At 33.1% G+C, this 72089-nt stretch overlaps 2 protein-coding genes across 5 annotated transcripts; one reads left to right on the top strand and one right to left on the bottom strand.

Moving 5' to 3' along the window:
- Nucleotides 1-14047: 14047 nt before the first annotated feature.
- Nucleotides 14048-20826, bottom strand: LOC119642927 (protein bicaudal C). Of its 2 annotated transcripts, none has more exons than XM_038042242.1 (13): nucleotides 20769-20826; nucleotides 19742-20190; nucleotides 19628-19677; nucleotides 19056-19125; nucleotides 18915-18994; nucleotides 18533-18856; nucleotides 18337-18462; nucleotides 18112-18222; nucleotides 16592-16699; nucleotides 16121-16283; nucleotides 15241-16052; nucleotides 14879-15164; nucleotides 14048-14804 (listed from the first exon to the last, which is right to left on the bottom strand). In XM_038042242.1, exons 2-13 carry the CDS (start codon nucleotides 19983-19985, stop codon nucleotides 14563-14565), a joined length of 2616 nt encoding a protein of 871 aa, XP_037898170.1. In that variant the 5' UTR covers nucleotides 19986-20190; nucleotides 20769-20826; the 3' UTR covers nucleotides 14048-14562. The 2 variants fall into 2 exon arrangements, with proteins under 2 accessions (XP_037898170.1, XP_037898169.1); XM_038042241.1 differs by lacking the exon at nucleotides 20769-20826 and adding an exon at nucleotides 20256-20398.
- A 14083-nt stretch (nucleotides 20827-34909) lies between these two features.
- On the top strand, nucleotides 34910-67199 carry LOC119642923. Of its 3 annotated transcripts, none has more exons than XM_038042238.1 (8): nucleotides 34910-35506; nucleotides 41520-41624; nucleotides 64191-64396; nucleotides 64480-64615; nucleotides 64786-64919; nucleotides 65509-65631; nucleotides 66692-66941; nucleotides 67039-67199. In XM_038042238.1, the coding sequence occupies exons 1-8, from the start codon at nucleotides 35470-35472 to the stop codon at nucleotides 67146-67148; spliced, it is 1101 nt and encodes a 366-aa protein (XP_037898166.1). In that variant the 5' UTR covers nucleotides 34910-35469; the 3' UTR covers nucleotides 67149-67199. The 3 variants fall into 3 exon arrangements, with proteins under 3 accessions (XP_037898166.1, XP_037898165.1, XP_037898167.1); XM_038042237.1 differs by having other exon boundaries at nucleotides 67003-67199; XM_038042239.1 differs by lacking the exon at nucleotides 34910-35506 and adding an exon at nucleotides 40906-40925 and having other exon boundaries at nucleotides 67003-67199.
- Nucleotides 67200-72089: the final 4890 nt, after the last annotated feature.

The raw sequence follows: 72089 nt of genomic DNA, 5'->3' as shown, positions 1-72089 counted from the left end.
AATCAAAACTTCATGAATAAAACAAAATAATTAAACAAGTAAGAAAGTTATTTATATTCGCCTTGAAGCGAAGTTTGTATACCCACCACCTGAAGCAGATCACAAATACCACAAAGGCTTTTTGTTAGTTGAAATAGTATGAGTTATTTTATCGAGACATTTCTTCTAGAAATCACAAATATCAAATTGTTGACCAATATCGAACTATAGTTTCTTTTATACAATTTCGACTATTTTCTTTCAACCAAGTTCAAACATGGTCTAAGAGTTTGTGCTAAGCTTGCGTCACTGAGTAAATCGACTTTGAAACTTGACCAGATCATAAATATGTGTCATTTATATAACTCATAGTTCATATGAACTTATGCATCTACACCTCCATTGCGTAATTCCGATGAGAACAAACGAGTGGTTAAGAATTGACTAATAAATAGAGCATACAGCCCGTCGGTCGGTGGCGGGTGCAATAATATTGAACAATGCTGAACAATATAAGTACATCAAGTATTAATTTTAAGTATTTTTTAGTTCTTAAAGTGTAAATATTGTAAAAATGCATACGAGAAGGAAATTATTACCGTTAAAATTGATTAAAAAAAGTTTGGCAATTAAAAAAGTTATTGGATTATTTGGTCTTATATCGTATCTTCTTATTTTTATTGCTTTTAATTTTCATTGGTTAAAAAGAAAAGTTAAGCAAAATTTAATGAATAATAAAGACGGTAACTAGTTCCTTAATATTAAGTCTACCTTAAACTTTTATAAATAATAAATAAAATAAACGCCACTTAACTAAATAAACTAATTGTATAATTTCAGTATTAAAAGTCCTGGCTAAGCGTAAATAAAAATGGTTAGTTTTTATAAAAAGAAGTAAGGAAAAACTTTATATAAATAATGCGAAACTTACATTCGCTTTGAAGTGAATCCCAATATACCCACCATCGCAAACTAACTTTATATACAATCAATGGTATGAACGTCATTTGATTGATATACTTTTTACAAAATATACATTGTACATCATTTTGATAATTGTTTACATCAAATCTCAGACAGATATGTTCTGTTCTGCAAGTCATTGAATATATTGTCAAAGACCTTTCGATATTTTCGGTATTTCGGATGCAATGCAATTTGCAACAATTTTGAGACTTTAAGCCTTCATTAAAGGACAAACAGATGACTACAATACCCTTGGTTGCAAAGCAAATCAAGTTAAAAAACCCTAAAGTTCGTTTTTATTACCGAGCCATCATTGGATTTTGTTTTAATTAAAATTAATCTTATAATCTAACGTGGTGGGTAAAGAAGTCACACAAACTGTATAAATTTTATATTAGTATGGTTTAAGGCTTTTATAAAACCATTGCCGATCTAAAAATCTCTCTTTTGCAATTTGGTTAATATTTCTTTCATTCATCTGTTTATGTTCCATATCGTGCAACAGAAACCTAAAAAGAATTAGAGTATCAACCGGAATCAAAGCTCCATGATAAATGATAATATAGTTTCATGTCGTTTACATATAGTCTGTCTATTAGCCGAGCTGTTAGGCGTTAGTAAATTGCTACTGCAATCGATCACTCGCAGTCATAATAGAAAATTTGTTTTCTTTTTCACCGATTTTAAGACTTTGCACCCGGTTTAATATTGCGAAGCAAGCACCACAGTACAACTCTTACCTATCAATTTTGTCATAAAACAAAATTCTTAAGCCAAGAAAACTACAAAAGAGGGCGTAATGGTGTTTCTCATAATAGGGCTTTAGACAAATGCTCAAATGCTTGTAGCAATAATTTCTTCTTATAACTAATAGCAAAAGTGTTGGACCAACTGTTTGCTTTTCGTTATTCATAAAAAATATTTCGCAAAAAAAAAAAAAGATTTGAAAACTATTAAAAATAAATTCGGAATTTTTAGAACAATTTTTTGCGAATTTGTTTTAAAAAACAATTTTAATTTTTCAAAGGAAAAACTTCGCCTTCGAGCGAGTCTTTAATACTTGCGAAATAATTATAACAGATCTTAGACGAATATTATGCAATAGTTTGTCGCTTCGTCACGCCAATTCATTTATTAAAGTTTCAGACGTTTCGTAAAAAATTTTTGCGACTATATGCTACAGTCACTACTGTAAGCACTGTTCTCACACACACATTTCAAAATCAGTCTGCGACCATAAACTCTAAAAAAAGAAACATTTCAGTTTTCTGTTTTCATCCTTTTTTGATTGTCCAGAGAGGGAGAGCGAGAGAGAGAGAGAGAGAGAGAGAGATCAATTTATAAAAAAGGAGCGAAGACATGCAAGTTGAATCACGGTGGTAGGTTAATCAAATATGCTGACATTGTGAGGACTTTCAAGACTACTTCTAAGTTTAATAAAAGAAACGCAAAACCTGCTGCTTTCCTCCGGTAGTCTCGATGCACAAATAGAAAAATTAAAAAAAACATACCTCAAAAGAGTGGCTTTTTCATTCTCGCTACTATAGTTTGTATTGAAAAATGTCCTCAACGATCCATTTATGTTATCCATGGTTAAAAAACTTTAGGACGATACTTGAGTTCAAGATAAAGCAAGGCTCATAAAAAGAGCGGGAAAATAACACTAATACTTTTTGAAACATCCTGAGCAGCAGTACTTTCTCAATAAATATGCGGATCGGACTGATTTTGCTAATTCTCGTCCTTGATGGCAGTGAGAAAAAATTTCTGAAAAAATTTATTTCTTAAATCATAAATGTAACAGACAAACACATAGCTGAAGCTATCCAAGCTAATACACGGTATACTTTATAATCACTCCAGCACATTACAAATAAATAAAAAGCATGCTCCGCTTTTTCTGTAATGCTGACGATAAACAAAATAACTGTATCCGCTAGATCGTGTTACTCGCAATTGGAATTCATCCTCGGACCCGCGTCAAGCATGAAACATACATTCGAATTTCTATACTTTCAGAGTTTACAACTTCAAGCGTACGTACGGACTTACGAAATTATTTCAGATTGAGGTATTATGAGTGTTTTAAACGTCATTTTCCGCCTATGGTGGTGGGTAAGAAATTTGTTCAATGAAAAATTGAAAGAAAAGAACAATACAAAAACTACGACCCGCCTCGAATGACTGCTCTTATGGAAGCTTTTGAAAAAATAAATATGAACACACTCACTGCCAGTTGCATCAGTTAACAATAGAATTCTACGTTGAATGAGGTTTAACTTTTTAAAAACTCTTTAGAAATATATTGAATATTGCTTCGAAATTTTTTTGTTTTTTTTTTTTTAATAAAAAATTTATAATACAACGTATTATTTATTATTATGGGCAATAAGATGAATAAAATTTTTGTAAATATTAACTTAATTTTAAATTTATAAACAATTGTAAATCTCTTGCGCGATTTTCGATTAGGTTAATATAAAATAAACGGAACTATACATTAAATCAAATTTGAAATATCGATAAGAAAGGTATTACATTGGCGAGACAGAAATTGCAATATTCTTTATCTTCCTGTCGCAAGCGATAAAGGCAGCAAAAGGTGTCTAATAAATTTCCTCGTTGCTAATTTATTATTTTCGTCTCAGGGCGAATGAAACGCACTCATCGCCTAAGTAAGGTTTATTGCATAGGTCGTAGATTTAATGCAAGAATTTTCTCTAAAACAAATTTGCAGATTCTCAGTCTCAGCTATTTATTAAGAGTGGATGCGAACTGAATTTCAGATTGTAATCTTTGAGAAAAGGTCAACATTAAAGAAACGACATAAAATTTTGGCTAATAAGTCTGCGGAAGAATTTAAAATTATTGAACAAAAACAATAACACACGTATTCGCCTTAGTACGAATCGAAGGACATGCAACTTATTGCCGTCGTTGTCAAGGATAATGAACAAAAAAGGATTCGTGATGCTTAGGTTTTGAACGAAACAAGGAAATTAAAAATATTTAGAAAGCAAACAAAAACAAAATATTAATCAGTAACAAGAACAAATAATATTGTATAACAATTAGCAATAAATAAAAATATTAGCTCTAATATTAGTCATATCTCAATGAAAAAAGAAATATATAAAATAAAAAAAAATGTAAAACAAATTTCCAAAATATTGTAAAATTACTGTAATAACGATTAAAATACCAGACTAACACTATTACAAGTAAAAATAAATATAAAACCACACGCTCATGTAAAATTATTAAAGGCAACCAAGATTTTGATGAATATAATAAAAATGTGAATATATTTAAAACAAAAAAGCCCTAATCTTGCTTTGAAATGTTTATATAAAGGTCATCGGATTTATCCAACTCTTAACCGAAAAGATAATGATACCCGTAGGTGGATATTTCAGTGTGGAGGATGGGCTGTACCCATTAGAAAACGGCTCCATTAAAGACAATTCGACATGAGAATAAGGAAATAGGCCGAGATCGTTTCACCTTGCAATCAGAAGATATTGTATTTTGAATAATGAAAAAATATATCTAAAATTAAACAGTAATAAGGACATTTTCAATGGTGACTTTCTCAAACATTTGAAGCTTACTTAAAGGACTCTTAACAAAATCTGACTAGCTCGCCGAAATTAGGGGGTTCACAAGGGAAATTTGCCCTAGGGAATTTTTACAATTTTATGTGTTGTGAGTGGAAGTGTAGTGTGATGAGTAAACTTACTTCGTCAGCCAGTAACCATCCAAACAAATTAGTTAACAAACATTTTAATATTTACAACAGATAACGTAAGCACAATTAATTCACAGTTCAAAGTACAATTAAGTTGTAGATTATAAACAAATTTAATTAATGATAAAATCCACCTAGTCAGTCAATTACACTCTGAATGTATAACCGTAGTGGCTATTTGAAATAATTTCCTGTTAAAAATAATGTCGTCGAATACAATTATGTCGTTCAAGATATTGTTCTTGTTATTGTTAGTTATACATTTATTTTAAGACAGCTTGTGGCAAACAATTTTTATCATTTTCAAATTAATAGGAAAGGAAAAATTCACAACTTTCAAAATGCTGATCGCACTTGCTATTATGTAAGGGTGTACAAATTTAGTTCACAGTCAATAAAATACTGCATGATTGCCTTCCCTCCTTTCTTAAAGGTAAATTAAATAGCGTTCGGCAATCTCTCTCTTTATCAGAATATTTACAACATTTTTTTATAAATTACTTACTTGTTGATTTAATACACATATAATACGATATGGTATTTAGGGAGCTAATTGACAGCTGGCTTCTTCTAAATCGTCGAGGGAAGCTCGCCTCAACATCTGCAAATTAAATTCATACACATGTTATTCCAATTTATAAATGACTGGCTGCACATTTACTCTATTATTGATGTATGTGCTAAGTCTGTAGATTTAACCTGCTAATGACCTGCGGATAGCTTCCGTATTGGCGATGGCCCATCCAAATCAAAGTTATATAACATTTGTACCATACTATGCCGTCGGGATAATGCTACTAACGACTGACGATGTTTACTTTGAAATGATTCTGTACTGTTAAACCCAATTGCGGGCAGGAATCATCATCCATCTAAAATAAAAAAAGGTTTTATTCGTTCCAAACGTTCGAGCGAAAAGGTCTCACCAACACCTTCGCTTCGATATCTTTCAATTCTTGTAGCCTACAAGTTAACTTTTTCATGCCGGCTTTAAAGGAGTGCTTGAAGTGTCGTCGCTTTGGAAACATTGCCAAATTTTTCCGGCAGTAGAGTCGCGTTGTCTGAAACGCGGTAACATCCCGGCTTGCAACTTGCACTCATGCTTGTAGTGCAACTCGTTGCCTGTTTTGTGGGTCTACTCAACACAATAAGTCTTGCCTAGCTAAAAAAAGGGAAGAAAAAATAAATAAAATCAGAACAACAAAAAACATTTCTTATAAGGAATAATTTTTTTAAAATTTAGTGCATAAAAAAGCGAAGTGCAATGGAGCTGCAAGTTTTCCTCCTACGTTCACGTTACACTAATAAAACTTCGTATATATTGTGAATCTCGTTAAACCCTTTCTTAAACTATTCGCACGAGTTTAAGTTTTTATTTAATCCCTTAATACATCTTCTGCGTTATTGTGTGTGTATTAACAAAAATGTTAGTCTCTTTCATTAAGTAATATTATTTTGGACAGCTTTTAGATTTCGTGCTCGTTTAAGATAAAAAACTAAACAGCTAACGTACCATAAATTAATTGATGGTTTAGACTAAAATGGCTTGTGCAAAACAGACAATACTGTGGTCACATAGAAACGTAAGACAGGGAGAAACTTTCAATCAATCACTTGAATTTGGCAGTATCACCGCGATTTATAATTTTTTTTTCAAAAGTGTGCGTCCACATATGATGACACTTTTTAAAAAGCTGTTGCATTTGTTTGCTTTTCATTTTCTGATGTTCAGATCGTTTTGCAACCCTTTGCGTGGTTGCAAAACGATTATCTTTTTATTTAATAGAAATTTAGTTTTTTAGGTTTAGATTTTATTTTTAATTTGTTGTAACGAAAAGAATAATTAAATGCTTTGAACTTGTCTCCTTTTTTTTCGTTCCTCGCATTTCATTACTCCTACTTACTTTTTTTAGATAGGGAAAAGTACAAGTTCAAAGAGAAGGTCTTTGGTCATTTTCTTAATATCACAGAACACAATTTTTATTGAAATTGCAAAAACCGGACCTACATTTGTTGTTCTAGCTTAGATCGCAAATGGTTGTTCTGTATGTTCATGATATTTATTATATTCACCATGCGTAAAATCCTTTGTACCTTCCAAACGTCCAGTGACTTACTATAATCGAACCCCTTGGTTGATTTGCCTAATAAGAGATTTGCTTCTTCTATATCATCACGATATTTGCCTACTACCACTTTCTATCCCGTTATAGCGGTAAAGTTAGGCGAGAGCATTCTAAGAGCATTAGTTGTGGGAACATGGGCTTTCAGCAGTTCTAAGTGTGGTTTGTTATTTCTGTCATTCTAAATGGGGTGTTTGTATTTCTTTTTTGAAAAGCGATGTCCATTCAAAAATTTCCAGAATGGTTTTGTGTTGCCATTTGAACGCACACAGGCGGTTGTTTACAAATACAGACCGACTTTTTTAATTGTAAGCAAATACAAACCGACTCTTTGAATTATTCTCAATTCTAAACAAATACAGAGTGACTGACTGAAGTTTGTATAAATAAATAGCATGTGCGGCTTTTTTAATGAATCTCATAAAAAACGGTATAGTATAGTTGTCCTAAAAGTCTTTAAATACAAAGCAGAAATCGTTCTCTCTTTCTTAAGCCTATAAATGTTTATTTATTTATTTATTTATTTATTTTAATTCTACTTATACATGAAACTCAACTAAACAAATAACACTCGAGTTCAATTGACACTTAAAGCAAAACTTATATTAAATTAATAATAAAACTTAGTATAAGTACAATAAAACAAATAAGAAGGAAAAAAAAAGAAAAAAGCATGTGCACAACCAGCATAGAGCCACACTTACCACCGGTACAGGACCAAATTGCAAATGAACCCCTAAGCCATCGCAAACATGCATAAGCCTGGCAACCGATAATACTTAACAACAATTCATTTTCCAATCGTAACGACTTTTAAGGATAAAAGCTAGTTTAAGTAAGACATAGGTAAATCGCGCGTATTAAGCAATGTTGCTTTAATGGACTTTAAAGACTCCGATAACGAGAATAAGTGATAGACGTCATTTAGGTTCTTGCAAACTGCTCTGAGCGGATTAAACAGCTCATACAGGAAAATAACTTCCTTTGCAGAATTTTTATTACCAGGACCCAGAACTCGGAGATCAGGTCGAAAGAGATTTCACAGCATTCGGCCCAGCTCCCATTTCCTCCACTGCAATTTTGCTAAACAAACGTATGCGTTGCAATTCATCTTCTAGTATTACTTTATCTTCTGAATCGGCATAATGCTGTCGAGGAGATGGTGGAGGCAACTGATTTTCTTCAGAAATGTCTTTATGAGGCTGATGTTTATAAATTGTTCCAATGATAACACATTCTTTTTCAAAATCTTCTCGAAGATCAGATAACTTTTTTATCGGTATTCTTTGTTACCAATGCTTACTGGCTCGTTTGGCCCGTAGCCCATCTCAGCCAAACGATGGGCATAAATATGGGAAAATTGTTTATGATAATCGAATGATTTTAATAAAAACTTCGACGAATGGTTTTCGTATTTTAGCGACTTTTTATACGATGTTTAAAAAAAATAAAGATTGTTAAATAGTTCGCAGCATTGTGGTATGGCTGACTAGTTTTATCAATGTGACATTGCAACTCTTCAGTTTATTCCTTAATTCTCTCACGTTCTTCATTATTTAACAGATGGGAGAGATTTTTTATTCACCATTTCTCTTATTCATTTATTATTATTTTTTTTTTTACTTATTAAAAGCAACTCTGCGCTCTCTCTAACGGCTTTTAGCGAGAAATCAAAACCATTTCACAAGCGCAAAAGAAGTTTCCTTCTTTGAAGTTTTTGCAGGCAAAAAGCTTATGCAACATTCCTCTTGGTTCTTTCCCGACAAGTAATTGAATTCTTACCAGTGAGAAAATCCCAACTGTGACAGAGGTACATCACCCCTACTCAAACTTAGTCAATACCAAATGGCAACATTTTTCAATTATCTTTACTGATGGATCTAAGACCAATGTCGTAGGCAGCGGCGTTTGGTTTCCAGATATTAACATAGAAGCCTTCTTCTCAAATCACCCACATAGCATTACATTTTCGGCAGAATGTCTTGCGATCCTAGAAGCCTTCCACTAAGCGAGCACTCAATCTCAAAAGATATTCCTTATAGTGTCAGACAGTAAATTTGTCTTATCCGCTTTACAATCGTTTCCATCAGGCAAAACTCATCCCTACCTATTAGAAATCACATCCTTACTTCAGAGCCTCAAGTCTGATACGTTTTGTTTTCTCTTTCTCTGGGTGCCCAGTCACATGGGAATTCTTGGCAACAACAGTGCAAATAAATTTGCATCTTACAGACCATCCCATTTTAATGATCGCTGTGATTCCTGACGTCATTTATATTCTTTATTTCACGTAACATTATTTTTTTGTTAACAGGCCGAAGTTCAATCACACAAGATGTAATGATCGTCTATTCAAAATTAACATAGTAAACAACCTTTTATACATATGTCGAGTCTTACAATCTCCTGACTATATTCGATTTGTCTCTCCGAATGAGACGACTTCTATTCGGACGTATAAAACGCAAAACTAACAACATTTTTAATCAAACAAACGTTAAAATAAATAAATAATAACATCGTATACCCCAACTTTACTACTGCCTAAACAAAAAATTCTGTGTACATATTGGGCCATTTTTACACATGCCAGCGAATTTTCGGTTAATTTGCTTAATAATAGAACAAGAGAAGCGTGCGGTTACTCCTGGTATGTTAAATTCAGTATTTGTTCCACAGAAGGCCATTAATTTCGCGATTGATTCAAATCATTGCAATTCGCTTGCTTTTCTTCAAGCATTTTAAACATTTAGGGAAGCATATACAGAAGTGTAACACATTTTAAATATTTCTTCCGCAATTGCGTATCGGTTATGATTATTCTTTTATGTAGCGTTTTTCGCCTTTCTGCTGCCAGCAAGCGATTTCGAAGTCGGTCTGTCCGTGTGCCCACCCACAACCTATAGATTGTGCAAAGGATATATACAAAATCTCATGCACCTCTTTAAAAGCCCGTCGCCTGCATTCTATTTTGTCAAGATAAGCAGAGAAGAGTTGCCCGGTAAATAAGTGGTGGTACGTAGAGAATACGTGCAGGATACGTCATGTTTCTAAAAGCGAATAAAGGCTTATTTGATTATAAAGGTAATTTTTTTTGAAATCGTAAATAATGTTACGAAAATCACACCTTTGATAAATTGAGTTTTCATGAAAACTAGTCTATTGAACATCCTGGAGCTCTTTTTACATACCACCCATTGATTTATAAACATTCTGCAGCTCTTTTTACATGCCACCCATTGAAAAATCTGCAGCTCTTTTTACATATTGAACATTCGCATTTGTGACTGAATGGGTTTGCTAGCAATAGCCTTCATTCTATTTGCTCATCAATTCTGTAGAGATATGTTGTGCTTTCAAGCAATTATACCATTCGTTGACTTTTTATAAATAGAACATTTTTAAATAAAAACATTTGTTTTCCATTTTTTATATTATATATAGTTTATATCGTATCATAGTTTTAGAGTTCTTCTATGACTTCTACCCAATATGCCGAGCCAATAACTAGTAGAAAACCACAGTTTACAAATCGTATGAACTTAAAAACATGAAAACCGAAGTTTATTGTTTCTATATGTGCTTATCTATATATATAATATTTATGCTTACATTCAAAATCTTAAAATGTTTTAGTCTTTAATGTTTTTTCTTCTCTACTTTAAATGTTGCACATATATATGTATCTACAATAAATATATTGGATGCGTTTGTTTTTTAGTAATGTTTTAGCAGGCAATCATATGTACATATTGCTAATTGTGGTTTTTTCTCTTCGACCGGGCACCTATTGTGAGACTTTCCAAAAACATATTTATCCGTATCCTTGTTTTATTAAACTACTTAAAATATTAATAAAATTAATTTGAGAACCGTTCAAATGATTAGAGAGAATGTAGAATGTCAAAATATCAACAAACGTAGACTTAAAAAGTAATAATTATTATTCAATGTAGACCAATATTTTAGGCTACTTCACTTCATTATAAAACTTCGCTTTTACTCATCTTCAACGACTGTAATTATTTCATATTCATATTTCATATTTTTTAATTGAAGTCTCTTTCTTCGTCAACAGTTGATTGTAATGCTGTAATAAAAATGCAAATTACATTAATATTATGTTAATATTGTTGATATGCACTATGAACAATATAGTTTCTCTTTATATTCTCAACACATGGTATTTTTTAAAAAATGAAAATAAGCTCAAATCTTTTTAACTAAGATTCCACCTATTATTGACTGATTATATTTAACAGAGATTCTACTTATTATTGGCAAAGGAATCCTGAAAATCCGTGCAATTTGGTAGGCAACTCTAGACGTTTAACAGAAAACTATGAACACATGAATGATGTTATTCTTCTTCATGACAAAATTCAAATACGGTGAAAAATTGACTAACAAGAATAAAAAGAACCAAAATGAGCAAGAAGACATATTGAAGGACAATAAAAAGAAGTGCAGTAATCACAAGTGTTGTTGACGCGTTAAATTGTGAACAACGATGGTGTCATAAAAAATCGAAAATTTTATTAATGCTGCTGCGTTTGCTTTTGATTTCGAATAAATCGGATAATGGCTGGAAACATAAAAAAAAATATTACTGCGAATGATTTCCCGCTAATATTATGTTGGAACGCTATCAGAGATTCGATCAAGTAATCTTGGTTCACAAAATATTTTGAATTGTTTTAGTCAAATTTGTCTGTACCTATTGTGGAGGCTTTCATGCCAACTAATTTTGGGGAAATACGTTCACTTACAGATAGCAACAATAATGGCAATGAACCACTTGTCTACAGCTTTAAGCAGTTAGTTAAGGCGCGTATATTGTTTAAAACATATTCATATAGTAGTACTGATTTTTATTGATCAGCCTTTGTCCTAATGTCTGAATTTGGTCACATCTGAGAACAAGCGTCTATATTTGATCACATCTTGGAATAAGCGTCTGTAGTTGCTTACAATTGAGAATAATTCAAAGAGTCAGTTTGTATTTGTTAACAGCTGTTGCATTGAAAAAACGACTATGAATTTGGTCACATCTGAGAAAAATTGAAAAAGTTAATCTGTATTTGTTCAGAATTAGAATTTTTGTGTGCAATTTTTCGAATTTTTTGCCTCTCTTTTCGTTTCTTAATTTCAAGATTTTCAATATTTTATTTCAAGGATAGTGTTACAAGGCCTCAAAAGAAGATGCTTATCGTTTGCTGAGAGAAACTAAATTTATAGAGGGCAAAAAAGAGAAGGAGTGGCATTGGAAGAAGATACAAGATACCTTAAACAAAATTGGCCCCAAAAAAAAATACTACTACACAATAGAAGAGGCGATGAGATATCCACCTCCCACATTTAATGCGCTATGTACATGTTCAAAATACTCAACAGATTTGGGTGCGTTGCAGGTTCCTGAAGCATATTATTATTAATTTAATTTTAAATAAATTGAAAATAAATGATTTATTTATTTATTTATTATTGTTTTCTTTTCTATTGTTCGATTGAAATTTTCGGAGACATTTTAGAAAACAAGATCAATGTCCTTTTATAAAATTTACGTTTATTTGTTTATTATTTATTTAAAATTTTTTTGTTTTTGATTTTCTTCTTTTTCAATAGATTTTATTAAATAATTACAGTAATTTTTTATGGGATAACAATACTGTTTTTTTTTCTTCCCTCATTGCACGATATTGCTAAACATCGTTTGTAAAGAAACAATATCGTACTTAGAAACAATAAATAAGTATCAAAGAAAAATTCACCCGACTTTCGTTTCAAGAAAACCTACACCAAAAATTTAAAAGGAAAATTCATCCGATTTTCGTTTCAAGAAAACCTACACACAAAATTTAAAAGAAAAATTCATCCGATTTTCATTTCGGGTATTAGTGCAAATCTTTAACATTTTCCATAATTGTTTATTATTTAACGAAGAATGGCAACGTTTGCAATCAATAACAGACACTACAACATTGCAGTTCCAAAGACTAAAACGGCACCTAAAAGAAGTCAAAGAGAGGAAAGTATGAACTGAAGCTTTCCTGCATATTTCCTCACTAGATTCACCCATGAAGATTGATTTTGTACGCTAAATTCGTCTTTCGGTTTGTTATATCGAAAGTGCTATGTCTGCTATGCCTTCGATGACTAGTTTGTGCAATTGGTAGGTACTCTTGTATTTTTACTCCTCATCGTAAGCATCTAGCAAAAGCCAAGGCAAATACAATGTAATTCGTGTTGTCGACTGAATAAGGAATTCAAAAAGACTTTTTTTTGGAAAAAATTTAACAGATTAAACAAGTGGTAAGAGATTTTTTTTTTAAAACAAAATTAGGCCTTTCTTTGTGACATAGTCAGTAACATCCAATTGACAAACTGCAACGGCGTTTGCGTTGATAAAGCACTCAAACAATTGCTTTGGTGATTATAATTATAATTTTTGCGCGCGTTTTAAACGAACGGTTTCCGTTTAAAAGATGTTGTTATATAGAAAGAGTAGGAAGTGCAATTGATGATTGGTTCGTTAAGGATATTGAATAGTTGGGAATTTAAAAATACATATGCGTAAAAAGTTGCTTATAAGCAGCTTAATAAGATAGGAGATAGGTGGGGGTCTTCGCTGTGCGACGATTAATGCTTTTTGCTGTTTCTTACAAGATGTCTGTGCTTCCGGAAGTGGCTAATCGTAATTTAAAGTTGTGTCGGATAAGAAGATAAACAGGTATCCATCTGTTCGTATGAGTCCGCAATAAAACCGCGCACATTACAAAAAACCATTCATTTTTTGTATTGTAATATTTTTTCCCCTCTATTTTTTTTTTACAATTGAAAACAATTTGACTGATAATTGCAACACTCATAACAGACTGACTCCCTCAAAACTTTATTTTTTCTTTTCAAAAAAAAGAAAAGAAAACATCGTCTGCACAGTTTGTTAGCAGTTTCTATTACTTTCTATTACTCTTAGCTTCGAATACTTTTACTTTCAAAACAATACTGGACCCCAACTCTTTAAAAAAATAGTAAACTCAAAATTCAAATCGAAAATTGTGATAGACAAATCCGCCACGACGGTTTTTGGGTATACGAACTGCAACTTCTTATCCAAGTTTGCGTTTTTTATTATGACAAAACTGGGTAGACTAACGAACTCATATCATACTCATACCACCCGTAAATATCATTTATCTCTGATAGCGTTCGTTACAAAAATGTTATTAAATTAATGAGTACTGAAACAAATTCACATTTTATTAACAAATTTCGTATAATATTCAATTTTCAAGTTCAATGCAATACTCAAGAAAGTTTTAGATTTTCCTTAAAAAAAAAAAAAAAAAAATATCCATTGCAGTGAAGAAAAGATATCTAATTCGTATAAGCAGCATTAAAATAAAATTAGTGGCAAAACAATTTTGTATAGACTTTCTCAGAAATGTTTTTCAATTCAATCAAAACATGTAAGAATTTTCCTCGTAAATTGATTTTCAAAATCATTTTGTTTTGTATACAGAGACGAGTACAAGTCCTTCAATATCTACAGGTTCGTTATAAAATATGAAGTTGAAAATAAAAAAAATATATTTTTCTCTTCGTGTTCTCTGAAAACAGTCTATAAAAGTTTGAAATATTTTCAATCGAATGGAAAAAATAATTCAGTTAAACCTTCAAAAAAGCATGCAATATTTGATCGAAAAAAAGAAAAGAAAAAGAAATAAGAGAAAAATATTTTCGCTTCTACCACTGATTTGAGGGTCTACGTTCTGCGCCTGGCGCAGCAGATCCCGAAAAACGTGGTGAAGAATTGTTAGACGAAGTCGATGCTATGACGGAATTAGCAGCTTCATGGGTCTGAAGTGTGTGTATGGCCACCAAAAGTTTTTTGCGGGCTCCAAAAGCAGCTATGCCCAACTCTATAAGGTTCTCTTCACTTAAAGTGGTGAATATATCTAAATCTATTTCGTTTAAAACAAAAATTTCTGCAATTGTGTAAAAATACAAACAATACAAAAATATGAAAAATTCTGTTTCTGAATAAAAACTTCAAGCTTACTTATATAATGTTCTAGGCCCAAAGCCACAAGTACCGATTGAATATCTTTGCATTGGTGCAATTGCAGGCGACGGTTGGTTGGTGTTGAATCAACTACACCCGTTGTTGTACCAAGATTATAAGGCGAATTCAGGATACCAGCTCCCTGCGGCCAATTTACGCTACTTACTGTCCCAAGATGTGCTGGTGATGTACCGCTCAGACCCATGCCCATCCAAATGGTATTAGGCGTACGCAAGTCACCAGCCATCGGCGGACGTTCCATGGCTTTGTAGCCCAAGGTCCGCTGCAGATTAGCAGGAGAAGCACATTTGCTTGAAAAGGCGGAGGAAACATAATTTTATCGTTAGCAAACAATTTACCTGACAAATGTTTGGATCAAAGTGTAGATTGCGATAACTTTCAGCGTTGCTTGGTGTCATTGATATCATTGAAGCAGAAGAGTTATTATTTAAGCCTAGTAAAACACCATCGCTTGAACGGCGGCCAACGCGTGAGCCAGCTCCTTCACTAGAATAGTTGGAGTCCGGCGAAAAACTCGAAGGATGCTGTCCTCCAAATAAATTTGCTTGCGGCCCACTCAAACCGAAGGGGGGATAAACCTGCTCCAGCGAGGTGGTGCTGCTACTATAACTCTGATAACCACTCGTGTTATTACTGCAACTATTGCGAGGCGATAATTGCTGTAAATTATAAGGTAAATGCCGCGACTGCGGCGGTTGTGGCGGTAGCATTTGCGAATAACTATTGTTGGGATTGGCCATCATTGAGGCAGCAAAAGCTGTTTGTTGTTCGTGTTGCTGTTGTTGCTGCTTTAAATTATTGTTGTGCATTTGTAAATATTTCTCTGTTGGTAAACATACATTCTTTTGAGTAGTAGGGTACAAGTCGTACGTAAATTTTGTTTGTTTTTGTTCATTTAAAGTTTTCTGATTATCATTGATTTTTTCGTTTTTATTGACGTTGGCATTGTCTAGTGATGACAATCGCCAATTGGGCATTCCTTTAGGTGTTCTTTGATTCTCCGTATGAACTTCGAGCAGTGAACTCAGCAAAGCTAAATCTACTACGCGGAGATTGTTGTCCTGTGGCATAAAATACATATCAGGTATTTCTGGCTTTACCAGTGGTGTTGTCAGACTTAAGATATCATGACGTGCTTGGTAGGCTTTATCTGGAAATGGACACGATTATATGGCATTTCTCACCGTTATAAACAATCTTTGAAATAGCAATGCTCACCAATAAATTTCTCTAAGCTTTTGACGACAATTGCCAAAGTATTCTGTCGTTGTTTTTGTCTTAAACCGATGTAGACACCGTCCTTGGGGCGGAGACTCATTACGAAAGCTGCTTCATTTTCATTGTCGGGAAAGTCGAAAATCAAAGCAATCGGTAAATTGCCCTAGGAACATTTAGAAACTAATTATAAAGACCATAATGAGAGGAACAGAAAAAAATACCGCCTAAGAAAAGATAGGGGAACAGTCTAGATGGTCAACGCTGGAAAACACAGGAAATGAAACAAATACCAACAGAAAGATAAACAATTAGCGACAAAAAATGTTATAGCCTACACGATCTATAAAGAAGGATAATACGACGCGAATGACATGTAAAAGAAGAAGAAAAAATTCTACCAATTAGTCGGAGCAATAGACCGGAAATATATTGGTGAAGTAAATAAAACTTTGTTAATTCTCTTTTACTTACTATTATTTGCTGTCTAGCTCTATAAACACCATTTATGGTGCCGGTTATATTCACTTGAGATTTCTTCAAGGGTTTTATGTTCATATCATTTAAATCAGGAAATATAATCTACAAGAAAAGGAATAGATAAGGAAATAAAATAATCGAGAAATTTGATATAACGTGAATGTCAGAATTGAAAGCTTATTTTCAACTAATTAGAGTGTTTCGCTAAGGGCGTCACATCTTCAATTCTGGTAAATCTGGTAATTTTCAATGCAGTATAGAATTTTGTTTGGTATTTCCCTTTTTTCTTTTTTCCAATTTTTTTGTAATATATTCCGTTTTATTTAGAAATTTATTTTCGATTTTGTTAACATGTGAAATGTGTGTTCGATGCTATTAGCGTGAAAAATTTGTGTCCGATCCAGTTTTTCGAAATATTTGTATTGTTTCCAATGGGTTTAAGTAAATCTACAATTTCTTGTACACTATTCATATATGATATAGGCGCCTCTCGTTGAATTTTGTCGGGAATAACTCGTATCTCCTTTCAAATAAAAACGGCACCTCATTCCACAGGTAACCATAATAAGATATAATCTGATCTCATCGGCGAATCGGATATTTTCCCATAATAGATCAAAAACAACTCGCAATCGATTGTCGTCAAAAATATCAAACGCATTTGCAATTTTCCCTTTATATTTCGCATTCACGTAGAATGTAAATATTAAAAACAGTGTGAGCCGAATTGACTTCGTTTCGAACATCATATACTTATTGATCACAGTGGTTTACCGCGACCGTAGGTTGAAGCTTGTACATGCCTACAACATACGAATTGTGGAAAAAAGCAAGCATTCCAAGGCGAGAGCGTCTGCGAAAGGAGTCTGTGCATTAGATTCTCTAAGGAATCTTAACGCATAATTTTAACGAGTTGGAACAAGCCTAATCGGCGAAAAATGGGTATTTTGTATTTGAATGCATTTGGAAAATTTTCCGCAATTGTACGAAGTAATCCCAAGTTCTTAGTTTAGTTTTAAATGATGTCTGCAGGAAAGCTGGAAACGAGGGATTGAAAATTTCAAAAATGACCATTGATCAGTGGGACCAATAACTAAACGGACAATATTCTTGGATATTAATTTTGAACAACCAGCTATGTTATGCGGATTTCAATTTGCGGTAAGCTTATGTCTCGAAGTTCTCTTAATATTTTTCAGAGAATTCAAGCTTTTAAATAAAAATTATGTAAAATATAAAATGAATGAACATGTTAAATATAATTTCAAAATGATTGTTTGAAAATTTTTAAAGATTATTTCGATGTTGGATGCTTGCTATTGAATCAAGGATGAAAATAGTATTTGTATTACACTCCAAATACTCAAAAGGGGGTAATTTTCTAAGCAAGATCTAGAATTTATATAATTAGATGAATTTCAAAGTTAAATTAAAGAAAGAAAGAGAAGTTTCACATGTCGCGCATAAAACTTTTCTCAAATCAATTAAAAATTATAAACATTTATAGAAATCACCTTAGTTTTCGTTCGCTCCATTATACTCAATAGATTTGCATTATTTCTGCCTTTAACTATATCATGATGTTGGGGCGATATTTCCAATTGCATGTGAACTGAAATCTGGTTCTATCAGAGACAATAAAAATTTTATAATTAGCGGATAAGTTCGAAAAGTATAATAATAATAATAATGGTAATAATAATTATTTAGTGCCGATTTTCTTGAAAAATTATACAAACTGCTATATTGCCACAAGAGAAATTGATCAAAGTTTGAGTAGCTTCTTGAACTTGCGTAGCATCCTTTTCTGATCCTTTAACCAAAATAAGAGAGGAATGTAGTTTTGGACGTGACGAAAAAATGACCTGAAAAAACATTAAGAAAACACAATTGTAGACGCTATGTAAGATTGATGAATAATATGCTTTTATATACCTGTACATTATATTTCTCCTCCACCAATGCAACGTACGGTGTGGCGCGATTAGGTTCAGAGTCTACTGGCATTACTGGTAGTTCGAATGACATCAACAAGGGTGTAGACAGTCTAACTAAAGCTCGAGCTTTTTCCACACCTTCTAATGAACCACATAAAGAGACCTGATTAGACTTTTCGGTAGCACTAGAACGGTTCGAATCGGGAAAATGTATATGAGTAGAGGTTTCCTCCATAATACGTTTTATATTATTGCCACCTCGGCCAATAATATAAGAGTGATCGGTATAGGAAACGTCCATTTTCATAATAACGCGAGTGCCCTTGAAGCAAAATAATTATAAACATACGTTTTTCACATATTGTTAGATTCGAACTAACTTTTGAATCTAAGCTGGCCAAAATAAGTTCTTTAGCCCGAGCCACTTTCTCGGGTTTGCCCACAATGCGTACGTGGGGGTCTTTAAAAAAGAAAAAATTTTAATTGAATATTATTATTATGGAAAATAATAAATCTCTTACCCTTTTTGCTTTTGGCCCCGATTTTAAGTCTACAAGGCCAACTTACATGGACCTCCGTTCTTTTAGAGACCTGTATTCAAATATAAAAGAAACATGTATTATTATTATTATTATTATTGTAAATTTAGCCGGAGAATAAATTCTAAGTCTAAAATCTTAAAGCACTAACATATCTAAGGCTTTCGGCTTTATTAAAATCTTCGCCTGGGAATTAATATCAAGTATTCATCGTTTCAAACGATTTTTTGCTTTAGTTGATTTTTCAGTGATTCGATCCGAATAGCAAAATCTTACGGATATCTGACTTTAAATGTAGGTCAACGTCTAATACGCAATAATTCACATAGATTAAGAACAATGTTCCAGAATTTCTTTTTGGCAATTGTTGCTGAGTTAACTGACGAATTGGACATAAAGTCAATTTTTTCGGTTAACAAATGAACAAACGAACAAGACCAATATGAGTTAAAATTTTCCACTGTATAGGACTAGTTTTGATTTTTTTCTAAATATACTTTTTGTGGAAGTTTTTGATAAAATGTGCAATTAAGGTGCTTTTGAATGAAACTCACACTTTCAAAGAAAAACTCAGCGCTATTTAGATCCTCGATATAGCTTTCCGCTGCAGAATGAAAGTTTAATAATTTTTTTTTTCAAATTTTTTTTGCCAAAATTACATGGCTTACTCTTTATCATTTGCTCCAATTTTTGACGATCCACTTTGAAACGTTCGGTATGCAATTCTTCTGGATTCGCAACACCCAACTTATTAGCTATTGTCTTAACATCACTCCAATCACTATCAGCAGATGATATTTCACTTTGCGTCTCACTGGGTGCTCCACTAGATGAAGCCAAAGCAGCTGCAGCAGTCGCCGCGGCTACTGAGGCAGTCGATGGATACATAAATTTATTAATAACCGAAATCATAATTCTTTTGACAAGGAATAATTAGAGCAATAATAAAGTGACGACTACAGGAGTTTGCTGGTGATTTGTGTCGTGGATATGAAAATGAGACGTGTGCGTCGCTTAAAATGAATGCTTAAAGTTACAAAAAGCGCAAGCCAAAGGTTGGTGAAGGCGCTAGCATACGCAATTTTGGTGTGTAGAAGACGTGTAGAAGTTGGAAAAGCTTTGAAAGAAAATAAAAATCAAACGAACCGCGTTATTTCTCCTTTATGTTTAACTCGAACTTACTTTAAAATTTTTAGCAAAAAAAAAAAATCAGAAACTAAAACGTTTCCTTAGTGCAAGTATATAAAATACTTCTTACAATTTTTTTCACTTCTTCAAAAACAAGCAAAATATTCATAACAAACAACTGAAATTGTTGTAAATTTTTATAAAGAGGCATTTGTAAGAATATCAATATTTCTTTTATATTATATTTTATATTATTTTTTTTTCTTTTTCACATATATTTATTTTCTTTTTTTTTATTTTTTTTTTTAACTTTTAGTCAAAATTCACTTTATTTTATTTTACTATCAAGTTCACTCTCAAGACTGAAACTAAACTAAAATCGAAGATCTGTTCTTTTATCGTGGATTATTGGCATGAAATGTACAGGCAAAATAATTAACAATTAGTCTAACGGTTTAGTAGAAAGTTCAACGACCCCTACATAACAATGATATTATATTCGCTTTGAGTAATTATCGTTTATTTGCTCTGAACACATTCACTCTCTTTACAATTTTTGACACTTACCTTCTAAACGACATTTTGTTAATCGTGGTTAATGTTAATGTATAAAATGTATAAAACACATACAAACGTACAAACTTCATATAAAAGTAAAAAAAAAACGCTAATAGTTGTTGCTAATTTTAAACAATCCACAGTAGCGAACTTTGCACATTTTGCAAAGGCATAGGCTGGAGTCACCAGGCTATTGGTAATTGAGGTAGCAATACCAATATGAGTCACAGCATATGAAGACAGGTACCTAGGCTAACAAACAAATGAGCGTATTCTGTTGCATGCTAAAGATCTATATGTCGCTATTGATATATTTATTATGATTTGCATTGAACTGTTTCGATCAATTCGCAATTGAAGTTTCTTAACATATGTAGAAGTATTCTGACTGCGTTTCTATTTTCAGCTTCGCTTAAGAATTTTTGTTGCTTCTTCTGCTGCTTAGCTAACAAAACATTGGTCTCTTCTTTTGCTTAAAAGTTTTTTTAACTTATAATTCCTTTTTTGTTTATTCAGTGCGTGACGTTTTTCAAAATGGCGTCACTGCAATTGGATTTTTGTGCAATTGGCTTTATTTGATTGTTTGTGCATGCGTTGCTATTTGTTGTCTATCTCTTCCACTGTGTTTTTCTATGCTTTTCTCTCATTAAACATTTATTATTTTTGTCGTAAAAGCTATACTATTTTTGTCGTAAGCTATACTATTTTTGTTGTAAGCGATACTATTTTTGTCGTAAGCTATACTATTTTTGTTGTAAGCGATACTATTTTTGTTGTAAGCTATATTATTTTTGTCGTAAGCTATACTATTTTTGTCGTAAGCTATACTATTTTTGTTGTAAGCGCTACTATTTTTTGTCCTGAAAGCCACCACTAAGTTAAACTGGTAACACATTTGCTGTGATTTGTTCATGTAGATTTCGGTGAATTTTATTGCAATATCACAACGAACTTGCCAGATCGAAAAAACATTGATTTTCTGAAAAGAATAGTACGCATTATTTGAAAAACTGAACTCGTTAAATCATTTTTTGCTGATTTGCAGACTCCCGAAAGAATAAGAACATTTAACGATAAAGCGATATGAGCTTTAAAATTATGTATTATCTTATAATAATAAAATTTGAAAATAACATTACAAGCCTTATGACTCGCCAAACTTGAAAATGCTTTTTCGATATTCATATAAAATCTAATTCGCATTTATATTTTGAATTTCATGTAAACTCTACTTTGCATTTATATTGCGATGCCGAAAGGATAGTAATGAAGAAAAAATGCAAAAATTACTTACGCTCTCTGTTTATCAAAAGCCAAAATACAAAGCTCAATGTATCAGGATTATTTTTGCCATGAAACATTATTTTTGTTTAAAAAAGCGGGTAAACTTTTAATCGAGAAAAGAAAAAAGACCAGTTATAAAATATATTTGGGTATTTGTGTATACAGTTTTCGCTCATGCATGACAAGTTTTAAAATTTCATCAATTGTCGGCAATTTGCACTGAACTACTAAGATGTAGTTTTTCGGTATGTTTTCTTTTGCTTGTGGAGATTAAGTGAATTAATCTAATCAAGATGCCTTGCATGTCGACTGAAAAAAATTTCCCAAAATTGTTGAAGGAAACAAATTGCCCTTATAATCAATTAAATAAAATTACCTAATTGTCACCTGTGGCGACAGTTTACCATATTTAACCGATTTTTTCGTATTCTATGTAAAATATTTTTTAAGTTTGTACCCTTAGATTAGCAACAAATTGTTTTGCTTATTTCCTTGTTCTTGTTTTGAACATGAACTTACTGTTTAAATGTTATTCCTTTCCCATTCAATTCCTATTAACCGACCAGGTTTTATTGTTTTTGGCTTATATTAATAAAGCATATCATTTTTAACACTTTATTTGTTTTCTTACATACTTTGTGTTTTTCGCAAAAAGCGTATTAATCCTATGCGCACTTAAAAGTTACAAAATATATTTATGTGCAGATATATAACTTCCAGGAGGCATCTAAAACTGACAAGGGCAACTATATATATACATTTATTATTTGCAGAGCTATATATGTATGTAGATTTATAAATTATACAAGTATATAAATTTATAATTATATTTATAAATCGCAAAGGACTATTAAAAATTGCTTTACGTTTTGCAGAATTTTTGAAATAGGGCAATAATGGAATGAAACAAAATCGAAAGTTACAACCCTGCAGATTGCAAAACGATAACAGTTTAAAATGCTCGACAAATTTCTTATTAAGCTTTTAAAATTTGAGCTTTTTAAGGAAGCTTTTCATGGTTCCTTGCAAAAATAAAATTACAAAATTATTTTTAAAGTTCGGAAAGCACAGTGCGATATGCAAGAAACATAAAAAAAGAACAAGAAAAACTAAAAATTTTAGCGTTAATATATATATTTGTCTTACATATTTTGTAATATATAGTTTGTGGTTTCCTGTTGCATTTTGCTACTTTGTTTACATCGTTATTAAAATTCATCTACGGTTTTGTTGTTGCACTTCGATAGCTGTGGAAGCTTGGTCCTTACTTATATACCTAGTGTAAATTTTACACAATTTTTGACCATAGCCTTTTTTGCTGGAAGACAGAAATTGAAATAGAATATTAATAGTAGCGATATATAAGTTTAGATGATGGTCGGTACATTATTGGAAAACATTGTCGGGAAATTAATCCAGAAGTTATGAAATATTTACAAGAACCGCAAGAAATCTCCATTTGTAGAAGTGTTAACTATTTATGAGTTATTTTTTCATAGATTCTTATATATATACGTATATTTGAAACAACATTTTTTGTAGGATTGCTCTTATGACAATGACATATTACGTATACATTTTTGTTATATTGAATAATATGAATATCGATAATCATGAATATCGCATTAGGTATATTTATATTATCATGATTTTGTTTAATTACATGTAGAACTTACAATCTATCTATAAAGACACTAAGCAAGTTTAATATCAAGTAGGGAAAAATAATGGAAGTTATTGTCCGGAAAAAACGGTTGGACTTCTTTTAATTTAAAAAATTTGTAATGCCAGAACGAAAAAAGTTTGATTTGGAAAAATGCAGGATGACGAAGACACATTTGGTGGAGAATGATTTGACATGGTTATGATCAATGATCTTCGATTCGCTAGCATGATTTTCAAAGCTATCGTTGTTATAAAATTCTGTTCATTTTGCTCCTCTGAGCTGTCATTGGCGCATCCAAACGTGAACAAAATGCTCCCACTGAATTGTTAGAGCGGTCGAAGCGAGCTACATTCTACTTTGAAAACGTTTTAAAGCTTTTCTTGCTAGGCAGTGCTTCATGGGCATTATATATATATTATATACATATATATTAATAGGCAGTGCGAAAATTTCTTGCGGTCTTTCCCGACAGCAGGTTTTCCCAAATAGCTAGAAAGATAATTAGTGTTAAAAATACATACAGTTATGCAGAGCAGGCTTACGTCTATTTTGAAAAAAACTTTCAAAGTGACCGGCTGTGCTACAGTAGTAAGACATAATTTTTAAAATGAAAGATCAAAGTAAGCGTAAAAGACGGTTCTTTTTTATTTCAGAAAAGATTAAAGAGCTGAAGAAACACATAGAGAAATATATGCTGTGTATGGAATTACTGTTGTAGCAGAACGCGATCTTGTAGGCCAAACGGTATGTCAATTAAAGGTTATGATTGAAGTTGATCAATACATAATAACGCGCCAGATTGCAGAAAAAGGTAATTCACCCAACGCATGATTTAAAATATATTCGTTCAATACAACGGATTAATATCTGCAATGTGTTGTTAATCACAAGGAAAATGATCCGCATCTGAGAAGAATTGTAACTAGTAATGAAACCTGGAATCTGTACAAAACAGCATCAAAACTGGATATGCACGGAAAGAAGACTTTGCTGACAGTATGCTAGGATTATATTATGTATTATGAGCTTTTGCCGCGTAAAAAAGCAATTAATTGTGAAATATACTGTGAACAATCAACCAAATTAAATGAAGTCTTGCAGCAGAAACGTCCAGGATCAGCCGACAAAATATTGTTTTTCATCACGATAATACAAGCGTACTTACGTGTATGCTTTACTTAAAATTGCTCGATTTCATCAAACAGATTGATAACAAATAAATTTGCTGCCACGATATACGTTATACAATAAGTAGACGACAAGCCGTTTTTATTATTTAATCCTTGGATATTCGTAACCCGCTAAAAATCGTCTGGAAGAGATCCTTTCTCAGATACTTTTTCTTTTAAAATTAAAACCTTGTCGCAAAACCACCAGCCGAAATCCTTACACCAAAAAAATAAACTGGACAAGAAGAAGAAACTTACGCCAAAAAACTGAAACAAGAACGAGAAACTTACACCAAAAAACTGAAACAAGGACAAGAATGTATACAAATCAATGGGTGGTGTACGAATTCGAAATAAAAACGCCTGCTGATAATAACATAGGTAACATAAACCGAATACAAGAGAAAAGAAATAATTTTCTTTTAACTTCCGATAACAATGTGAAATTCATCTTCATTTGCGTGTCTCTAAATGTTCTAAACTAAGTCCTAGACGTTTTACATTTTTAACTGAACTTCCACGCTTATTTTATTGTCATCGCTGGAAAAGCTAATTAAAAGCATTGTTAATCCAACATAGTTAATTAGGTATGGATACATGGATAAGACAATGGATGAGACATCATTTTCGTGGACCCTGATCGAAATTTTATATAATTTCCCTTTCTGAGCAGAGTCATATAAAAGAAAGAAAAAAATTGGCTAAAAACGAAAAAATCTCGAAGCAAGAAAGAAAAAACATTTTCTTCTGAATGTTTCGCCAAAAACTAACACCGAAAAGCTAACACTACAAAAACTTACTTACACCAAAAAGACATTCATCCGAAAGAGACAGTTTCTTTCCCCCATTCGCAATATCGAACGTGACGGAGGATGAAACTGATGAAATCTAAGGAAGGATTAAATAATGATAATTAGAATATTTTCTTATTGCTTCAATAAAATGCTTATTTTTGTGATATCATACACGCAACTTAAATTGTATTCTATATTCTTCAAATGTCTTTACATTCATCAATCGTGCAATAAGATTTCACTGAAAATAATTCAGGAGCTCGATAAATTGATCATGATTGTTTATATTACAACTTGGTAATTGCAAACATCTTCCAGAATGTGATTAGCAATACGATAATAAGAAGGCGTCGTACTATATGTAAAGACATTCTTTTACATTTGTTTGAATTCAGCGCCACACCAATGGTTGCACACCATGAGCACAGCTTCCCAAGATCAGATTAAAGAAGTTTAGTACCATATTTTGAGTCAAAGGAGAGGGACAGTTTAACATTGTCTGCAAACATTAAAAAGCGGGAATGTTGAATGCACTCCGGAAGGTCATTCATACATAAAATAAATAAAAGTGGTCCAAGATAACTACCCTGAGGGACACCAGGAGTGACATCACATACTCTGGATTGACACGACTTCAGCACTACCAGATAGAGAGATAGCTACTAAACCAGGCAATCATACAGTCCGAAAAACCAAAGCGATGTAATTTGTAGACTAACAACTTATGATCAGCTCTGTCGAAAGTTTTGGGAAAGTCTGTGAAAATAGCATTAATTTATTTACGATCGGAAAATGCCTTGTAAATTGGATTACAGAACTCCGAAAGATTAGTAGCCGTTGATCTTCCTGTTAGAAAACCTTGCTGGCAGTGCGATATAATTGACCCTAAAACCGGAGTAAGCCTCTCCGCTACTTGTGATTCAAATAGTTTGGGCGGTGCATTAAGTTTGGCAATTCCTTTTGATTCTCAATAAGTTTCCGAGAACCACTTTAAAGAAAGGTGAAACCTTCCAAACCGATGGAAGGTAGCCTTTTTTCAAAAACATATTAAAAATTTGTGTAAAGAGAGAGCGTAGTAATTCAACACCAGGATAATTACCCTTGTAATTGTAATTACAAGGTGTCAACATTGACAATACTATAAATACTTCTTCTTCAGAGAAAGACATAGACGGAAACATATCAAAGAACCACATCGAATACGGATAATTATCAGACGAAGTATTTGAACATTGGTAGACTTCCCCAAAAAAATCTGCAAAAAGATTGGTTATTGCAGACAAATCGGATGATTCGAAATCTCCAAAGTTCGCTCTAGTTTTTCTTGAATTCCAATGCATTTTTCAACTTCTGCATACGACAATTTCATAACTTATAATAAATCCAAAGGTAAAATAACGATAGATGATTAAACTACAACTAACCAACTGTCATTGTTGACTATGAAATAACCCATTAAAATAATTTTTATACTCGACGCCATGGTGTGGTACAGAATACATTAAGTTTGTGCGAAACTATATACAACATCCAGGAGAGCTTAAGACAGACCCATCTTTTATTTTACCGATCGATTCAAAAAGTGATTCTCATTCTAAGCTTGTCTGTCTATCTGTCTTCGTGACTTCTGTCCATCTGTTTTTGTGTTCATTTTACAGGTGGTAACGTTTAAATTATTTTGATAACATTTGGTACTATGATTCAAGGATGAACGCTATTGAAAATGGTTGGGATCGGTCCAATTTTTCGACCACTTCACATATATCACATATTCAAAAAGAGGCAAAAAATTGCAATTTTCAAATTTGTGAACAGAGCTCACTGATTAAGAGCATTTCAACATTCTTAATTGATATGGAAAAATTGGTCCGGTGGGAGCAATTTTTTGAGCCACGTCTAATTGGTTTAAAATAGTAAATTATCAAATAAGTGAATCTCATCCAATTATGGGAAACCTCCATTTCTCGTATACCAAACCTTATGAAGATTCTCAGGAAACGCTTATATGCCAAAAAGGCCTGATTGTTAACGTTTTACGATGAAAATTGGTTCATAATAGTAATTTGAGATAAAAATTAAGTGGAACAAATTTGAGCTACATGGGTCTATTGAAGGCACCCCGTACAAGATTTCTCATGGATAATAGGCCATTCACGAAAAGGTTTATTATTCAATATTTTACGCTGAAAATTGGACCACAGTACCAATTTAAAAAAGAAAAATTGACGGTGGGAATTGGAATCGCATGGGTTTTTGTTAGACCCTAATATATATAGCAATCGTCATGAAAAGAGAGCCCTTTTATAAAGAGAAAGTGTAATTTGTAGCTTTTTATGACGAAACGAAACGAAAAAAAAAAAAAAAACTTAACAGCATTTGTAGGAAGTAGAATAAGTTTGCCAAATTTAGATCACGTCAGGATGTGACATTCTGTACATCCCACAATATGCGGGGTTTCACGAAAGGTGTGACTTGGCATAAAAATAATGTGTAATTTGTAATCTTTCGTGTATTATTAACCAAATGAGCGAATAACTACGCAAGGTGAAGTGGTTTAGGGTTTCTAATGGGCGGCCTTGCGCGACCAAAATGTACTTACTTGTGTTAATATTTTCTTTATATACTTCGTGAGAATTTTTATATATAAATAAGCTTAATATAACTAATGAAGTGATATACGATGTAGTGAACCATTTTTAAACTCGTAAAGCCGGTAATGGGGCTTAAAATTAAACGGCGAGTACATATTTTGTTACGAATTTCCCACATTTGATAATTGAAATGAGAACTAGTCGATTCTCTAAGAAAAGAAATTCCAAAGAAAAGAAAAATCAGATACGAAAAATTATGAGACTTTTCTTGCTTTTTTTTTGAAAAGATTAACAACAATTATAGGAAGAATATTTAGAATATATAGAAGCAGAATATTTGTGGAAGGAAAAGTCAGTCGATTCAAGAGAATTGCATTGTAATATTCGAACGGATAAATCCAGTTTCTGCGAATAGTTTACAAATAGATTTCAGTGGTACGAACTTAATTTTAAAAGAATTTGAAAAAGAAACGTGGAATTATGGAGGGAATTTCAGGTAAAAAATTTTCAACAAGGGTGCACTCAAGAGTCTCTAATTTCATTGCTCAAGAGCCACATGGTTTTTCAAGGCTATCGCGGCATCAAAGGTAGAGTTTTCTTGGGACTCTATAGTGCCCAGTCAATAAAAGTACAGCCTTTACCGGTACACATTTACTAGAATGTGATCACTACCTCCCTATCTTATTCCCTTTATTCATTTCTTTCTGGTAGTTTACGTGTTACACGAACGAAGGGGGACATCCCTTGAGTGATTGGTCATATTAAAAAACAAAAAAAAAAGCCGAATCTTCATAAATTATAATTATTTTCAGAAAGCTCTGCGAAAACGTACGAGAAATGAGCCCACGTTTAAACCATAAACATTGGTACTGAGAGACTAATCTTCTTAATTAATCCACTACTGTACTGTGCTGTACTACCATAAATAAATTAAATTCAAAAATATCAAAAATAAATTTTTGTGAACATCGTTCCGCAATTAAATGTAAATTGAAGGTTCATCTGACTTTATTGTCACCTTATTTTTAGAATCCTTAAGCTTTGTTTTTAAATTTTTCAAAATCTATTTAACGCAGCTAAATCAATTTAAACCTATATGCGTTAATAATTATCATGCAACATTAATTTAGTTGTAAATGTCAGAAAGTTGATTTTGTTGATACCAGAGAGCTTTGCGAGGTTAGTGTTATATTGTCAGCAGTTACAGCACCGGCGCTCACTTGATGCCGATATTTTCTTATTCTCACCCAGGACTCTTCGTGCTGCTCCATTATTGCTCTTATCTTCATGCTTCATTTTCACAATCTACTAGCCGTTTCCTGCGTAAACGCGAAACCGAGCGTTCCGGTGAACGTTGTCTTTGGTGATGTCCATGCGGCGTTTCCAAGCTGTGCGTCATGAAGTTCTTTCATGAAGGCATCCAGTCTCTCAATCACGTGCTCGGGCACGTGTAGATATGGCCAGCGTTCGATTTCCGTAGCATAGTCTTGAATTCTTTCGTTCGCCTTTTCTTTCGCGCGTACACAATTACAGGTGGCTTTCTTCCTTCATAACCGCAGCGAATTCTGTCCTCTTTCCTTTCTGTGGTTGATTTTTGATGTTCCTTCCCTCCAGGAGGTTATTAAAGCGACCGCTTTATCGTCGTCATCCCATGCATTTTTTGTTGCGAAAACACCGAATTGCAGCTTGAATGTGTTGAAGCTCGTGATACCATCGAACGTGGGAGTCAGTTTGGCGGTTCCGTCATTAATTTGTAGGTTAGCGATTCCTTGCTTCAAAGCTTTCATTTCATCGCGTCTGCGTCTTCCTCCCTTTTTGCTCTAACACCAACCTTTCCTTAAGCATGTTTACTTTTTCTTTAAACTTCTGATGTGCCTCGTCCATGTGTTGCTTTAGAGAGCCTTAACTTTCCTGAAGTTTGTCAATTTTTGATCCTGTGTGCTGTTATTGTTGTTCGATATTTTCGTCGCTTCATCAATTTTTAAAGTTTTTCCTTGTTTCATTTGTTCGTACCCTGCTTGTATGTGTTGCTGATCTGCTTGTTTTGCTTGCATAATAACTGCAAGTGATATAGTTGTACCGTTCCCACTTTTTGCTACGTCATGCTTCTCGTGCGTTGTAGCCGTACCCTCTGTTTCTTCGCCACAACTATATTTGAACTCATATACTGCTACCGCTGCTCACATGTCCTTTGTTTTAATTCAATTGTGATACCGTCCTTTCTCTCAGCTCCTAATTGAGCTGTTACACAGTTAGATCTCCCAATTGTCACCGACTTGTCAATTACAATCACTTTCCGCTAATATTCTACTTACATAGGCTTTTGCAGGCAAGCTATCATTACCTAAACTCATATCTACGTGATTTTATTCGTTCATCCGTTTTTCCCCACCGTTCTGCCAATTGTTGTCAATCTTTTCGTAAGTCGCCTGCTGCATGACCCAGGTAACGCGCCAGAAATGTGTACATGGTTTTGTATGTTCCTTAGAATACTCTTTTTTAGAAAATCGACTATTTTTCATAAAAGCTATATTATATATGGTGTTTTCGTAACAATATATTCAGACCTATGAACGATTAGTAACTGCTGTCACGGTGTTAATTTGATGATAAAATAAATATATATTATTAAGGAAGGCAAACCACGCGAAAGTAGTAACGCGGTTGTGGTAGAAGGCTGACACTGCTTTCGAAGACAAGGCAAGTTCGACTCCTCGCGAGGTCGCGAGTGGCTCATTTTTTATTTGTTCATTTTTTTGAATAATTTAATGAAAATTTACAACATACTTACATATAAATGCAGAAAAATTGTAAATTTAGAAATGCATGCACCTTATGGTGGAAGTTACATTCAATCAACTAGTAAGCATAAAAATTATAGATTTTCAATATGAATTGTGTAAAGAGTTCCCATCTTCTAGCGTGACTGTTTTTTTCTTTCTGTGTGGTCTTACAAATAACGGCGTGAACTTAGTTCACTGCATTAGCCCACATTTTTGTCTTTGCTAAAACGTGTGCACACTTGGTTCGCGCCTCTGCTAAGTTCCACCTGAAAGGATGTTCGATATTAGTGCACACACACACACATATTTTCAATAACATACATTCTATTTGCCTATAAAACGTTTTGAATAAAATTGTACGCGATTCATATTTAGAAAAACGGCGACAACTCAATGACATGAATGTAACTTCTTAAGCAAGTGCATGGACAAACGTGCTAGCACACCCACGTATAGTTTTTTTCAATATATTCTACTAAGGTGTAAGCTTAAACGTACATGTTGAAAACCATTATGTGCATAAAATCCAACACTTCATTCGCAAACAAAACAGAAATATAAAGTACATAAGATCGAACATTTAATTAACAACATTCATTAGCAACATTCTTGCAATATTTGGCATTTAGCGTCTGGTGTGTATGGCAGGGTTTTGGCGAGCTTAGTGGTGATGGACTGTGAACAGCGCAATGAAATTAGATTTTTCTGATATGTCGGGATCCGCTGTGCTATAAACGGTTTTACTTCAACGTCTCTTATTGACTTACTCCGTTGACTCCGTTAACATTTGACTTTATTGAGGGCGCTAAAGCTACAGCGCATTGACGCTGGATAACTTGAGCGCTAATTATTATTATTATAATTTCAATTTTAATACAAATTACGACAAATTGAAATACATCTTCCCAACCAAAGGACCAAAGGCAAAAGTAATTAAATTTTGGTCCTTACTTTCTGATTATTATTGATTTGTTGTTGTAGGCGCAAAATTGCATTATTTGGTTAATAAACCTTTCCCTTCAAGCGGCCTTAGCTAATTACTGTCCACTTGGCTGGTCCCATCGGCGTATATAGCATAAAAAATCCTCTTAATTTCGCCTAAACAGCTCCAAACAGTGCTCTGAATGATCAACACATCGTTACCAAAAGTAAGCAAACCCGGCAACCAATCCGAAGATTGCTTTCTAATGTACAAATCTTCGTGCAAATAGAAAATTTATCGTCTTCTGATGTCTTTAAACTATCGGCTATATCCCACAACTTCTGTGTTCAGTTTCCAAAACGATTTTTTCCAATGCTATGAAAATTACTAGAGGACGATCACTAACATAGCGGTAACTTGTAAGATAATGTGGTATAATGTTATGAAATTTTGGTACAATTAGTTTGAAGGAACCCTTGTGTTCTTCAGATATCATGCAGGTCTGTCAACATTGTTGTCATATGTTTGTCGGACAGCAGCCTTATTCAGTGATGTGCGATGTGCCAGAGAAAGTTTGACAGGAGATGGGATTAAATTGGATCGACATCGCTTAAAAGTGTTTAATCTAAAGCAGGTAGTGTTTACTTACATCTTTGGATATTTACAAACAAAAACACAATTCGCATTAATTAATGACTACAATAGATTAAGGCTAAGCTTGAAATTAAGGAGAAAAATTTTCCAAGAAAATATGTTATGTGGAATATGAGTTGCACTGGTTTAGTTTAGTAAGAGAAAAAATTCTTATAAAATACAGCTCTTGGCTATACATGTGTTCCATCAATATACCCAAGATCCTAAACGTATAGAGTTTTCATTGAATATTTATAAGCTTTACAAACATTTGACATGTTTAGTATGTTTCCTCTTATATATATAACGAGAACTTTTAAATATGTTCTAAATTATCCAGTTTTAAATGTGACAATTATTTTACTCTATTTCTTATCGAAGCTTGGTTGTTTTTTTTTATTTTTTTTTAGTTTAGACTAAAAGGCGTCTATAAAGTCATTAGGCATGTTACAAGAACTCAAACATGGGAGAGAAAATGAGATTGCTACGAAACAAGCAGGATTTGCCAATAATGTCATCAATGATAATTCAAAATATGAAAAGAAAAAACTTTATTAAAGTTAGTTCAGCTCTAAATTGTGTTAAGCTAATAAAAACGACAATGAAAAATGGCTACATAGATATTAAAAAGGAAAGAATGCAAAAGAAAAGAAGAAAAACATTTTATATATTTTAAGGAATATAATATTAAGTCGTTTAAATAACCTCACGTTTTACCACTGGTTTACACCACGAGAATATCTACTTAAAAATCTTATTTATTAAATGTAAAAATGCCGACCAGGCACGTTGATAACACAAATAATAACAGCGAAAAGAGCAAGAAAAAAAATAAATAAAGACGAAACTGAAAAAGCAAGCGTCGTATAATGGAATTTACAATTCAATCACTTGATAGTAACAATAAGCTCAGTGGTATGCGGTGGCTTGCTTATAATTTCTTTTCCTCCTTTTCCACCTAGCTATGTGGAAAATATGTACAAATCAACTGTCAGTTCAAGTAATGAACGTGCTGGAATGCTTCGATTTTTTAAGAGAAGGACACAAGGACGCAAGCGATTGATAAAGTGATGAGAGAAATGGCGACATAAAAACGTAATAATATTAAAAAAAATTTCAAACTCAGTCAATATGTATCACCACAAGATAAATAGATAAACAAATTTTCTTTGTAGTTGCCTGGCATTCTGATTTCTACAGGAATACATTGAAAAGCTTTAAAAATATCATACAATGCTTAAATTTCATTATGTTGTGTTGCATTTTATTTTATTTAATTTTTCTTTTCTATGCTTCGAATATTTTATTTTATTTTTTATTATTTATTTATTAATTTTTTTTTTTTTTTGATACTCTGCTTTCTTTTCTTTAGAAAAACAAATCATTATATTATTTAGCTTGGACAAAAACAGTAATAAACACAATTTGTCCTATTCAAGTATAACACAATCGGAATTTCGTTAAGAGATAACAACTCTGTGTGTAGAAGAAGCGTGGTGTACAAAAGTAAAGAAGCAACACACACACACACTTATCTCACAAGTTAGCCTGTTGAGCATATCCATTTATTATTTACATTAAACAGCTGATGTTTGCCGGCATTCGATTACGTCCTTACCTCTCAGATTACTCTTAATATCTTCAATGACTGTTTCTGACTAACTCTCTTAATTTTTAAGAAAGAGAATTTTATATAACCATTTCATCATTTAAGTTGAATCTGTTTTAATTGTAAATGGTTTCTCTTAATACGTTAGCACTTAAGAGAAGCGTTAGGGAATTTGCGGCATTGTTATTATAAAGTTTACTCATGAAAAAGACAGAAAAAGAAGAGAGAGAATCATTACCTCTTATCAATTGGCTTATACGAATATATATTTAAACATTTGGGGGTTAATCACAATTAAAAGTTTTGCTTTCGCCTTTGTATTCAGCTGTTTGGCAAAAACGTTCAGCTACGCGACTGCCCTCCTGATTTGTAGGATTTTAAGTTAGTCTCTTAGTCTCTTCAAAGAATTCAAAGGATTCAAAGGATAAGGATGTGCAAATTTCTTTTCGCGAGAGCTTGTGCGAAGTAATACACGTAATATACGCAACACTATTAAAACTGTTAACATAATATTACCAATAAATGATTTTACATACGATTCCAAGTATTCGTTATAACGATTTTTTTTCTAGAACTCGATTAAGGAATGGTTTCTGTCCGACTTTACATAAGTTTATGCCTGCGTATCGGATTAAAAAACAAAACGCAGCGTAATTTAATAAAAGTGTAATACTTGCGTGTACGTTCGATGATATACTATGAAATATGTTATTTATTTAAATGGCAATTAATTAATTAATAATAAATAAAACGCACACCTCTTGCTGTTCAGAAGGTTATTTGTGTTTGTTTACCGCGCTGCTTGACATAGGAAGAAAGTATAAATTTTGCAAAAAAATATGTGTTTTGATGAAGTATTTCTCGCAGTGATATAAACGTCTCCTAAGTTGGTTTACCCTCGTTTATATATATATATATATATATATGTATTGTACCTAAAGCGATTTAATCCTGTGTGCTTGGTGGTTTTTATTTCGTGCTCTGTGTCAGTATGTTAAAAATAATTGCGTTAAAAAAAAAGAAATCAAGTCACGTGCAAAAAAATCTAATTATGATTTAAATAAATTTAAAAAAAAGGAAACATTTTTTTCTCCAAAAAATCTACTTTTATTTTGGGCAGACACTTTCATTAGCATTTAATTTCAATGGACGGAAACTATGCGCGAAAACATAGTTAGTAAAAGGAATGTTTTTGGGAAATAGTTTAAAAAGTGAAAGATATCTGAAAATAATTAGCCTCTGAAAGAAAAGCTGATTGTATGAAAATTTACTGGAATCTACTGTACAAACGAAGAAGTAAGCTTAACATGAATCATGAATACCCTAACCTTAATACATTTTATATAATAATGAGACAATCTTTTATGATTTGTGGCCCAGTTACTGGAGTGGAACACATTGCATTGTATGGCGGACAATAATATCACAACGGCCGAAGATGTGATTAAAATAATTTAGTAAATAATTCTGAAGTACTTACTAAGCTTAACGATGTAGCTTATATCAAATACACAATAAGTAAGAAAAAATCTCTTTAAGTGAATAAAATTCGAGGGAGTGTTTTAGATTCGCTGAAAAAAAAAATTATTACCACAATTTGCCGACAAAAGATAAACACGGAGACCTTAGGGAAGTATTTAATCATTTTGACCAAATTGCATCCGTTTATACCAATGAAAAGTTTGATGAAAGAGAAGATATTTTGATTCAATTTTGCTCGTTCCCTCTCTTCTTTTGCACATTAGTTTTTCCCATAACTGCCTTCTTTAGAAAGCTTTGCATAGAATGTAGAAGAAGATAAATTTGGTTCAACACATTTGGATCAAGTTTCTCTTAAATGTACGTGCAATTTTAAGCAAATTGCGAAAAGAAAAAAATGCGAAAAAAGAAATTTTAGGTGATATTAATAAAACTTTATATTCGTCAAGCCAACATTTGCGCTAAAGTTAAAGTTGGTCCGAGTTGCTTTCTTTAAACAATTACGATGGGTAACGGCATAAGAAACTCAAATGATGAACATAACCATTACTCTTTCTGTATTGACCACATAAAGTACAGTAAGTAAACGTGCCTTCCTATGAAGTTTATTTTACTCATCAAAAAGCAATAGTTCAGAAAGGTTTGTCTTTAATTGTCTGCACGAAAACTTCAAAAATTTGCTGAGTAAGAACCCAATTAAGACCATCTGAAATTCCGTACAACAGGAATAGAAACGTAAATTTTTACCATTTCCTTTAGTTTCTTGTGTTTACTGCAGCTTCTTTTTTTGCATCTTTTGAATCTTCACGATTCCTCGAGTAAAAAATGATTGTTGAACGCGAAATGGAAGTCCGGTAAACAAAAAAGAGGAGAGTGAGCAAAGAAGTAAGTCTGGTAATTTTAATTTAAAAATTCCATTTTGGTATTTAATTTTTCCTTATAAAAACACTGGGCCATTATCAAAGTTAGGAAAATCCATCTTAGCTTTCGTCTATAGGGCGACATGCATAAATAAAATCTGCATCGTTCAATCGGTGAGTGATACAATTGGATTTATAATTTAACGTCTAGTCAGATTGTATTTTTCGGTGCTATTTATCGTCATCCTTCAGCCAGGGTGGAGCGAAGCGTGAGAAGTATTTAATTCTATTCCCATTAATTATAATATAGTGTGACATTTGAGGAAATCACGCAAGGTCCTTTGCAGGGCGCAAATTTCGACTGGCATGACATTTTTCTTAGCGTTTACCGCTTCATGATCACTCATGAAGCCCGCCAACAAGACGCACATTCATAATCGGAAATTTGTCTCGTCTATCGAGAATTTTCGGTAAAAGTTTTAATAGGATTCAAGACCATTACTATAACTGTAGTTTGCAGAAATTTTAAGAAACCAATCGGTGAGATATGTAATGTAATAATCAGAATTTATTGGAAACTTGTCAAGTTTATAATATATATGAATTGATTAATATCGAAGAAATAGGCAATTTCTCATTTTCTTTGGTTTTGAAAGTAAGAATTATTTGCAAATGACTTATGTCTATTTGCGCAATAGCTAAATAGGTCTATATATACTTTTCCTGTCTTTCTTGATGGCTGTGTCATGAGGCTTGACTTTTATTGCTAGAAGTAACGAGTAGTAGAATATAAGTGGAGGGGAAAAGAAGTATCACGTTGCATACTTCTATTATAGTTTTTGGAGATATGAGTTATATTGTGTATTGTGTATGAATAAATGGTTGTAATTACACTTTTGCACTTTAACCTTCAGCGACGATCCTAACATATGAAACCGATCCAACCGAATTTTTCATACCTGTCACTTTGATCTTCAAAATGACGATTCGAACAAAGTCAAGGAAAGGAATAAAATTTTAGTGATATTAAGTGGGCATGGTCGTTTTTTTGTACTTTTGTAATGGTGATGGAGGATTATTTTAAGGAGTACAAAATTATTTTTCCTTTTGAAACAAAGTGTTCCCAGCTTACGTTGCGCTAAGGGCGTGTCTTCTGATCAATTCGGCTCGTTTTCAGCACCAATCTGACTGCAAGAACTTTCAATGTTTTTGCGGAACTTTGAAGTTAATACCATTATTTTTGCGATTAGGAAAATGGGCAATGACTGCCACTATATAGAAGGACAGACGGAGGAGAGAATATATATACATAAAGGGTCACTAAAGCGTTCTTTTGGACGCCGCAAACGTTTTGACAAAATGATTATACCTCAATGCTTCAGTGATGGGCAAAACTATAGTAATGTCGTTAATATTTGACATATAAGTTTGTATATTTTCTGGAATATTATTTTTGAAATTTAGGTGGTAGCTTTATCATATGTGTTATAATAGCTGCGGTTTTATAGTAGTTGAGTAGGAAGGGTTCTTGGGCCGATATCATTAATTTTCGCACTTGATGTCTTAACTTCAAATCTTCAAATATTTTAAGAAATACAAAACTGCAAATATTATCTTCCCTTTTCTTTTTTTTTTTTTTTTTTGTTGTCACAATTGGCTAATCTAGAAACGATTTATTCTATGGAAAAAATTGAAATCCCTGGTTATTCTTCTAGACAAAATCTTGAAATAGTAAGAGACGAACGATAAAATGTGTTTAACACTTTCCTTCACTTACCTTTCCCAAAATTTTTATGAGACTTTAGAAACAAATTCGTAGTTGGTACAAAAGCTATGGAGCAGGCCAGATGCCCGCATACTATTAATGCTTATGTAAGAGATTAAAACGATACTTCTCAGTTTCAGTCCACCATATACACAGTTCGCCTAAGAAAGTCTATCTCGCCTCATTTTAAGGTTATTCCTAAGTTTTCGGAGAAAGATTATCAAACAGTATTCTCCCCTATTGCGATGGAAACAATTTCACATTATTTGTCTCGTTTTGATTTTCTATTTTTATCTTACTCTTCTTTCATTTCACTTGGTTTTAAAATTCTAATCCACTTATTTCATTTTATATTGAATATTTACTATCCAACGAAAACGCACCACATAATAAATAATACGTTAATATCTGAATTAACAAATCCATCATTTAATAAGCTTTGAACCGGTGCGTTAAGATCTGCTACTACTACCACTACTGCTACTGTTATACATACATAAATGAAAATAAAAAAAAATAATAATAAAGAAAAAGCCTGATTATGAACAGGAAAGAATGAAAATAAACATAAAGGAAAATAAAAAAGTCCATCCGATTGCAAAACACTACAATAGAAGGAAAATGTTCAATGTTTAGTTAAAACAAATGAATTCTTGAACGCACTTTTAAATAATTTCTATATAAAGATCGTTTTCAAGGTCTGATTTCTAGGTTGAAGAATATAACCTAAATTTTTGTAATTTCCTAAATATTTTCTAAATGTTTTATTGAAACAACCCTTTAACTCGATAGTGTCTAGGAAGCTATGTACTCCTTCAAACCGGATGACATTTAATGCCAGTTTTTACTATAATACTGTTTACTTTGCACTAAGCAAATGGATGTGTAACAGGAGTATGGTAAACAGGAGCATAAAAAAAAAATTGTACATTTACTTTGCACACCTATTCTCTATACATGTAAATATATATATATATATATGTATACATACATAAGAAGATAGGAGCAAATATGCTAACCAAATAAAGATTAATGTGGTATATATTTACAGAGTAAATTATTTCGCCTAACAGTTCTAAATAAATATTCGAAAGATAAAATGAAAACAAAAATGATGCAATTTTACTGAATAACACGATAACAGCAAACGTGCAGATAGTCTGACATATGCAACAACATTTAAATGGGCTTAGTCTCTTCTGACACCTTTTTTTGCCAATGGCTACGAATTGATACGAATCGTTTTCGTCATGTTAATTTGCGCTATAATTCATCAATCCTTTTATACCTCTAATACGTCTTTTCTTTCAGAAGTTTGCAAAAGTCTAAAATATTAAAACTTTAGAGATATTAGGTAGTTGGTAGTTGTCTTTAATAGTTAACTATGAATTTGGCTTCACCGTCTTCTTAACTTTTCACTGCTTTATGTATTCAGAATAATTCATAGCTATGAGAGCTCTCTCTCTCTCTCTCTCTCTCTCTCTCTCTCTCTATCTCTCTCTCTCTCTCTAATTAAAAATGAAAATCGGTTAAAAGGTACGTAATTACTTTCTCGATGTTTTAGGAGCATTAAAATGCATAACTCAAATTTGAAAAAAAGGGTTATTGCTTTTAATTAACGTACACAACTTCAAAGGTAATTTCATCGCTTTTCAATTAAAGCCAGAAATATTTAGTGTGAATTTTTTTTAATAGAGCAAAAATATTAACGATTGTTAAATTAGAAGCCAAACAAACTTAGTCAACTTTGTCTTCTTAAGAAGTCATGGGGCCAATGCGACGCTTCTTTTATATTTTGAAGCGTTTTTCCTTACTAAAATATACGTCAAACTTTCTTTCTTGGAGGTTTGCAAACGAAGAGCACTCGTTTGCAAAAAAAGAGCACTCGTTGGGCCCCAAATCGGAAAGATATATGGATAAGGAAGTAATTCGAATTGGTACATCTGAACAACATAATTCATAGATCAAACTTTCATGCAAAATAATGCACACACTCTTTCTTTCTTTCTCTGTTTCTTATATTTTGAGAAAGCCAGCTATCTCTCCTACTTCACTCTTCCATTATGAGGAATGATTTGCAGATTTTATTTCTAAGTAACCACCTCTGCTGTGCCTCTTTACCATTTTGTTTTTAGTCGGCCGATCATTAATAAACTGTTGTTGTCGAAGTTTCTTTAAACAAAAGAAACTTTTAGTGTTTCTCTGGCCCATTATCATCTGATAAATTTTTCTATACATTCTAATTGAAAGATATCTGAATGCAAAATATCGCCTACCAGCTTTTTTTAGTATATTACTAAGGTTAAAAAATTTTGCTTATGAATAATAAATCGGGATAAAAATCTAAAAAAAGCGTAAACACTTCAAAAGTCTACTAAATCAATGAACAACACTTGAAAACAAAAAGTTGCATTTTTTAAGAAAAAGAAAATAAAGAAAACCAGATGCTTAAAAATAAATCCCAGACCATAAACAAAACTTGTGGCTGAAGAAAAAATTATAAGTAGAAAATTTTAAATAATTGAAGTCATTCGTGGAAATATAAGAAATTTTTTCTTCAACTCTTCGTTGCTGAATTTATTATTATTTTTTTTTTATTTACTTTGCAGAGGTAAATATTGAGGTTGAAATGGAAAGAAAGAATTAAAAAAAAAAGGAATCCTTTACGGCGGACTTTAAATACCCTATCCCTCTAGCTAATATATACATATATATATATATATATATATTAAGGTTAGTTTATATACATTAGGTGGATAGCTTTAAAGAGATTTTCATGGCGTTGATAGATGGACAAACTTAGCAAAGTTTCTGATGTGACTTTTCTGAAATCTACAGTCAATCTGATTCAACACTGACTATACCCCTACTCTTCGATGGTGGTGTGTAATTGCTCACATATGTGTTGGTGAACGTTTTATGAAGTTATTCTACAAACTTAGCGGTGAGAGAAGGAATATTTATATATTTTATAATAATTTACCATTTTCTACTGCTGGGCAGCAGTTGGTGGTAAATTATGTAATTTTAGGTGACGACTAAAGAAAAAGAAAGAAAATGTAGCCAACAAAACTCCATTGCGTTTAATTGAATACGACGGCTTTTAGTTAAAAGAAAAATTTTCTTAGTCAACCTTTTCTCACTTATATGAACGACTGAAATAAAAAACGACAACAAGCAAATAACAGTAATTTCTTATTTTCAGTTTCTTTCCGCTTTCATTCACTGGCTGTGATGCTGCATAGAATGTTCTTCGTATACGGCCTACAACAAATCCTTATATTCTTTGTTATTTTCATTACAATACCAGGTAAGGTGATGAATTACTTTTTTTAATTTTTAAAACACAAATGTCACTTAGTGCCCTTAGTTCCAACATCTGCTGTAAGCTAAGTTGAATTTGTTGTTCAAAGTCAATTTTAATCATTTGCACATTAATAAGTTTATAAAATCTGTACTCGAAAGCACAAAGGACAACGTTAACGTATATTAGAAAGAAGTCTAATAACATCCCCAGGCCAAATTTTAAGATCATTTGTGTTATATTCTATTCTCTTTCCGACACTCGTAAAAATATGTAAAATGCAAATAAAATGCACATTATTCCCAATTAAATCTTTATTAAATCAAATGCACGTCATTTGGAGAAGCACCCGAGCCAAACGATTTTTACATGTCTCCTTTGAAGTCAACTTTACACCATTACGACAGTTCTCAAAGAGCAAGCAACCAGCAGATGGGCTATACCAGATTTGGTTATAGGATGGATCCGCTAAAACTTGCAGCCAAGCTCCCTGAATATGGAAAGACAAAACTTTCCTTCCAGCAAATTCTTGCGACTTTACTTTAATCGCTCATAATAGAGAGCGGAATCAATCGGCTAGCTTGTAATCCCATCAAACACAAAGTGTTGGTGCTGGCTTTACAAACGTTCGTACTTTGTCGCCCTATGTTTTCCTTCCAAGTGATTCAAAACTGATTTTTAGTCACTGCTTTGTTTCGCACCGTTTTCATAAGAAAAACTGTTTCGGCTTTCGTTATTTTTTTGAAGAACACAGGAGGTATATCCAAGTAGAGGCTGTAGAAACCTTGCAATGTAACCTGGCTCAGTACCAAATTCTGAATGTTCTTGCACGTCTAATACTTACTGTAAATAGGTTAAGTCGTTGAAAGGTCGCATTGGTATTACAACTTAACAGAGGTCTTCCCAGTTCAGAACAAACAAAATATTCTTCATTCATTACTCATAAATTGCTACAAGAGAAATTTATATATAATATAACGCAATTTTGATTTCTATGTTAATGTACACTTTGTTTATAATTCTTAGAATGTTTTTTTTACAAATTATTAACGATTTAATTCTAGTTTCGGTTTTGCTTTTCGGAATATTGCAGTTCAACTCTCTTGATTCGGCTGACTTTATCTTCCGCGAATATTTTTCCTTCATACGGCTTTAGAAGCAAATTAGGAGCACCTAACTTTGTTTGTGTTAATCCCTTTTTTCGCTAAATGGTCTCCTAACTGTCGTTAATGGTTTCGCAAACCGACAGCTGCATGAACCAGGTAAAGCGCCATTAATGTGAGCCTGTTTTTTCCTTGCTCTGGAATTTGGTTTCCTTGAAAGTCGACTAGTTTCACGGAAGCTTGAAGTCGTCAATTGTAGGATTTTCTTAACGATAGTAAGGGAGATTGTATAATATATTTTCAAAAATAGAAAAAGAATGTAGACGATATAGAATATTCGGCCATAGCCGTATATATCTTTTTCAATTAATTAATTTAATTATCTATGGACTATGATTTTTCACACGTAGGCCAGTATGGATTAATCGCGTTAACGTTACGCGCGGTTACGTCATCTGTAGAATCAACTAACCCCAAATATTTTTTCCTTGGCTTAATTTATGGTGGAATTATAAAAATAGAATATCGTATTTCGGAAAAACATATTTAGTATTTCAATATTATTTATTCACAAAAAAATACATTATTGGGTTTGAAATTAATATTTAATACATTTTAGTCTCAGTATTCATTCATTATTGTATTATACATATTATAGAGGTTGTAGGATTCACGTTGATTCACATCCATATAAAATAATTTCCAAGTAATGTTTGTATAAGTTTGTGTCAATTTAACAACTGTTTTGTCTGACCACAATATTAAAAAAGTAGAGAACGAAGAACCTTCCTTTCTTCATTTTTCCGAACGTACTCGTGGTCGTGACTTATCATTAACGCACAAACAAACCAAAAAAGGACGTTCATCGTTGCCTAAGGGCTATCATTAACTTCAGCACAATTTTATTCAGAGTAACGTGTTCCTAACCTATTCCTTCCTCAATCGTCAACGTAGACATCTCTTTGCTGCAATATCGGACTTACATATACAGGCACTGCCAGATGTTGCTTTGTATGCTAATATGGAGAAATAGTAAAACACGAGGAAAATTGTTCCTGAATTGCAGATCGTTGCAATATTCTTTGGGTTGCCCGTTCTCTTTGACGACGCGGCTTTGTACTTTCTTTGCTGATGGAAAAATAGTTGATCCCAAATGACAGGAAGATTCCGGGAAAACTGTAAAGCTACACGGCGATCACATAATTGGCATTGTTGAATTTCTAACGAGGAAAAGTTATTATTATTATAATTTTAGACTAATGAAATAAATTCTTAGATTAAAAAAAAGACATTGAGCACTAGCAACCTATGCTGTCGGCCCTAATTTATATAAATGTACATTAGACATTGAGCCTAGTAGTTTTAATAAAGTAATATATTGAATTGATATTCTCTTCTGAAGCTGATTTTAGAATATCCAAAGTGTTAATCGTTCCAAATGCAATACTTCTAACCAAGGAAAAGTTAAAGCAGTCGCAGAGAATGTGCTTTATAGTGAGAATTTGTCCACAATTGCAGATTGGGGAGAAAGAATTCTTCAAGATCCATTGGTGAGTTGCAATTGTATGACCAAAACGATTCTCGAAAATGTTTGGATCTTGATTTTCTCAACATTTGTTGGATGTAAAGGTGAAGTTAATTAACGGTTAATGAAAGAGTAGTACTCATGATGGTATTGTAGATTTCCTTCTGTAATTTTCTCCTTAACTTTTCCCCCAAAGTATCTTTGAAGATCCAACTTTTCCATGACATCATCCATAATTAGAGGTGCAGAAGCAGCATACTTCACCGCTCAATTAGTCTGTTCGTTTCCCAATAAACCGATATGACTAGGCATTGAAGGTTTTGAGTTAGTTTTTGTGGGAAATGTTCGCAGCGTGAAGGATAGCTCTGGCTTCGATTGTGAAGGTTGAAGTACTTTCGTGAAATATGTGATTGAGAAGAACCTGTCCTGTAGCATCTACCGTGGCACAAGCAGGACGCAGGCCAGAAGATTTTGAGCCGTCTGTGTATAAAAGATTCCAACCAGTACTCTACAATTCTTGGGTTTTTTCAGCTACTAGATTCCTGAAGACGTAATTTGGAGTATCTTCTTTCTTGTGCATAGACAGCGAAATGTCAAAAGAGCACTCTTTCAAAATCCATGGAGATTTAACACCAAAATAGCGGAAAATTTTTAAGGGAATTTCCAATTCCTTTGCGACGTACAAACAATAGTCAATTGCAGATGGTGATTTTTGAATTTTCTTCGCAATAATAATCTTTCTTACGTTATCACCGAGAGTAGATTTGTTTGAATTAAGAAGCTTGGGGACTATTTTGGCTTTTAAGTCATAAAGCTGGGAGACCAGTTTCAATCACAATATTATTTATGGGCGTCGTCCGAAAAGCATAACAACCTGCTCTAAGGGCTCGGTGATAAACCGGTTTAAGAGTGTTGACATTAGATTTGCAGCTGTCGCCTTATATTGTCAAAGCATAGTCAATCTTGGTTAAAACAATCATTTTGGTAAGATAAGCATTAGTGTTAATGTGCGCATGGCGTTTCCAAGCAACGTACTGTATGAAATTTACCCTTGTTAAAATAGAAGTTTTTAACCGAAGACGGTGTGTATTCCAAAGATATTTGTTGGAAAACGTGACCCCGAGAGTATGCAGCGTCTGCACGTTTAGTACTGGTAAGTCATTAATATGGATCAGTAGATTTCCTGCATCGCAAATCTGCTTTCGACAAATGCGTATTTCTTTTGATTTTTGCATAGAAATTTTAGCCCCTGACGAGTTTGCCAATGCGGAGATCTCTCGTCCAATAGATTCGAGGATGTTGATTGCTTTCGTGTTGTCTTTTTCTTTTGTAAAAATGTATACATCGTCCGCGTATAGACAATGTTCCACTCTTGGTATACGGCAAAGGATTTTGCTAGTTTCGTTGAAGGCGATCTGGAAAAGCATGACATAGAGAGGAGATCCTTGCGGAATGCCATTCATTAGCGGAAAGGAATCAGAGAGATGATAGTTGATTCTAACTTTGAACCGGCGATGCGACATGAATGATTTGATGTAGTTGAAGAATTTGGGTCCACCATTCCATGATTTCAAGAGTCTTAAAATAAAATGAAGACCAACTCTGTCAATGTAATTTTTGGTTAATGGTAGAACAGGTTTTTCATTGAAAGGAGTTGGAGTTAAAGGCTTATTCGGATATATTTGCGAGGCGACAGCAGCGTATTACTTTTGTTAATTCTTGGGGTTCCAGATGGTTTAATTTCCTGGTACTTGCGTCGCGATCAAAGGTTAAAATAATCCTTCCTGTAGGAGAGCGAGTTTTTCCGTCGTCATTTAGGTTGGTGAACTTATATACTTCAGTCACTCCTTGATTGCCCATTTCGCGGACAATTTCATTTTCCGCCACATGCTTTAAGCACGGGGGCATGAATTACGCGTCTAACTGAGTTCAGTTTATCATGCAGTTTAGTGGAAATAGCACATAGATTAGCTAAAGATTTCGACTTTATGATGTTTTCAGTTGTGCGCGGGTTCCCAGCGAGGGCAAGTCAATTCCCATCGCGTAAAATCGAGATAGAGTCTCTGTATGTTGTTGCTATCTAGGGCTTCTTTTATAGCAAAAGGGCTATTTTGGGAAATCGTTACGCTAGCATCAGTAGAAGAAACAACAATAGATTTTTTGTCAATAGGAGTTATGTCACTGAATGGCCGGAAAGTCTGATTTTTTAATTTTTTTTCTTTATGGGGATGTGTCAGCTAATAGATGAAATCTATTCGAACTTTTATCTGGCGGCCCCGGGGTCATTATGCCTCACTTGAAAAGGTTTGGGAACTATTGAGGATAAAGACAATTGCTTTCAATATTTTATTTTTCTTTTTTGTTTTGATTTTTTTTATTATATTTAGAGGAAATAAAAGCAAATACGGTATATGCGATATTCAGTTTATTCAAAAACACTGAAAATACATGAACTAAGTACACAAAAATCCCGAAAACAATAAAAAAATCGCAGACGAAACACGCACTACTCAAAACACAGGGCGACAGTTTTGAATGTGGAAAAGTTAAGAGCAATACAATTGTTTAAAAGCCACAATACCTAGAAAAAGTTTACAAATCTAACAAATCGTTTGGATTAACGGCTGTCTGAGTTAGAAATGTACCTGCATACATCCTCACTGACGTTCTGACGTTATTCTGTTGTACGTGACAGCGCACTTGCTGCATCGATGCAAAAAGAAATATCGAACAAAGAATTAACTTCTTAGGCATATTAAAGCTTTCCTATTATATCCTTTTTTCAAGCAAAAGTTGAGTTTTAACTGTCAATTAATTGCCATAAGTCATATCATAAAAACAAATTTGTCTGTGAAAGGAAATTCTCGAGGAACTGTCGACAGATGACCAAAAACACTCGTTCGACTTTCCTCATGAACTTGCAGAAACCGAGCAAAAACACTTTGAACAAAATATTTTGACTTTGATAAAAAACAAAAAGTCCCATTTTGACAAGCTCTGTCTATTTTAGAACGCACCTTGTGCAACCCTAAAATATAACACAACATCCTTTTCTATCCGTTTACCCGTTAAAATGCTAAACACTACGGTTGTCTATTGATATTCTAAAATTTATTGCAACGACTATATTAGTTTCAAATTACGTTCGACTTGATGTCTCGGCAAGCAAATGTCTTATGAGAGGGTAGAAATTCGAGCATACGCTTTGTAATATTTTCTTAACATTAGAGGAAAAGAGAGCATCCATCGAGTTAACAAAGTAACAATACTAGAATTTGTTCACTGTCTGACCTTGAAAGAAGTTTTTCAGCCTGCACAACGTAGTGTTGAAATTGTTGAAATGGTGAAAGGAGAGGTTTTTTCGAGCACTTGAGTCTATCGTCATAATGGGTATGTTTTTTGTAGGTTCATTTCAAAAATGTATGATGAAATTTTTTTGGAAGATAACGAGCCTGTCGCGTAAGCCTGCTTATATGATTTTCGGAAGGTTGTGAAATTAAATTCCAATTAGCAAAGACATCTACCGTCTGACTTAAAAGAGCTCTGGAAACGCTCTTACAGAACAATGTTAAGTAGTTAGGATTAAGATGTAATTGGATTTGGAAGCCTATTTCGCTTAAATTGGAACAAGGACACCTTACGAATCTCCTCTCAAACAAACTAAACAAAAAATACTAATTCGACTTTCCAGAATTATTTTTACCAAATTTTTTAAACTTTGTTTATATTAGCAAAAAGCAACAACTACGGGAAAATGAAAAAATTCGAAGCACTAGTGTGGCCAAACTAAAAAATTCCACCGATATCTATCTATATCGTGTAAATCTCTTTGAAAATATATTTCAAATAGGCCAAACGTGTTCAAATTTTCCTTTTCGGAACTATTTTTACTAAATTTTTCATATATAGAAAATCAGAATAATTCAGCTTTCCAAACCAATCATATTTTTATCAAACTTAAAGGAACTCTGTTAGAAGGTGTAAACAGCTCCCTTAAGAAAGTTGGTAGGTGTCTTTGCTAGTTCAATTCGAATTTATCTTGATACTCTTAAAAAATAGTTTTGGTAAAACAGTTTAAATTTCTTTAGATCTTCCAAAAGGTACCTTCACATATATGCCGTGTGTATAAAAGTTATCTTACGTTTCTTAATTTGGACGAAAGGCCACCATATCTTAATTTTGAATAGTTAACCGAGCTCTGTTAGTCAGTTCACAGACGTTTGCTCAGGGACTTGGTAAATGTTTTATTTAGAGGTAACTGCAAATTTATCATCACATCCTTCTTAAAATATAATATAAGTAGACTATATGATGTTTATGTACCTTAGGGCGAAAAAGTGTGAATTGATAAAATCAAAGTGAATTCCAAGCAAAAGTTGATCCTCCCCGAAGACCATTTTAAACATTAACAAATTTGAAGGACGGCTAGTTGAAATGAGTCAGTCACCCGACTCTTTCTGTTCCTTCTTTTTGTGACTAAGTCAATCTTTCTATTTAGACAAATTAAAATAAATAATTAAATATAAAAAAAAGGAAAAATGTATAAAAGTTTTATAATTTTTAGATGAGAAAAACGTGCATGAAAATACAATAATAATAATATACATGTAATATGTACATATATATAAAATATAAAAAAAAAATAATGTAATATAAACACGTATATATATCTGCATATGTATACATATACGAATATTTTTATATATATTCTTGTATATATTTTCTATATATGTGTAATATATATATTTTTATATAAGCTATCGTCTTTTTTCAAACCGCAATATAGTCATAATTTAAATTAAAGCAATTAGAAACAAATTAAATAAATTTTTTTCTTAATAGTACTCACACGCGCACTTTGGTTAGTATGCCACACAAATCGGATGATTGGGAAAAAAAAATGGCAAATAGTCGCCTTTTATGTTTCACTCCACTTGCGGCAAACCATTTAGTTAAAAAAGGACAAAAAAGGAAGCGAGAGCGGACACTATAGAGAGAGAGAGAGTGATAGAGAAAATTAAAATCCGCATATAAAGGAAGTTATTAGAAACACATTAACACATGTTTGCGGTAATATCCTAAAAAAGTTGGGAAATAAAAAAAACTGTATAATATATCTAAGCGCACGTATGTGCTGCAAAATCGATGACATATATAAATCAGGTCATTGAGGTATTCATTAAAAATTTTTTCAATAACTCTTTTATGAAGTTTGAAGTGTCAAGTTGACATAACATTTGAAAGTATATATCAAGCGATATATATATAATAGCACTTGCCTGCTTACAAAACTTTTATAATCACGGGTGGAAAGTTGACATCTCTTGATTATATTTCAACATCAGCAGAAATCATACACAATTTTTACATCCACAACAAGTACGCTATAAATTCTGGGTAAATGTTTGCACGCTTCACAGATGTTCGCCTGCTGTCTGCAGTTGGAACGCTTGTTGTGTCTGTTTGTTCTGATTTAATTTGAAATTTCTTTTCTTTCCCTGTTCAATTATAAGTTTTTGATATTTCAATTTTAGAGCTGAACGTTTTTAAACCCCCCTATATGAGAGCGGCGTTATGCTAAAATCCTGTGTTTCTTTGGAACACTCAGAAATGCACAACAAAGTCGTAGTTATAAAGAACGCGATATTCTCAATGAAAAGTGTTTGTTGCTCCGTTCTGAGGTGTGCCCATATGGCGATCTATTTATTCGGCATTTGTTGATGGAATGCTCCCGGTCAAAAAATTGGAATATAATGCTAATAGTTTCCTTAGGTTCTTACCAAGCACTTGCCACTATATCGAAGGCATTTCAAAGTTCTGCGCAATTAAGGTTAACCATATAGCTTTGTATTGAATCTTACACTGAGATATATATGCAAACGTTGTTATCTTAAGAGAAGAACAAAAATTTTCGTTGGTTTCGGAGACGTTTCAATTGTTCTGAGCTATTGCGTGACGGATTGAAGTCTTTTAAAGCTTAAGCGGCCAATATTATCCTCAAATTAATATATTGTTACGAAATTCTTTTCTTGACAAAATTCGTATCACTAGATCGTGATTTTGTTTACAACCAATTTGTTTAAGGGTATGATTATTTTTAGTTTACTTGATTTGACCGCGTTCTTAAGTTTAACCGCTTTTTCCACTCAAATGTTCCTTTCCGACTCACTCATTCAGTTAAAATATTTTGCTTATATAAGCAAGTTATCATAATTGATGTGTTTTTCGATAATCTTTTTCGTCGGCCACACTTGGAAATTTATTTTCTAGGAATATTATTTATTCTGTTATTAAATTTATTATTGCAAAATAACGCGAATAGCACCATAGCCGATTCAAGACTTTGATGGATATCTTGCACAATAGTTTTCACAATTCGTTGTAAGAATCTGTCAAAAAACACAGGAAAGAATCTTAAACAAAATTATTAATGCTTACTAAATTGCTGGAGCATTGATTTTCGTTGTTTTTTACTCGGTGTTTGTATGTAGTTTGATCAGCATCTATTGGTAAAAATGATAAAGCAATGCAAAATATCAGTCTACACGACGGTTAAATTTAACGATAATTTTAACGTTTCTCTACGTCAAATAACATTTTGCCATTTAGTCCATGTTCACTGAATGCAGACGCTAATCTGGAACACTCAAATTTGTATTTTCGACATCCATTACTACTGTTGTTTGCTATGATAAAATCTGCAACTGAAACCAATCGAACACTTGTAAAACCTTATGGTGTTGCTGTTTCATCATATCTCAGTTGACTGTTTTGGTGTCAACGGTTAAAATTTTTCGATATCAATGACAAAGAACGGCCGGAACGATCAAAAAGGTTAGAAGACAAAGAATTGCAAGGCTTACTGGACAAAAACCAGACTCAAACTCTCAAAAAAACTTTCTAACAGTTTAGACGTTGACGAGCCAACTCTTCCTACATGTTTACGTGAGATGGGAAAGATTCAAATGGACAGAAAATGTCAGCCATGCGAGTTGACTAAAAATGCTATTTCTAACCCTTTCAAAATCGCTGTCTCAACGGTTGCCAGATAAAAAAAAAAATTAAATTAAGTCTATTACTCTAAGAGAAATATTCACGGCCATACAGTTCTGCTGTGTATACGGTGGCTTCAGCAAGGTGTAGTGTATTGCAAACTGCTAAAGCCGAGTGAAAGTGTTACTGCAGATGTCTATTTTGTTGCGAAAAGATCAGAAATAGCGACAAACAGATGCAACGTCATCCACTTGCATGACAACGCCCGTCCACACATTGGAAGAGTTGTCCAGGATATACTGTTGCAACTCGAATGGGAAGTTCTGCCACACCCGGCATAATATTCAGATCGATTCTGACACGCGGCTTCGAATTGCTGCAGAAGCCCGAAAATGCGTCGATAATTGGATCGCTGCTGAGCCAATATTAATGCTGCCGGAAAGATGGGAAGAAGTTGTAGAAAATAATGGAAACTACTCTGATTAATATATATTATACGAGTTTTTCGCAATAAATGTTTTTGTTAAGTGAAAAAATTATAAGAATACATGCACACATTATTTTATAATTATATTATTATCTTATTATTCGCGCATTCCTTAACAGATTGATTCCTTTTTGTATTTTGCACCACCAATACAAGAATTGTATCAAGCAGAACGATTTGAGCCTGACCAGACTTCCACTGTACCGATCGAGTCAGAAGGATTTTCTACATCAAATCTGCCTGTTCGTCTGTCCGTGAAATCCTCTCCACCTGTTCTTCAATTTTCGAGATATTTGCCTATTTCACAGACATGTTCTGGCGCAAGAGCTGAAGTTAATGAAAATGTCTTTGATGGGCTCATACAAGACTGTGTTTCTATTTTCAATATGTTTCGACAAAACTTAGTGGAAAATTTTATTTTCGTATATTCAATGAATATGAAAAAGTTGGCTGGGATGGGATAATCTTTTCAATCTGCTTTTACATAGTTGTTCTTATCAAAGAAAAAGGTATTGTAGAGCAAACAAGTTCAACCTACGTAGATCTATTTTTCATAGTTCGATCGCACTTGTATATAGGTAAACTTTTTATGTCGACCGATACTAGTTGTTGGTATTTTATGCAAATAAACGATGAAACTTTTTCCGCTAGATGTTAAAAGAAAAGAACAAAATGCAATATTCTTCCTAACTTTAGGCTTTTAAAGTTACCGTCGTAAAGCCCAATTTCAAGAAAAAGGACAAACAGGCTGTTCGAAAAAGTTTTTTATACCACTTACGCAATTAAGCAATACATCTTTAACTGTTATCGAATATTCAATGCTAACTAATGACTTCAAGCACCACAATCTAATTACTAATAATATCTATATTAAAACTTGCTTGAAATCTTGTGGCATCTCTTACGCAACGTCTTATAAATGTTTTTGCGTGTGTTCTAATCATTTAATGATAATGTAAACAATGCCTTAGGTGTTTCATGTACATTTTAATAATTTCTATTTTATGCTTCATACATTTATGCGTATAAATAAAATTTATTCTCATTTCGTAACAATGGATTTAAATTCCTTCTGAAATTTATTAAAAGATCAAGAATAAAATGCTGCTTTCCATATTATTGACATGCAAAAAAAAAACATTCTGTAGGCAAAGGTGATATGCGTCTGGCCTTTTTCAATTAATAAAGTATAGTTGGCGGGTATGTTTTCATAACCTAACCTTAAAATTCTACACTGGTTTAAAAATACATAAAATTTTCATAAATTCTGCCTTAGCCAACGGTAAATGATGATTTTCACTCACTAAATGAAAATTTATCACTCAACTTTATTTATTTTACTATCAATGAAATGTGAATATTAAGTGCGTTCCATATTGAAAGCAGTTAAGTTTTGTAATAAATAAATAACTACACTTGACTAACTCGGATTAGAGTTTCACGCCAATCAAATGCAGGCATAACATAGCGTGTATTAACTTAAATTACGATGCAACGCAAAAACATGTATATGTATGCAGAAAGACATGTTCAAATTTTATATTATATTAATAACACCTTTCGGGGATTCTGATTATGAGACCACAATGAAAGGAAAATGACATTGAGCAAACTATGAATAAAGCTACGTCAAATGACTATGTACTGAAATTGATGACAATTATGCATATTGTCATCTTGGAAGAACTTGTAAGCTTAACTGGGGGAAATTCTAAACGAGCTCTACAAGTGCACTTGTAGAGCCCCTCACGTGGTGACAGAAAAACGCGGAGAATTTTTTGTTATGCATTTTTTCATAAATTAAAAATTTCAAATAAAAAAAGTAAGAAAATCATTTTCGGTCGTGAGTGAATCTTTTATACTTGTCATCGACTAAAAAAGCGGAAAGAATTATATTTCATACTTTACAATATCGGGTGGACGCGGCTGATACTTTCTGTTTTAAAAATAAAATTGGTAATTTTTTTTTGTGTTACAGTTTATGAGTAACGAGCAAAAAACACGAAACACAAAGCGTTTTCAACTTTCGTCGCGCAGGCTTGTGGTTGTAAGCATGTTCTTTGAGTTTGGATTGTCTTCAAATCCTTTTGCAAATTTGTTGACAATACCTCCATTTTTGCGACTGGGAGAAAGCTTGAATACTACGCAGTTGGGCAGACGAGCACATCGACAGACGAGCAAATGGTCATGCTTAGGGGCATTTCAATGCTGACACTGCTCACAACTTTCCGAGCTTTATAAAGGTGTTGAAAAAAATTAAGTTTTTATATATTATAACATTCGTTAGGTGGGATACATTTTTCTATTTTCATACACGTACTACAGCATCACCCGCAGAATTTTACGGGCAAATTTTTGTAGATTTATCTGGTGTAATTTACGTGCATTTACGTGGGTAAAAAATCAATTTTTTATACCTTTTGAAGAGCAGAGGTGTTCTCAGTTTAAGTGGTAATATAGGCTGTGACATTCGACTTTTTGGTCGTAACGTTTGTTACAAAAGCAGCCGTGTACGATTCGCAAACCTCCAATATTGGTTTGTCAGGAAGCAAGATGGAAAAGTGAAAGAGGGGGAAAAAAAAGTGGCGTTCTAACGTGATGTTAGAAAGCTTGAAATATCTCTTTAAGTCGATGTCGATTTTAATTGCGAGTTATATAAGGAAAATAAAAGCAAATCTTTCAAAGCCTTTTTTTCGCAAAGTTCGCTGTAAAAAAAATGGTGGTAAAGACTCCTAATTTTGGCAAAATAATACGTGCGAATAATAGAAAACAAAAAGGAATTATTAGTTGAAATGCAAGCCAATAAGCACAAAAGAATATATAAACTTTCAGATAATTGTTTTTGTGCAAGTGAAAACATCTAAAGAGTACAGAGTACAGTTACTTACTGCTGTCGTATGTAATATGAAGAAGGACTTAAGATGAACCTACATTTTATTATACCGATCGATTCAGAATCATTAGCTGAATTAATCTAAGGCTGTGTGTCCATCCGTCTATCCGTCTGACGTCTGTCCCTGTAATTTGCGTTCAAGCTATAGGTCGTAATATTTGATATGTTTCCATAAAATTTGGTACAGTGGCGTTTTTTCGACCAAAGACGAACTCTATTGGAAATCGTCCGGATCGGTTTACTTTTTCCACCACTCCTCATATAAGGCCCTATTCCGAAAATCCGTTACTGAAGTTCATACGACAAAAAGATATAATTTTCAAAGATATAATTGCACGATTGAAATTATTATAGTAATAATGGCAATTTAACATAAAAAAATTAACTGTGCCGAATTTGGGCCATCTCGGTCTGTTCTTACGATCTTACCCTAACAATAATTTTCACGAGAATTGATCCTTTGTAGAGCAGAGGGGTCTAAGTTTTAACAAGTGGTGATTTTTGGATCCTGGGCTACGTAAGAATTAAACTTGTACTACATCAGATTGCATTTTGAGACCGTTTCCCCAAAACTACGCACATGAGAAATATGTCTTTATATATAAACAAGATATAATACTTTTTTGTTCTATAATAAAAATAAGAATTATATTAGAAAATTTGGTGTAGGGTATTTAATGGTTGGTCTCGCTGACTTACTTGTTTTGACATTATATAAGGGCCACTATTTTTGACAAATTTAAATAAATGCGTATGCATCGTATGTCATACAATTGAAATGTGTGTAAGATTTGTCAACAATTCATAAATTATTGGAAAATTTCCATTATCTGTGCTTGTGAACAGCCGTGCATAGTCTAAAAAAAAAATGAAATCGAATTATATGCGATCGTGTGCACACGCGCAATGAAACATTTCGTCATTAACTACATTAGCTACAAAACACTGGAGTGTTTGTAAAAACTATTTGAATTAAGCATCATCGTGTATCATGATATTATCGGTCTTATAAAGTTGTAATAATAATAGCAGCCTACACAATAGAACAGTCAACTACATGCGGATATCCGCATCGTCATCAACAATTGCTGCTGCAAAACCCCCATCATCATCTCTTCTTCTTCTTCTGCATTCCAGGTTTTTCTTTATAGTTTATTTCTTGCCAATTAGCTCATAATATTAGTTTGGGGAAAAAGAAATTCATTATTTTTTCGGTAGATGGCTGCACTGATAGATTTCTCGTAAAGTATCGATCAAACAATTTCAGATTTATGCTCGTTGGAAAAGTGACATTTCGCAGTATAACCGTCTGTGGCGTGTCTTTAGGATAGAAATTTGAAAACGCCTCGTTTCGACCGAACTAGCTAGCTTATCAATGACAAATCCGTTAATCCTTGTACAAACTCCAATCGTTCCAACGTTACAGCTTTTTGACATTTTAGACATTTCTTCTATTTTGATATTTCCATTTTTGATTATCATCCAAAATTAAAGTGAAGGAAGGTTCAATTGACATACAGATTTGTGGTCTTTACACCAAAGTGGCCCGATGACAATGTATGTTACAGAACGCTCTGTGTGTTTAACGTCTGCATCTGGCGTGAAGCCTTAATCAGACGGGTTGCCTACAACCATAGGCGCTCAATTGAGTTGAGTGATCACCCCACGGAGGGAGAGACAATCCCCTAATAAGGGAGCCTTTCTTACCCAGAGGTGCGCAGATGGTTCACCGTGTATGGCCGTATGAAACGTCACTCTGGTCAGTGTGAGGCCTAGCTGCACTCGATTGTTCCACTTTGGCTAGGAACTGCCAACCACAACCACCACGAGTACTCCCGGAAGGGCCGCACCCAAGCAGTCAGGACTCACAAATTGATCAACGATATTCGTTCAATAGGGAAAAATTGCGCTCGCTTCCGTCATGAGGCTCCCACGGCGCCGTTGATCAATTACCAACATTACCCGCAGGCATCCGTGACATATGTTCAAAAGTATATAGGCAAAAGGGGAAAAAGCCTTCCGTCAAATCCCTTTTTTAATATTTGCATGTATTAATTCTCAAGAGGGTTTTTTAATTAATGGGCCAAAGGGAAGGCCATCCGTCAATTCCTTTTTTTTTTGTATCATTAACTCTACTCTTGAGAAAATTTTTATTCCGTTACTTTATGAACAAAGTCCATCATACATCCGCAGGCATACGTGGCTTTGTGAGGCGAGCTTCGTGACCCCCGTGGCTCCTAGTTTATTTTGCAAAGCCTTTGGCATACTTTGGGCGGTTGTAAGAACAACCGCACTTGCATTCGGATTCTCCATACATCCTGGTAGCCAACACCAAGAACTACGTTTCTTCGAGATACATAGGTCTCGGGTATTACACTGACATAGCAGGGGCGATCTACCATGCACTCGCTAGATTACTACCTTCAAAGTACTTAATACCATTCAGAAATTTCCTAGGCAGTAACCAGCTATTGAGTGAAGAGTTCATCTTCCAGCCACCCCCCCACCATCTCTCAGAAACTCGTCGCCGAGTTAGTAGCCCAAAATCTTAAACCCTTCTTAGCTGGCCGAAGCCGTTGCCCGGGGATCACCACTGGGTGAGAGTTTCGGCCATCTATGCTCTCCATTAAAGCATAGTTTATCTCTCCAATCTATGTAACTATAAAATGTAAGACAATCAAGGGCTTACAGGTCACGCTCGTTAAAAGGTGTGTCCTTGTGCGTGCAAGAAACCTCAATGTTTCCGCCAAATGTGAAGGAGATAGCTTAATTTTTGCGGCAAGGGAGAATATTGATACTGATCAACAATATATATACTTTGTGAGGTGTATGAAGCTTCGTTCTAGACGTTGCCATCGTTTTGAAAAAACGAATAAAAACTTTTTCCTTTGGTGAGTAAGAACATTATAATCGGCCAAAGCCGACTATTAGATACCCTAGACTTCGTGGTCTAAACTCGGTTAGGTTGGTCCTTGCGTCAATTTACTCAAAAATTTCGACCTGTAGCCTGAAGACGTACAGATGGGCAGACAAGCTTAAATCGATTCAGAAAATTGTTTTAAATCGATCCATATAATGAAAGATAAGTCTTAAGCTCATCTGGGTGTGAGATATGTTCGCGCACACTTAATATACTCGGTACCACCGTACCGTACCTATGTACCGTATATATATAACACTTTTTTTTCTCAGCTTTTGATCATTGTTAATAAAGTAAAGCATCATAATCGTATTGGTATCAAAAAGAATAACTCCCGATTATTTAACCAAATGCGACAGGCTCTCTCGCCTTTAACTCCGAACATTTTCACTTCATGCAACGGCGTGTAGAATAGCTGCAACCGCAAAAATTAACAGAGTATACTGAGATTTAGAACAGACATTCCTTGGTTAATGAAGAATTCAAAGATAAAAACTGTAGCAAACGCTTACATACACGCTCGCAATAGAATACTCACAATTTTTTGTTATTTTCATTTGTATAGCTTCCGATCCTATAAAGGTACTTCCGATAATTGTCAAATATTCATGAGGACTGCCCTCATCAACTTCAGATTTATATCCGGGTATTTGCAACTGTGGCAATTCTACCAGAAGAGTGAACCAAATTGACACATGTTTATGGAGATCGTTACATGTCGCCGGCATATCCAAAACTAAATCCGGCCAAAAATCAGTTATAGACATTTTTGTAGATCGTTTAATAAGAGTAAATAAAAATAAATGCCACCACAAGAACCTCAAACGTACGTACCATAATTACTTTTTTGAAGTTCGAAAGTTGGAAAGGATCAAAGAGACGTTCTTGCTACCCCCGGTGGGTGTAGCTACTTTAAGAATTATAGATTTTTCTATTTATATTGTACATTGTCTTTTAAACGCCCCTATCAACAACTAATTTGCAATTTTTTTTATTTAACACTCGTGGGATCAATAGAAAGATGTCGTCTATTATGAAAAATTTATATTATTTTAAGAAAATGCTAGCCTTCAAACGGCTCCTCACAATATTTTATGTGATTTGACAATTTTTTTATCTGGCCGTAAGCATAGGAGTCACGGTAACTTTAGTGACGCTGCCATCGTTACTTTCAAAACAATGAAAAAATTCGAATTTTGCGCTAATTCCTTCTTGATGGGAAAAAGCACCATTCAAATTAAGCATTGAAGTTTGTTTGAAAAGTATTGTGATAGTTCTTCTTTACGAAAATAAAAGTCTGTTCATAGAACATAAAAACAGAAATTCTTAAAATTATTCTTGGTAATCGAAAAATGAAATTACAAAAATTAACTGATGTTCTAAGCATGTTCCATTATTAAATACAAAATCAATATATCTAAAGGAAACATTAAATTGGAAATGTTAAAGTTAATTAATTTTAGGCAGGAAATGCCAAAAGAAAATAGTGTTGGATTTAATTGAAATATAAGAAGGTTTAATTTTTAATTACGTATTTAAATACGTTTAGTAGGAACACAAAATAGTTGATTTGCAGTTAGCGCGGACAGAAAGTTTTATAAAACAACGCCGCAATGGATCAAGCAAACGAAATTTATTATTACAGATCTTACAACGTGACCAGGAAGGGAATAAAATAAGATTAATAATTTATGAAACATATAAAAGTAGACTGATGTAAAATGAATACTTAGTCTGATCGTGTATGTGTTCACTGTGTACTTATGTAATTTCTGAAATTAAAAATTTCTTGTCACAGCGCCGCTATTGTCCTAACACCAAAAAGTATATTTCTTTTAATTTCATTTATTTTATATTTAAAAATTTATCTGTGTAGTAGTGTTTGTGCCTACATCTACATGAATATAAATGTGTACAAATATGCATGTAGGTATGCTTGTATATGGTAATGTAAACATTTATCATGCCAGCATAATAGGCGAACACCATTAAAGAGGTATAAAATGAACAAGTCAAAATGTACCAGTATTTGCGTGCCTCTCTTAGGTTGTTTGTGCTCATGTGAGTGTGTACGATTGCGAGTGCCTGTAAAACATCATTAAATAATAGTCAGAAAAATCGAGAAAAGCAAATATGTACAATTGCATTTACTTTGTAAGTTGAAAAATTACGCTCAATGAATGATTCGTTTGCAAAGACGGCAAAAGAACTGGCAACAAGAAGGAGCTTGTGCGCGACAGAGAGAGATGAAGAGAAACGGTGACAGATAAGGCGAAGAGATAGGACGAAAAAGAACTCGAAATTTGAATCACAATCAATATTAGTAGCGGCAGCAGGTACACACAAACTCTAATAGGTCCAAACAAACAAAGTCTTTAAGGCCAAATTGATTATAATACCAACGAATACAGCATTTAATGGCAAATTATTTACTTTGATATTGAAAATTATTCCTTTCTTTTTCTACCGTACTATTTACTTAGCAAATTTAGCAAAACTATTATTGGGGTCTTCGTTGATGAACGACTCAAGTTCGCGCATAAATTTTCTTAGTTATGTCTTTCTTCTAGTTTTCGTATAGTTTTTCTATAAAATTTAAAATGAAATTTATTAATGAGCGGCATTGAAACTATTTCACTTCCCAGCCACAGGTACCGTTTTCGGTATGCGAAATTTATATTTAATAATTTTTAATAAATGCTTTCTTTGTTTTCACGAACGCAAACGTGAATGTATGTCCTACTATCTATCAACAACGTCATTACCGTGTACCTCCCAGCTTAAGAAAATCGGGTCTATGAGTTAAAAGCCAAAATAATCACTTTATCTGTTCAACGTTTTGCGAAGACCTTAGTTATTATTGCCAAAAAAGTCAAAATATATATGATTCCGTATTCGAAAATAAATAACGATTAGCTAAGTATCTCCCCAAGATTTCAATACAAACTACTGTGAGTGAAGTAAAGCTATCTTTGAAGGATACTCGGAAAAACAAATTCAAGACGGCTACCATCACAGATAGCTTGTTGTTCATAGAAGGTATTCGTAACTCCTCAAATTTCATCTGGAACACCATTTGCAAGGAAAGGAATACTATTGCCACTTAAAATTAAAATCCTTAATAGACCGAATCGTAAAGACCCCTCGGGAAATGTGCAAGCAGCAAATGGTACACGGAAAAACATTGACCTGCATACTGTTCTTATCATAATCCTAACAAATTGATACGAATTTACCTTGGCGATACCATTGTAACGCACCAATGGATTTTTAAGAAGTCTGGCCCTCCACTTTGTAATTGCGGTCAAGATTTTACGATTAAACGAATACTTCGTGAGTATCACATATTTTCAAAATTCGAAAATTCACATGCGCTCTGTTCAACCTTTTTGACGCCTTGAAAGTACCTAGGGAATATAGCCTCAACAAAATATTTAATTTTGTTAAAAGGATTTAACGAATCATCTAGTTTATCTTTTTGAAAAGTAGGGCCAATAGCCTCCATTGCCGGAGCGCATCCTACTTTATCTTTAAAATTTATATTTTCATAAATATTTAGATTCATATTTCTTCCAAAGATTGAAGTACGTCAACATTGCTTTCAAATGACTAAAAGAAATGTTCCTCGTTTTCCCTTGCTGTTGAGACTAGGAGTTTTATTATTGAACCTTTACTTCAGCTTCGAATACGCCATATGTGTACATCAGATATAATTTTTGAACAATTTTTCAACCTTTTGTTTCTTTTCATTCAACGCAGTATTTATTGAATTAATTAAATTTTTAAATTATTATTATTATTTTATATTATTATTATTATCATTATTATTATTATAATTTTAGACTAATGAAATAAATTCTTAGACTAAAAAAAAGACATTGAGCGATTTTTATATTAGAACTACTAGTATTAATAAAATAAAGAACTAACTGACAACGAATCGCCACGCTCTTGCGGTACGCCTCTCAAACAATGTTGGAAACAGCATTGTATCATATAAAGTAATGGGAACAATAATTAATTTTTAAATTCTAACATTTTATTTTAAAAAATCAAACTTCAAGTGTAAATGAAGTTCTAAGATGTGTGCAAATGGCGTGTTAAAGGTGAACGAATTAATTTTCAAATCTCTGTTGACGATTGATTTTGTAATCATTCTGCCTTAAAGCAATCAAAAATTTATATCAAAAAACCTTTTTAAAACCAGAAGAAAAAGTAAAATAAAGAAATTTATTCATTTCCTCTTATGTTTTGTGCGGTTAAAACTGATTTGTATGAAAAAAGAAGAAGAAAAAATTTCGGTTCTTTTAAAGAAATTCTCTCTAATTTTATGTAAACAAGGCAATAGTCGCAGATTTTGAGTGCTTGCGGTTTCAATAATCTCCTTCTTGTCCTTAATCAAGAATTGCTATGTATCAAATTACGGACCTTAGGAATAACAATACACTGTATTTAAGTCTTTCACCACTGTTTCGAGAAAAGTAACTAAGGCGTTTGCAGGTGACATGGTTAACATCAACTTTTTAGCTTACCTTAATGAAATTGTTTTCAAAAGCCTTTGAGGCAAGATACATCCTAATGGGAACAAGCCTTATTGCAGCGAAGAGATATTTGAGTTGAGCTACGTATTGATAGCGACCTGAACTGGAAAAGTGTATACTTCGCTGGTGCTCTGTGAAACGGTTCGTTGCCTCTTCGAAAACGCATCTAGAAGAGAAGTCGCGACCAATGACGCACATTATAAAATAAATAAATGTTTGAGAAATTCTTTTGACCCAAACCTAAGAAAATTGAGATCAGTAATCATTCTCTCTCTCTCTCTCTCTCTCTCTCTCTCTCTCTCTCTCTCTCTCTCTATTTTATCAAGGTGGAGTTACAGCAGATGCAATACCTTCAAACAGTGAATAATTGGAGTTATAGTGTATTTGTGTCTGTTATTGTTTTAGATGATGTTTAGCTCTCTGACATATTTCACCAAGATTATTCATGTTATGAGTGAAAGAAGAACACATTTATCCGAGAGAAGTATTTTGCCAGGATTGAGTTTTCACAGAAGCCCAAAGGTGATCGGCCATTTATATGAAATCATTTTTAAATAGAAATGGCATGAGACAATATCTAAAATAAAATAAAATTCATGTTGATAATTTCTACGGTTTAGAATCTTATATAACGTACTACATATTCATGCCAAGCAAGCTAAAAAAACTTCTTATGAACGAAAATGTAGTTTTATATGACATCTATATGGGCAGGTAGCTGCAGTCAGTGAATCAGTGTGCACAGATTTTATTTATCCCTTTTTCGTAGCCACGCACAAAGCACCTTCCTTTTACCGTACAAATACTTGTAGTGTTAATTTCAGAAGACGTTGACTGCTTAATCTGCAAAGACTCTTAGAAATTTCTCAATCAAATCGATAATTTTGGTGACGTCTTGTGGCTGACTGTAATATTTTTTTATTTGCAAAGCAAATTTCGATATAGAAATTTGTAAAGATTTTCTCTAAAAAATTTTAATTTAAAAGAGGAAGAAATTTTATGAAATGTGTTTAAATAGGTTAAATAAGCTTCAGGCTATAGCTTACGTCTGCACAATATGAATATATTTGCACATGCAAGTAATGAAAAATGTGGAAAATGTAAACATAATCTATTGGCAATAATATCGAAATGTTTGTTTAAGGCTCTATCAATTTCTTTTTAATCATAAACTAAACCAATATAAACCAATTTAGTGCAAAAAGGATTGTCAAATTGCATAAATTTATAAATTTAACAATTATTTAAGAAAGTTTCTTTAGATTTCTGATAAGAATTTTAAAGATTTAATGGTGATCCTTGTGAGATATATTTTCCCTCTAATCAATAAACAATACAGAGAAAATATTTAAAACCTTCACTTTCAATTTTTGTCAACCCCGTTAGTGTAAACATGGAATAAACTGTAACAACACACAATAACCACCACTTCAAAGTTGTTCACAGCCTTCTATATGTATGAAGAGTTAAGTTTTTTTATTTTAATTTAACGAAAATATTTACGCAATAATTTAACATATCGAGTACAGCAACCCTTAAACCAAAAGCGTTTTCTTAAATCGTTATTAGCAACTTTAAGTCACCCTCTTCTGCTGGATAACAACAAGATTTTTTCATCATCACGAAAGTGGTTGATATTTGCTAAGCAAACTATAAACATTCTATTAAATTATGGCATAAGTAAATAAAATCACAAAGAGAAGTGATTCTAGCCAATATTTGTCCCCCCACTGATTGTTGTATGAACAAACAAATCAATTGAAAAAAAAAAAATGACTCATCATATAATACATACCCAGCCCCTGCTCATCATATCTGAGTAAGTTTTTATGACGTTTTGCAATTTTCGGCTACTTTTAGCTTAAGATTTTCACAGAAATGTAAATACGCTGACGTCATAATTAGAGAAACAGTCGAAAAAGTGTTGTTTTTGAAAATTCTTTTCTTTCCCTTCATAGTTCATCGTTTATTACAGCAATCGTTCATTTCCGAATAATTCATTACTTATGCCTGTCAATTTGTCAGCCTGACATAATCATCATTTTCTCAGCAACATAGTTTCTCACGCACGCTTGTCTCTAGATTGCTTCACTATTGCTTTATTTTACAGAATCTTACAGTTTACGTGATGTACGAGTGAAAATTCCGCATACTATACGGCGCGGACAAAAAGCCATATTGAAGTGTCTCTATGACATTGAGGATGATACACTATATGCAGTGAAATGGTATAAGGGGCGTAGAGAATTCTATCGTTATACGCCCAGCGAAGAGCCTCCAATGCAAGTTTTCCAATTTCCTGGCGTACGAGTGGATGTAAGTTTACAGAAAATTGGTATTTTCTGTTAAAAAAGAAAAGCAAACGAAAAAAAAATTTTTTTTTTCACCATATTGTTTAGCGTTCCACTTCAAATGAAACACACTTGGTATTGGATTCATCCACTATGGCTACGGCTGGCAAATATAGTTGCGAAGTATCAGCAGATGCTCCGTCATTCCATACATTGATAGCAGCTGGCGAATTGCAAGTTGTTGGTAAGTCTATCAATAAATTTTGCCGAAATTTTATTTAGTTTTTTATTTTCCATTCAATTTCAATGACATGAGTTTAATTTCTATTGAATTATAATCCGTAACCGATGGTGATATGAAGGGGGACGAATGTGAAATTAAAATTCTGTTACTATTTATATGTTTATGCACAGAATTGCCACACCATCAGCCACTTATCACTGGCATTCGGTCACGTTACCATAACGGTGATATATTGCGCGGCAATTGTACATCGCGCCATTCGAAGCCAGCAGCAAATCTCACATGGACAGTGAATAATGAAGAGGTAAGCAAAACAAAAACTACTTTATGGCATTCGTATGCACATAAGCGCATACGTATAAACGGATTTCTACCAATGATAGCATCTTTGGGGTACAGTTAGTTAGTCAAGCAGTCTGTCGTTCCTTTCTCTTTTAACCCAGTGTATGTCCTCACACACAATAATATTTATGTGACAATTGTCGAATGACACAGTTAGCAGGCAAACGTTGTTACTTTTGCTTTTCATGTTCATACTGCCGTTATTCTTTTTGTTTTTGTTGTTGTAACAAATTGAATGCGTTTGCATGAGAGTTGATAACACTAATAAACTATTGGGTTATTTAGTGCGATAAACATTTGTACTCTCAATTATCGTTAAGAATTTACAAAGCAATTGAAACGTACACTGTGAATCGACATTTAAGTTCAGTTCGATTCTGACGCGTGCATTCATAAATGCTAAAATATTATTATTACTATTAAAAAAAATGAATAATAAAAATGTAGTTGTATTGACAACAACAAAGTGATAGAATGAACGAAATAAATTTTTTCTTACATATGAAGTTTATATACATCTTTTTTATCTGCGCTTTCGTTTTCGTTTTTAGGTGCAGCCTTCCCATGTCCGCCATTTTAAAGTACTTCGAGATTCTAAAAGTGAAATGCAAACATCTGTAATTGCTTTGCATTTTGTCGTTAATGAGCATCACTTTCAAAAGGGAAAAATGAAGGTAAGAAAGCGTTATTAAAATTATATAAACTCTATACCAATAGTCAATGCTAGTATATTAACCAAGCGGCCTCCGTTAGATTAATCCAAGAATGGCACGCATGCATCACTATAAAAAATTTATATTAATTACTGAGACTGTTTCAAACGACGGCTCTGATCTGTAAATGATATTAAAATTTGAAAGTTAATATATAAAGCATTTCTCAAAATGTCAAAGGCACGTAGAGTGCTGACATTTTACTTGAAACTTAAAGTTGGATTGTTCCCAGGCGATTAAGTTATAACATACGTGCTCTTTAATAAATAGTGTATGCTACATAAAAATAATATATAAATTTCAAAGGTTTATAGTCTTTTTTATAACGTTTGCACCCTACAGCATTTGTGATACAAGATATGTTAAATCTGTTCGAACGTGCGAAGTTTCCGTCACGATTTTTATTACATCAATCGATAAGGAACCATTTTCTAAAATGTTTTTCGCATGTCTGTCCACCTGTCCAGCTGTCTGTCTAAATTCTGCCCATATATTTCAGCGATCAACATACGGATGGCTATTTGTGAGATATTTTGAAGATCTTGGTGCGGTACGAAAAGTGGCAACAAAGGCTAATTTGCGTTTTTTTATGTCGCCATAAAACTAAAATCAATCTACATATAGTTTCATTACAAATTATATTTAGCTATGGTAGGATAGCTAATGGTCGGTCTTGCCCGGCTATAATATTTTTGCCTGTTTTATTATCTTGTTTATAACGTAAAGAAAGACCCTTCAGAGAGTCTTATAAGAACATGTGATAGGTTTCAGAAAATTCAAAACGTCTTTCTGCGAATGCTTTGTTATATATTTTCTAATCACATTTGAAATAAGCGAAAGTTACACATTAAATAACTTGAGCTTCAACATAGGTTTTTTCGCTTGTAACGCGGTTAATTTTACTCTGATAGGATCACAGTAAAGAAGAGCTACACTTTAAGTTACAATTTTTTTTTTCTTACTTATTTTATAAATTTTTATTTCAATTAAAAAATTTTTTTGTTTTTTAATAATTCGTTAGATCCGCTGCATAGCGCAAATTGGCGATGTTTACTACACAACTACCGAGAAAATTGTTCTTTGTGCGGCATATCATCATCACCATCATAATTATCATTATCAACGGTATGAAAATGACGAAAATGAATTCAATAACGTCATAACCAGTAATAAAGATTATGCTGCCGACGTTAACCAGTATGCTTTGCAAGATAGAACGTTAGTCGGGCAAAGTACGGGCAGCAGCAATAACTACATAAGTCAAGTGCAAGGTGTGTATTGAAATAATCAGTAAAAATGAAATTAAAAAGTTTTATAAAAATTGTTCAAAAGATTTCTTCTCTCATTTACTTACCAATAATCAAGCAGAATTAACAGCCTGGTCTACCGCTGGTAATATTGATGAAGCAAAAAGCTGCAGAACTTTGCTATATTTATGGGTTTTTTATTTCCTAGTAACATTTTTTCGGTTAACTTAAATTTATTCAAAAGTCTAAGAAATTTTGATGTCTTTTTCAAAATATTGTCTACCAACAAAAAAGAAAAATATGTGAGAGGAAAACCTGATTTATTTAAAGTAAATTTCTAAATATTTACTCATAGTGCCATTTCTCCTTAAATGTATGTATAATTCAAATGTGTTCTATTTTTTAATTTTACTTCAATAAGTAAGCAACACGTATTTGCAACCGATAATCTGTCTAATTTAGTAACTAAGCACATTTATTACAATTAAATAAATAAATATATAATTAAAAATTGAAATGCGAAAAAAAATATTTTTCTAAATATTTACTAATATTTTAAAATTAAACTTATGTATTTTCAGTTGTAATAAACTATTTAAGTTTTTATGGTTTTTGCGATGGTTTCGCGGTAAACGATTTGTTTGGTAAGATAAACGTACATACAATTTTATATTTAAGATTTAAGGCACATAAATGTGTAGACATCCTGTTGATTAGTTATTTTTTCTAAAATTTTTCTTTCGTATACCCACAAGCGAAGAGTGAAGGTAAATTTGTGCTTCCGGTACTAATACAAAAAAATCGCGTCATAAAACCCGCAAAATAATAGGCGTAGTGAAGTAATAGAAGTAAAGACGATTTGATCTTATTCGCCTTTACATACACTCTTGTGTCTAGCCGCCTAAACAACCTTATGGCCGCGAAAGTTTGAATAATTCCTCACATACCTTCATTGTTGTAGTGTTTGACCACGAAACAAGGATGAACAGACTCACGATCGCGACTGCAATAAACAAAAATCTTTAGGCTATAATTTTTATCACATACTATTCGGAAACTTGCTACAGGTTTTCAAGGAGATTCAATTAAAAAGTGACTTGATATGCTCAAAAGCAGTTCCCACAAGGAAAGTATATCTTAGTTAAAGGGCCAGTATACAAATATTTCTAATGATTTTCAATCCCAGTGCACCGATGCGAGGTGGTGGGTATCAAATAATCGTCATCAAGCTAATATAGTTTTTTTCCCAATTTTTTTCCCTTTTTGCAAATCGCACTTTATTGTCAAAGTGAAAAAGAAAGTTATATTAAGTTTTGTATTTTGTTTACTCTTGCTTTGCAATGTTTGTAAATAGTGTCGTTGAGATGAGAGGCGATAATAAAGCAATATGCTCCACGGATTTCTGTGTGTAAAGAGAGTTACAAAACCGTGACAAGCTACTTGAGCTGTGGATTATAAATAGTTCTAAATACTAACTTATAGTTATGAACAACTCTTAAAAATTCAGCTGATTTGCAAAATAATAGTAAAAAGACATACGGGATGGCATCTGCAAGTGTTCTTCATTGGTTTTCAGTGCAAAAAGGACAACTGAATATTGTGCACTAATGTATTGTAGAGTAGATAAGTGCTGTTGATTTGAAGAATTGTGGAATAACTGTAAGGAGTAGGAGCTTCGTGCAATGCATGCGGAAATTGCGTTAAGACGTGATAACCTCCGGAATTATTCCCATAACTATATGCTAAGAATGTTTTGCTTTGCACCACCTGTGAAAAGTTGCGATGGAAAATAGCGGTAAGTCTCAATAAGATATGTAATATTGTTCAATTGAACTCGACGAAAGCACATTTGATAAACTTTGACGAATCTTTTAACCTGTTGAAGCCCCCGGACTGATTCTAAAAAACATGATTACTACGAGATATTACGATAAGCAAATATGCCGCTTGGCTACCTGAGTAGGAAACGTTTGTCCAAAAGATCTTTCTTAAGAATATTAATATAATTGCAAATTATATTCGTATATATTGTTACAGATTAATATTCGATTTAAAAATTTTATGAAAAAGGACCAAGTGTGCCTTGTGCGTGTTCAGTTCTTAACTGAATTGGATTAAATAGACTTTTGGCCTTTTGATTAAATTTTCGAACAAAATTGTAACAGTAAACGAAGTTATCATATTTTTCGTACTTTTATATCTAAGGTATGCCATTTTTTGAACTCAGCGAAAATAAATAGTTAATGTGGGTATGTTTGTGCATGTCTGTTTTTTAAGTGCCACATTGTTCTTTACAGCCACAATGTTTTCCAACAAAATGAGTTAATTATGCATGTTATGCAGTCTTGGTATTTTTTGCTTGCTGTTTTTCTCACTTACCCCATGGCCTCGTCATTAGTTAATGTGGTTTCGATAGAGGCTACACCATTTTTCACGAACGGAATAGAAGAAGAAAAGCAAGAAAATTAAAAAGAAAAAATCTTAAATTAAAAACATTTCCATTCAAGTTCCATAGACAACAACGTGAAAGTGAAAGTAGGAAAATTGAAAAACTTTCCGGTTAAGAGATAGAAAAAGCAGTTACGTGATTTTAAATATATATATATACATAAATATGTGAAGATATAAGTATACATATTTTTATACCCTTCATCGAAGGATAAGATGCATTTTCATTGTGTTAGAACGTGTGCAACGCTCAGAAGGAAGACACAGAGACCCCACAAAATGTATATTTTCTTAGTCCGCATCAAATTCTGAATGGATTAAGTATGACCGTCTGTCCGTCTGCGTTATGTCTGTTGTAAACGTTCTCTTTTCCGTGACCTTAAGTTCCTGAATGCAGGTTATTATTGATAATAGGCCAAATCCATCGAAGGACGCACCTACAGTGCTACGAAAACTGAGAACTGTTTTTTCAAATAAAAAATAGGCTCTTTCCTTATTACTAATAAATTGTAACATGACAATCTACTCTATGAGCGTTGCAAAAATAGCAGATGCAGAAATTGGCCACGTGTACCTAGGTTTATAGTAAATCAAAGTTTAAGGAGTTTTTCAATACCAGAATCAAACTTAAAATACTCCCTTAAGTTTATATTATCTTAATCGGAATGCACCCAAGCAGGCCCGTCTGTTTGTCTGTCCATCTATCTCTCTCCCCAATAGTGTAGTACCTGTGGTAAACATTCTCGATGAAAATGAAGATATCACCTACGAATTTGCAAAAGAATCTGAAAATGACCTAAACCGGTCAAAGGGCAGGCCAACAATGTCCACATCTTTGTAATGCCTATAGAGCACAAACTGAATATCTTTGTTTTTTGTTTGTTACTTATATAGCACAACCCGTGCATCATACAAATTTCCGTTTTTATTTTGATATCAACCGCGCCTGCCGCACTTTTCATATTATGAATATATGCTTCTTTTCTTTTTTTTAGTCCATTTTAGGACGTAATGAATAAAAATGATTCGGTTATGATCGAACATAATTTTCTTACTTGTTGAAAATAGATTTAATACAAAAATTTTTTAAAGTAAATATTGAAAATATTATAAACATTTTTTACTTCATTTTTAGATATTTCCCTTTAAATCTCCTATCATGAAACAAAGCACGTACAATATGTCATTATACAGCAAACAACCCTTTTGCATATTATCATAAGCTATATACTTCTCTGTGTACATAAAATCTTCTTTCATGTCTTCTTTTTTACAAATCTGTTACATTCAGTCTTCAATCGTTGCGTCTGCATCTCAATTCATTGTCAGAATGTATCAATATGTAAGCAATTCTGTTTTTCGGTTGTTACGTTTTTACCGGAAGAGAAGGAAAAAACTTATACACCTGATGTTTGGTAAATTGTCTAAAGAGCATCAAATTTAGCGCACATTTTAAAGCATTGTTTAAGTATTAGAAATGAAATGTAAAATTTAATCGTTCCTATAAAACAACAAAAAAAAAAACCAAAAGCAATGAACAATGGTGAAGTTCCAAGCGTTAAATTTGTAAATAACAGCGAGTTACTTCGTTCAAGAAATTTCAAGGATGTAATCAAATTAATTTATTGATGAGTTTTGCAATTGAAAATCTTCTTATAATAACCTCTTTTTTAATCATTTACAAATATATGCCATATATTCAATTTTAATAGCATCCAAATCGATGTTCTTATATGCTTTTAAGATACCGAAGAATTACGAAAGTTTTATGCAACTACGTAAGTCTTACTAATCTCACTGAAGTCGATAATAGCTTTTTTGCCTTCTTACGTAACACAACACTTTTAAGGATTGTTAAAGAAAGACGGAAAGATGGAAAAGAAGTCGACATTGGAATACCTTCCGCAACGCGTATTACAAGGTAGAAGTCGATATTCAATGTACATATACACATGCTTGAAAAATGCAAGACTTGGGGCGGTAGCGCTCGTTTCTTTCGCCGCTTTTCCATCTTTGGCTCGGCCTCATGTATAGCAAAGAATGCCTAAATTATGAGCAGCATGCTTCTAATTGAATTCTGTGGGAGCCCACAATAATTGGGTATTTACAATATTCTCATAATTGGTCATGAATAAGCCAAGCCCAAGCTTACTTTGTCCGGACAAACACACGCGGAGCTTCACTACTTGTTGGCCCGCCATAGACACTTAACAGCTTTGTTTATTTTTATTGCTTTCACTAAAAACACAGTGAATTTTGTACTGTGATTAAATGCTATTTTTTGAAAGAATAAACACAAAAAAAACCTAAAGACGACTCGCCAAACAGTTTTCGCCGCCCGATAATATAGTTGGTGAATGGTTAACAAATGGTCGAATTTATACACGATCGCACAAGAGCGTGGTATGAGCATCCTTTAGATCTTTAAATTAAACAATTACAGCAGCAGAGACCATTAAAATAATCCCAGACATAACATTGAACAATCGAAATTGAAATTACGTAAGCTATCTGTGTTCGCGAACGTCTGATATGAATCAATACAAGATGAGTGCTATATTCTCTTCGAGAAAAAAAAGCATTCTTATGACCGATTTTAAGAAGAATTTAGAAATGTTTAAGGTCCGTTATTCCGTAATATTGGATGAGACTTGGGCTTACCACTGCACGTTGGAATCGCATAACGAATCTAAATGAAAGTCTCAGACGGTGGCGGCGGAATAT

The sequence above is a fragment of the Glossina fuscipes genome, unplaced genomic scaffold (genome assembly GCF_014805625.2).
Source record: "Glossina fuscipes isolate IAEA_lab_2018 unplaced genomic scaffold, Yale_Gfus_2 287, whole genome shotgun sequence".
Classification (NCBI taxonomy): Eukaryota; Metazoa; Arthropoda; class Insecta; order Diptera; family Glossinidae; genus Glossina; species Glossina fuscipes.
Note: the sequence above shows the minus strand (reverse complement) of the source record. Positions and strands in the feature narration are given on the sequence as shown.

Bases quoted from the DNA above. Each gene is read 5' to 3' on its own strand.
- LOC119642923 (XM_038042237.1), top strand. From the start codon at position 35,470: ATGAAAATTTACTGGAATCTACTGTACAAACGAAGAA. The intron at 35,507-41,519 runs GTAAGCTTAACA...TCTTATTTTCAG, and splicing joins TCTACTGTACAAACGAAGAA to TTTCTTTCCGCTTTCATTCA. The intron at 66,942-67,002 runs GTGTGTATTGAA...ATTGTTCAAAAG, and splicing joins CTACATAAGTCAAGTGCAAG to ATTTCTTCTCTCATTTACTT.
- LOC119642927 (XM_038042242.1), bottom strand. From the start codon at position 19,985: ATGATTTCGGTTATTAATAAATTTATGTATCCATCGACTGCCTCAGTA. The intron at 18,463-18,532 runs GTATATAAAAGC...ATGTTTTTTCAG, and splicing joins AGGAGAAATATAATGTACAG to GTCATTTTTTCGTCACGTCC. The intron at 16,284-16,591 runs GTAAGTAAAAGA...AAATGTTCCTAG, and splicing joins GAGCTAGACAGCAAATAATA to GGCAATTTACCGATTGCTTT.